The sequence below is a fragment of the Nelumbo nucifera genome, chromosome 2, assembly GCF_055504915.1.
Source record: "Nelumbo nucifera cultivar China Antique chromosome 2, China Antique-T2T, whole genome shotgun sequence".
NCBI classification, from domain to species: domain Eukaryota; kingdom Viridiplantae; phylum Streptophyta; class Magnoliopsida; order Proteales; family Nelumbonaceae; genus Nelumbo; species Nelumbo nucifera.
The window spans coordinates 26,263,256-26,334,865 of NC_142650.1; the positions used below are offsets into that span (position 1 = coordinate 26,263,256).

The 71,610-nt window shown below is 37.6% G+C and overlaps 4 protein-coding genes and 1 long non-coding RNA gene across 12 annotated transcripts; all 5 read right to left on the minus strand.

Annotated features, from left to right (window-relative positions):
• Positions 1-5,086: 5,086 nt before the first annotated feature.
• Positions 5,087-9,210, minus strand: LOC104595461 (RHOMBOID-like protein 5). Of its 3 annotated transcripts, XR_016082571.1 has the most exons (6): positions 8,767-9,208; positions 7,297-7,460; positions 6,965-7,128; positions 6,301-6,560; positions 5,791-6,204; positions 5,087-5,551 (listed from the first exon to the last, which is right to left on the minus strand). XR_016082571.1 is itself a non-coding variant. In XM_088898303.1 (5 exons), the coding sequence occupies exons 1-5, from the start codon at positions 9,030-9,032 to the stop codon at positions 6,153-6,155; spliced, it is 876 nt and encodes a 291-aa protein (XP_088754429.1). In that variant the 5' UTR covers positions 9,033-9,210; the 3' UTR covers positions 5,748-6,152. The 3 variants fall into 3 exon arrangements, 2 of the variants coding, with proteins under 2 accessions (XP_088754429.1, XP_019052911.2); XM_088898303.1 differs by lacking the exon at positions 5,087-5,551 and having other exon boundaries at positions 5,748-6,204; positions 7,327-7,460; positions 8,767-9,210; XM_019197366.2 differs by lacking the exon at positions 5,087-5,551 and having other exon boundaries at positions 5,748-6,204.
• A 5,226-nt stretch (positions 9,211-14,436) lies between these two features.
• Positions 14,437-19,198, minus strand: LOC104595375 (uncharacterized). 6 transcript variants are annotated; one of them, XR_016082109.1, is made up of 5 exons: positions 19,041-19,198; positions 18,798-18,938; positions 18,572-18,717; positions 15,041-16,416; positions 14,437-14,919 (listed from the first exon to the last, which is right to left on the minus strand). It is a non-coding gene; the product is annotated as an uncharacterized LOC104595375 (long non-coding RNA). The 6 variants fall into 6 exon arrangements; XR_016082107.1 differs by adding an exon at positions 17,274-17,357 and having other exon boundaries at positions 18,798-19,194; XR_734875.3 differs by having other exon boundaries at positions 15,041-15,519; positions 15,757-16,416; positions 18,798-19,193.
• Positions 19,199-20,043: 845 nt separating this feature from the next.
• LOC148802020 (putative polygalacturonase At3g15720) lies at positions 20,044-32,910 on the minus strand. Its single transcript, XM_088897808.1, has 6 exons — positions 32,869-32,910; positions 32,643-32,777; positions 31,482-31,619; positions 20,494-20,637; positions 20,366-20,389; positions 20,044-20,262 (listed from the first exon to the last, which is right to left on the minus strand). The coding sequence occupies exons 1-6, from the start codon at positions 32,908-32,910 to the stop codon at positions 20,044-20,046; spliced, it is 702 nt and encodes a 233-aa protein (XP_088753934.1).
• Positions 32,911-37,280: 4,370 nt separating this feature from the next.
• Positions 37,281-52,884, minus strand: LOC104595462 (putative polygalacturonase At3g15720). Its single transcript, XM_088897809.1, has 10 exons — positions 52,654-52,884; positions 42,489-42,626; positions 39,896-40,033; positions 38,876-39,046; positions 38,751-38,774; positions 38,422-38,629; positions 38,250-38,331; positions 38,028-38,136; positions 37,813-37,926; positions 37,281-37,712 (listed from the first exon to the last, which is right to left on the minus strand). The coding sequence occupies exons 1-10, from the start codon at positions 52,882-52,884 to the stop codon at positions 37,488-37,490; spliced, it is 1,440 nt and encodes a 479-aa protein (XP_088753935.1). The 3' UTR covers positions 37,281-37,487.
• Positions 52,885-53,189: 305 nt separating this feature from the next.
• On the minus strand, positions 53,190-54,523 carry LOC104595463 (putative polygalacturonase At3g15720). Its single transcript, XM_010256182.3, has 3 exons — positions 54,295-54,523; positions 54,107-54,188; positions 53,190-53,319 (listed from the first exon to the last, which is right to left on the minus strand). The coding sequence occupies exons 1-3, from the start codon at positions 54,521-54,523 to the stop codon at positions 53,190-53,192; spliced, it is 441 nt and encodes a 146-aa protein (XP_010254484.2).
• Between the last annotated feature and the right edge of the window lie 17,087 nt (positions 54,524-71,610).

Sequence of the window (71,610 nt, forward strand, 5' to 3'; positions counted from 1 at the left end):
TCTTTTGAATCCATGTTCCAAAATATATATGACCGTGTATTTGTATGACATGTAACATTTTCCAGGCTCATTGATATGTGAAATACTTAAAACCAGGCTTATTTTATAGTTTTAAATACAAATTATAACAATCATGTTAACATGCCTAAATACAAATTATGAAACTAAAAAACTAAAAATAAATAGAGTGTCGAATTGATTAGACGCTCGACCATCTCAATACTTTGAACTTTGATTGGATTTGATATTGAAAACATAACCATACTCATTACCCTTTTTCTTTTGTAATTTTAGGATAGGATTATAGGGCTTCTATTTATATATAACACATGTTACACCAACCTGGTCCAAAAACAGTAAAACTCCCCATTACATTATTTCCTTACATTTATGGGCTTGGTGGAAAGGGAGGGGGTCTTTATCTAGGTTTTGATATTGGAGTGTAAGTTAGAATTAGGGATGGCAATTTCTACCCTATCTGGTAGGTACCTTCCCCAACCTCCCCATTGGGATTTTTTTTTTTGTTTAAAAAAATGGATTTTGGGATTTTATAACTTGTATAGGTATGGGTAAATTTCAGTACTAGGTTAAATCCAGCCTCCCCAACCTGCATATTATTTGAAGACATATTAACTTAGGCTTAGTTTCGAAAGAGTACAAATACAAATATATATAGTACAAAACCTTATATTTTGTATTATTTTTTATGTATTTGTATTGTATATATTTGTATTTGCATGCATTCTTTTCAAAGTGAGCTTTAGTTCGGAAGGAGTACAAATATAAATATGTACAGTACAAATACTCACAAAATAATACAAAATACAAGGTTTTGCACTATACATATTTGTATTTGTAATCCTTCCAAATGGAGCCTTATGTATTAGGTGCTGAATGTAATAATATTTTGAATTTTATGTGAAGGATATTTGATAAATAGTTGTTTTTAAATATTTTAATCAAATAATTAAAAATTTTGATGTTTTCTTTCTATTTTACTTGTTTATTGCTTATATATAATAGGAAATAATAAGAAATTAGATGCCGGTTTTGGACCCGACTTGTCAATCTAACCCACCCACCCTCAAATGTGGGAGGGTAGGCTTGGGGAAAGTTTTGCATTTTCATATATTGGAAGGATTAGGATTCTGAAAATCCAACCCACTACGGGTTTTGTGAAAGGTACGGGTTGAGAGAGATATAAAAAAGTGTATAAAGCCTACAATTTATAAAACCCTCCTCGAACCTACCCTATTGCCATTTCTACATAAAACAGACCGGTTGGGTCCAGCTTTTCAGCATGTAGATCGGTGCATGCATGGCAGCATGGGACGGGAGCGTCTCCAAATAAACCCGTGAGAATATGATCATGGTAATTTTGGCAGTACAAGCTTATGAATGAAGCCATGCAGCAGATGGACATCAAGTATTGCCCAGAAAAGACCAACTTTGTGTCTTTGGCTCATTTCACTTTATCTTACAGGTCCCTATATTGGGGCCCTCTAAAGTTGGGGTTTGTTTGGACTCTGGACTAAGTTTTGAAGGACAAAAATTTCAGAAAAAATATAAAAAAAAATCTGTCTTGATTTGGTAAGGATCAGAGGCAAACCCATTAGAATCTCAAGCCCAAAAATGATGGAAGACAGGGCAATCAAAAGCCCAAAATGGAGAACACCACACAGGATGGCAGGAGGCCGTGATTGAAGATGCTAAAGCCCATTAGAGTCAAGCCCTAAAATGATGGAAAATAGGACACTCAAAAGCCCAAAATGGAGAACACCACTCAGGATGGCAGGGGGCCGTGAGTAAACATGCTAAAGCCCATTAGAATCAAGCCCAAAAATGACGGAAAATAGGGAACTCAAAAGCCCAAAATGGAGAGCCCAACGCAGGAGGCCGTGACTGAATATGCTCTAAACTTAGGGTATCAGGTGTCTTATTAATTTTGAGTGATCTGACTTCTGAGAATGACTCAAAAAGATGTCTGATCTATTTATAGGTGTTTGTATGGTAATGGACTTTTTTTTTTTTAATTTTGTTGATATAGATCACCAAGGTGTCAAATGAGATCAATGATGAATCGTACAAGTTTGGACAAGAGAATTGTTGTTTTCTTGCTTGCATGCCTTTTCATTTTTTTCTTTTTGTTTTACTGCTTTTTCTTTTTCTTTTTTTTTTTTTTTGCTTTTCAAGTTTCCTCTACTATTTTACTTTCTTCCTTTCTGTTATTACATCTTTTGCATTCCTTTTTTTTTATTTTTCTTATTTAAATTTTCTATTCTTTATTTTCAAACTGCATTGCACGTGAAAATATGATTTTGGCGATGACCCAGTAGCTGAGATGGTCACTTGATGTCCCTCCAATTAGACCTGTTCATGGGCCGGGCTCAAGCTTGATTTTTGTCAAAATTCTAATGGGTCCGGTCCGAAGCCCGAACCTGAGACAGTGTAAAATTGGGCCCAAAGCCCATCCCGTAAACAGGTCTACCTCCAATGTGAAAAAGCAGGATCAAATTCGCGTTTCATAGTGAATATTTTTTATTTCAAGTTAAGACGTATACAAATCTTTTCTGCTTCAGAGTGAATATTTTTGCAGCATCAGCAGCTATCTTTCTCGCTTTTGCAACCACATGCTTTCCAATCAACTGCAGTGCATGTCATGAAAATCAGGATGCCTCTTGTAACTAAAGAAATGATATCATTGTCATCATCCATACGTTCCTGACTATATGGGGTCGGCTACATGAATCCTGTTTAACTAATCCGTTCTATTTAATGCCATATCGACTGTTAAAATGATGGTCGGGATCAGTTTAATATTAATGCAGCTCTAAGGACCATTAAAAGAGTTCTTGCAAAGGAGCTGAAGTGAAAAATCAATGGATTTCCCACATAGCTCTAGTCAAGGCAGTGAAGCCCAAATAGAAAGTCTTAGACTTTGTATTGGATGTTACTTTCTCCAGACATCATAGTCATCTTAACCTTCACTTTTCTGCCAAGCTTGAGGTCAACATTACTGCTATTGTGGCTAGTGGTAGCACTGTAGGTTTAACTTGTGGTGTCAATTCCGACGTGGTTGTCATCAGTGTCAAGCTCATTCATTTAAGTGCCTAGCTCAAGTGCAAATTGATGGATAGAGCCACCTAAATGGTGGGTAAAACTGTAAGAAAGTTCAATCTGATGTATTAAAATTCTGTCAACTCAAAGATGGGTCATTCATTCTATGATTTCTACCTGATCCAGATAATGAAAGCCTAACCAATTAATAAAAGGGGTTTGACTTACCTTTATGAATCAAAATCAGAACAAGTAGGATTAGTCTTAGTTGATTAAAGAGTTTCTTCCTTCCCATAAGCATTAAGCATTGTTCATGCCTTAATGCTTTCTTTAGCATATAAACTGAAAGAATAATTAGTTATATACAAGGTTCAAAATATCGCAACATATCAGTGTTCATACATTCATCGGTTTTTGAACCCACCAAAGCACTATTTACATTGATTTTGAGGGGTATTTTTGTGTTCAAATATAAAGTCCCCTCCTTGAACATTCTTAACCCAGAAATATCAGCCTGAAAAAAAAAAAGTTGCACTCTGTAAAACTGTGCAAAATGCAAATTTTTGTGTTTTGTGCATATCAATACTCTGAACCATGGTTATCCATTGTTTGGTCTCCATAAGAATGGAATAATGGTAAATTATGCTCATAGATGGGAATGGGAATGAGAAATCACTCCAATTTTTTCTTTTTTTGGTATCAAGAAATTACTCTAACTGGTTGATCATAGTAGATTCCATGAACTTCCATGTTGAACCTTCGCACTATTTTCCTTGCAATCTTTCATAAGAACCTAATAGAAGTAAGGTAGGGCAATCTTATCAGGCTGATTTTTATCAAGGAAAACATGACATCCTCCAATTCTTGATGCCAAGTAAAATGGATTCATTTGAACTTAGTTTTGATTGACATTTAAAATCACATTATTGCCAGCTGAAATGAATTCATTTCCAGTTGTTCAGAGAAAAACAGAAATCAGTTAATATCCTAAAATCTTGAAGTGGTCTTATTCCAATGGCTCCATAGATTATGGAATTATTCTCCAAAATATAAAGGAAAACCACATCAGAGTTAATTCATTTTATGTCTCATTGAACAGGCTAAAAACTATATTTCTTTTCTGGAACATTCCAAGATGGCAATTGATATCACCCTTTTGGCATGACAGATCATTAATAGTTTGCAACACAGAAGCTGCAAACTTCCAAATGCAGCCTTTACATTATTTTCAGTCCCTTGTCTCCACCATTCCATGTATTGGAACTATTACTGAATTGATGCTTAAGCATCATGAAGACTGTTAGCTTGTTAAGACCTTTTTCCCTTTTACTCTTTTCCTTCAGTTGGCTGATTGAAGAGATTCAGATGTGTGCCATAGCTATTGTCTAGAGAAGGACCATTGTCCTGTGCCATAACAAATTCCATCTTATGGCCAGAACCCAGTGACTTGGGGTCCTTGAATATCCTAAGAGAGAAGGTTGTAGAGATAATAGCACGCCAAGCAAGCAGGGGACGCCTACATAGAACCCTTCCTATGTTGTTGAGTGGCAAATGATGCTAGGTGTCCTTGAATTGTTGAGTTGTAGGGTTGATGTTCACATACAATTGTTTGATGCATCAGAACTCAAGCACACAAACTTACCAGCCTCATCAAGGAAAAGAAAATAGGATCAATAAAGTTAAAGAGCTTGCTTCTAAAAGCTAGATAGGATTAGAAGCATAAACATGGTGGTAGGTGAGAGAAAGACCATAAACAGACCCCATCTTTCATTTGTGCATATATAGGTGTATTAGCAGTAACTTGTCTTTAGTGATTGATTTATCTGAGAAATCTGGTCTTTCATAGGATTGAGCAACATCAAACGTGAATGTACTATGACAACCACTTGGTTGAATGTATTTGAAAATTGTGGCCTTTAGGCAATTTATTGGTGAAAAAAAAGATGCCTTTTTTTGTCCTCGCCTCCTTTGAAAATAATAAAACTAAAAAAAATGCCAAGGGAGAAGCAACTGTGTTGACTGGAACTATTTGACCAAGAATAATCCCAAAAGTGGTGAAAATCCATTGGTCATCACTGGTGTTTGCTTCTACTTTCAGGTGGACATCAGAGATATTTCAGACATGAAAGAACACAATAGAGGAAAGAAAAAACAACTACTATATGTTAATAACTTACCAAGTGAAGACACCTAGATCTTTGACCACAAAAAGCAGGTCACCTCTCACCTTGGTAGTGAAACAGGCATTGCAATCCCCTAAAAGTAGTAAAATGTTCCACCATTTCTGTCTTGATATTGAGTAAGGCCTTTTTCCCACACATTGTAAAGGAAATGGAAGACGAACCTGCTTTCCATCATCCTCAATCCTAATCTTGTATAACAACCACCACCTTGATAAATGATTATTTAATGAGTTGCATGAAGCTCCGGATTGTTGGATACCTTCTCTGCTTAAAGAGGTGTAGGTTCTAATAAAATAGCCTGCATGAAGCACCTAAACAAAAGCATTGCCTATCAACATTCCTCCATTCTAGAATTGATCAGTAAGGTGAAAAAAGTGTACAAATTTGTAAGCAAACATATCTCATACAGAATTTGAGTAGTTGCTTCAGTGGAAAAGCCTACCTCTCCCTTGAAAGGGGTTAGTTTTATTTCTTCATTATCAGCTCCAACATGTAATGGTCTACAGATTTTTCTAGTATACAAACAAACTTTTGAACAAATTGTACTTACATATAATTAATTACTTTTCACAATTCACATGGTCCCCTAAGATGTACTAGGGAATTCATGTTCAACTATTTCTGTGAGCTGGATGGATTTCATTAAGTCAAGCGTCCAACCGTCTTCTCATTGTTGCTTCACCCTTGATATAGAGGGAATGATAGAAGCTTCAGGGACATTTTCTCCCTTACCCTCACCTTTTTCAAATAGAGAACATGCCTTGACAGAAATTAATGCATAAGCTTTAAAGAGCAAGGTGTAAGGAAAAGATGGAAATGGTTGCTGCTGACATGCCATCTTATGATCTTAATGCTCAAAGAATAGGGAAGAGTATTAAGAAAGCAACAGATGGTTTATAGGAGAATACAGTATCAGTGTTTGGATGGCTCCACACCATACAGCTTAAGCAAGCCACCTATGTATCTGCAAAAGTTCAAGTCCCAATTTGATCAGAGAGCTTAGAGCCTAGATTGCCAATTCATAGATAATAATCAGGATAACACTATTTCAATGACTCACCCAATAGTTAAAACAACAAAAGACACAATCCATAATAGATATTGATAACACTTGTGTTTTGGTTTCAGATGTCTCATGTCATATCCTGGGGGAATGTGCTTCCGGCTAACCCATCCAAACTGAGGACGAATGAGAAGAATAAATCCAAGGAAAAATCCTGAAAGGAATCCTCCAATATGAGCAGAACTGTCCACGTTAGGAAGAAGACCCACGACCAAATTAAGGCCGATAATGAATAAGAGGTTAAAAAGTGATGTACACTGCATAAAAAAAACAAAAACCATTTTACAAAACCAGAATAAGTTTAAAACAGCTGAACAAATGTGGCACAACATGTTCTGAACTTAACTAAGGTAAGTCAACTTGGAGATCTGTAAGTCACGAGTTCTATCTAAAATGTTTTAAGATCAAAGCAACATTTTCCCATTCAATAAATTTTTTTTTTTTTGTTTGGTACCAATATAATAAACAATTGCATAACTTTGTTGTCTTATTGTTGAGTTGACTGACCTTGTTCATACAAAATTTCAAAAGATTTCAGTCAGCTAGATTCTTGTAAAACTAAAAGTGATTGATTTACAAATATATCTGATTATAAAGTCACTCAACCTTGATGGGTAAATTGCTCACATATTTTACAAAAGAAGATATAGTTAGAAGGGACCTTATTTGAATAGATTGTCCAATTTGTTAAAAGCTCAGAAAGCATGGCACCTAGCATCCCAAAAAGTGCACCCGAAGCACCAACTGACATGGCTGACTGAAGATTAAGGGAAGATAATAAGCTCCCACCAAAGCCCGAAAGAACATACAGTAGTCCTATTTTCACTGAAAAGTGGAATAGTAAATATTACTTAACATATCTCAGATTTCTTTTTTTGTTTTGAAAAATTAACTCGATGCCCCACGCATAAAAAAGGGTGAAAATTAAAAAAAAAAAGAACAACTCTAGAAAGGATCAAAATTTGTGTTTGCATTTTGGCATACAGTTCTTACAAAATCCAAATTCTTGTTCAAGACGGACACCTATAAATAGAAGGCTCATCATATTAGCAATTAGATGGATGGCTCCAGCATGAAGCCATATGCAAGAGAAGAGGCGCCACCATTCACCCTTCTTCACCACTAGTCTCCACTCAAGGGCTCCCATTAGTTCTAGCCTGCAAAAAAAAAGAGCAGTAGGATATAACTCCCATTTGTAGTTGTTTCTAACTGGTAGCTAAAAGTGGATGGATTTGACTGATAAATAGATGACTTCATGTGAATTTTTTCCTCTTTATATCCCAAAGTTTAATGTATAGTCCTCAATATTAGAGCAGATCCTAAACCATGCCCAAGAAACAGCTTCAATTGGATAAGGATTACGAGTCCAATTGGAATGGTAACTCACCCACTGCTTCTTCATTAGAGAATTGGTTTAATAAGTTTACTATTGCAAATAAAGAAATATATTTATCCTTGTATAATTTTCCTCTTAGAATTGTCATAAAAAAGTTATGATGTGAATAGATGAAGAAAGATTCTAAACTGAAGGCATCAAGTATGAATTTCATTTCAATTATTATAATTTATAAATATTGGGAAAAGTAGCCTAATCTGCTTAATTTGGATTCTTGTCTAGACAATCCACCTGTTTCTGCCACACGAAGCCATAATTTTTCCAAATCCAGACAGACAAGGAACTCTCTTGCCATGTATTCACTCCTCTTGTCCCCATCAGCCCCATACTCCACTTGGTATTGGACCATTACCCCAATGATATCATCAATACTTTTTTTTTTCTTTTTTTCTTTTTCAATCAAAAGTTTGCTCACAGAAAAGAGTTCATTTTTAACTCATCAAATTTGTCCAATTAAGTCATGAATAGAAAATGGAGAGGGGAAACCATGGGGCCTAGGCTATTCAGTTTTCTTGTCTAAATGACTCCACCATGATGCAAGTGGGTAATTTGTAATTAGAAAAAAAGATGCATACAACATTAAGCAGAGTTGCATCTAGGAAGAAACAACTGCTGGCAATATTGCTAAAGGTCCAGAGGTACATCTAAAATAAAATGTATGTGCATTATATACCCAAAGTCCAAAACATTATATATCTCATTTAAGAAAATTTAGGAAGAACATTGAATGTTCTAGAGAATCGAACTGAATTCCTTTTAGCAAATAAATGCACTGGTCTCTCAACATTCAGTGTCAACATTTCAGTGTTTTTATATAACAGAAGCAAGAAGAATATAAAAAAGATAACCACAGGAAAAAAATGAAATAAAGTAAACTTCCAACCACCAAGAACAAGAACATAATTAAATAGAGGATGATCCATGTGACATGTACACAGAGAAAATTGCCGTGAAAAAAAAATTGAATCATGAAGAAATAAAGATAAACAAATGCCCTTATTGGAGTAATGGGTAAAGGGGGAGGGGGTGGAGAATTGAAAGAACTGATAACAGAGAGATGGGCTTACGTTGTGGTAGAAGGGCCAAAGAGGGGGTTCTGAGAGAGCGGCTGGAATGAGAACCTTCCGAGAGAAGGGAAAACACAGAGATCGATGCCGGTTGTGGACGGGCAGTCGTTGACATACATGGTGTACGCAAACAAAGCCACATCTACGATGAAGATTGTGGGCACGAGCCAGGGGAACCATGGCTTTGGCTGGGGCGGGTAGAAGTACTGCGGGGCTCGATCAGGATAGGTCGCCGCCTCTAGATCTGATCGGGGTCCCTTCCCCATTTCCAGATGAGAAAGAAGGGAAATGGGAACTGGGAACCACACCTAGCCTCCGTACCGGCGGTAACGCTACTAGCAAACCGGCGAGATGGAGATGGCGGAGACCGGCGGTGTGCTGTTCCGGGTGTTTGGCGCGTTAGAAACGGATGAGAACCAGTCAACATGGGTTTTGTCCTTCGTGAGAAGTTCAGTTATTTTTCCCGCGAATATGGAGAATTCAGTTATATTTCTATGGTGCTGGCGCCACGTCGGAGCCACGTCATTGGATCACCTTAAACGGTTGAATCTGCTGTTTGGTGTGCCGTTTTCTGAAAAACATTGGGGCAACGATCAATGAAATCGCCCCTTCTAGTTCTGGACGTTTCTCCAAATTCTCGACTGTTGTGTTCAACAAATGCTGATAGGGTATCCGATGTGGAGGTGAGATTGGCTATGTTTGGCATGGTCTTCAAAACCGGACTGGACAGTCAGATCGGAAAAACTAGGAACCAGTCAAGTAACCGGTTCCATTTTACCCCAAAACTGTTATTTCGCCAAAAACCGTTGATTTGGTTAGCAAACCACTGACCTAGGCTGGGGGTGATCATGGGTCGGGCCGGGCTGGGCTTTGCACTTATGATAAGGGTTATAACTTAGGGCTGGGCCCAACTTGGCTCGGGGTTCCAAATCTGAAACATAAGCCTTAGCCCAGGTCTATAGGGCCTGGGCCAAACCGGGCCTGATTTTGGGTCAATGTCTTTCATATATAAAACATTACATATCTATAATATTTTATATTAAATGGCATAACATGCATATAAACTTATTTTATACATTATATAATATAAAATATTACATATAATATAAATTATACATGTCATGTTATAATATTTATATATAAAATATATAATCTAATGTAAAATAACATGTATACATATGTATACATTATACACAAAATGTGTAAGTTTAAATATATACGGGTCGGGCCAGGCCTGGGTTGGGCTTGAAGTATTAAGCCCAACCCCGGCCCTAAAAATTGCGGGCCTGATGTGGGCACGGGCCAAGCCTGAACACAAAACCTAGGCCCAAGCTTGGAATTTTCGAGTTGGGCTTGTGCGGGTCAGCCCGGGCCGAGCTGAAATGATCACCCCTAACCCAAGCGGTCAAACCGTTTGAACCATTTAAACCATCCAACTGTTTTGGCTCTTTTTATTTTTTATTTTTTTTTGTCAAAACGGGTTGTTTGTTCGTTCCGTTCAAACGATTGACCGTTCGACCTTGGAGCCGAACCCCTAACCGGTTTGTTGTCCGATTCAATTTTAAAAACCTTGACGTTTGATTCTATAGTCATTTATTAGAAAAACACCACCACCTTACCACCACTTAGGTTTAGGGTTGACATTTATTGTGCATGAAACAATTATTTGGTTTCAATTTTCAATATTTATCAAATAAACATTAAAACCTAGAAACACTTGAAATTATATGCATTCTTTAACAGTTTCTCCCAACGAATCAATGTTTATTGAAATACAATGCTGACATGGAGTATTGTAAGCTGAAGTGGAAGATAGCTTGTGTTACTTGAAACACCCCATCTATAAACTTCCATGAAACCAAACAAATATAAATGGCTATGTATGGATTTATATACTTGAGGCATTGGAGAGAGTTGAAATCAGCCCCCCACAAGATAGTTTCCCACAACGTCCCACAGCACATCCCTACCGTGTATTTCTGATACTATCATGGGGAGGTGTTCCCAATACACGACGGGGATGTGTTGTGAGATGTTGTGGGAAACTATCTTGTGGGGGCTGATTTGAATTCCATTGGAGAAACTTTAAATTCTCCTTTCTCCCGAGTCCCAACACCCAAGTTTATTAAAATAAAATGCTTACTTGGAACTTTGTAATGTGAGGTGCAAGATAGTTTTATGAAGATGTTACTTAAAATCTATACAATTATAAAAAGTACAAATGAGGGTGTGAAATTTTTTTTGACTAAAATACCTACATTTGTTATTTAGTACATCTCTAATTATGAAGGCTGAAAATATAATTTCAATTAATGCTTTTCACCTCATTTAATCCTCTCATTAATTCTTATATTTAAGGTATTAACTCACATTCTCTCTTATTGAATTCTATATTTAAGTTATTTTTTCACTAATAAATGCTACTAATTAAATCTATATCCAATACTTTTAATAATATATACCCATATATTTTAAAATTTACTCAAAACAAAGTCATTCTTTACCCAAGTGATGACTAAGAAATTCAACCATCCTAATCAAATTGGTCAATCCATGAAATCATAGTTAGATAATAAAATTTATAAATATAAATAAATATAGAAAACTACAAAAATGTAGAAAAATAGACATATTTATGATATTTTTATTAATCAAATTAAAAAATAAGTGTAGTAAACAAGAATTATTTTTATTGGTGATGGAAATGAAATACATAATCTAAAACTAGCCAAAAATGAAATTATTTTCCTTTTTAGTGGAGATTAATAATTGAACTTTTGGGTCAAACATGTCAACCTTTAATGTCATAATTAAATAATAAAAATTAATAAAATATACAAAACACAAAAATGAAAAAATATGTAAATTTTACAAAAAAAAAACATTTGGGCACATGTACAATATCATATATTTATCATATTAAACAAAAAATAAGTATACATAACAGTATTATTTTTACACAGAGAGAAATAAAAAAATAGAAAAAATTGAACACATATATAATTCCATATTTACACCACTATTAAAAATTTGAATAAGATTGTGGAGATTTCTTTTGATTAAATTACCCATCTTTCAAATTTAATCCCTATATAATTGCGAGGTTTAAAATGTAGTTTGAACAATAATTTTCACCTCATTCAATTCCCTCTCTTTAAATCATACATTTTTTTTGATAAATAAACAAAAAAAAATACCCTAATAAGATAAAACATTACAAAAAAGAAGGCCACCAAGTAGGTAGGCTTTCAATGATACCCAAAACTTTGCAGCCTAATATAAGTTGCTACATAATTAGATTCTGATTTTGCAATCTACATCCGATTAATAGCAAGAAACAAAAAAAAAATATGAAAAAATAAAAAATACATGAATTTTGTAGAAAATCTTGGATACATTATAACTACCATTATCATCATATAGAATTCTCATGTGTAAAGCAACAAACATTAAACTGAGATGGAATACAATTTTATGGGCATACTTATTGGTGCCCATAAAACGCCCAACCAAACAAATAGGCAACAAACATTGAAGTATTTGTTTGATTCCGTTTACGTTTTTTTATTCAACATTTGTACTTTATTTGTTTGCAAAACTGAGAAAGGTAATAATTACAACTGTTTATGACAAATAGGCCACTAGTCACCACATCAGCATAAAAGTGAAAAAATGCCTAACCATTTGAAGAAGCTTTAAAAATTAACTCCCCCAAACGGTAAGCATGTATAGAAACCAAAGTCACTTTTTGCTATTCGCGATACATATGGAAGAACATAAGAGGAGAATCGCTGAAGTGGCACCTATGTGGTAGAGTTTATTGAATAAACGCCCACAGTTTCGAAGACCCTCGAAATGCCCTTAAAACGCCCAACCAAACACCAAAAAAAATGGAGAAGTACAGATAGATTCATTGTAGAATTCTGATTTCCTCTGCAGATCTACAATATTTGGAAATGTCAATTACTCCCACCCTATACATCAATGCCCGCCTATGAATTGGCATCAATTCCGATCTGACAGCAACCCCAACTGTACTTTAGGCCTATGAATTCTGACCTGGGCTAAACCGTCACTCTCCCAATTAGGTGAATCGCATTTCACCCTCCCCATGTTCATATATGCAAAATCCCTGGCCAAAACCCAAACCAAGCTTACCTGCAACTTTTCTCAGAGAAGAATAGAAGATAGGAGGCCACCGTTGCTACCCGGTAGGTTCTTCCATCGTTTCCCTCAAATCTATTGTAGAGGAACCACCCGCCGCTGCTAATGACTGCCGGCGGGTGGATTCCAAGTGTTACTTTTGTTTATTTTTCTTATTTTTTAGAACTGGAACAGGGTGAACCACCGCTGCAAACCATGGCGGGCGGCTCCCCCGTCCAATGATGTTTTCGAGCCAACTGAAATTTTTTTCTTTTGTTTCAGGAATAGGTTGGAGGTTTCACGAAGCTCAAAGTTGACGGTGAAGGACCAACCCGGTGCTGCTAAGGTGTTCCTCCAAAAACCCAGTTGTCCTTGTTCTGTTCCCTCAAAATCCAATTATTTATTTTTTCTGTTTTGTGAATGTTATTTTGGACCCATCTTCTATGTTATTTTTATTCACATTGTAATAGCGTGAAAAAATGGATATATGTAGCTGATTTTGATTCCCGACCACCTAGGCCTTCAATGGTTTGCTCTTAAATCTTTCCAATGCATGTTGGAACAGTAGCATGTCTTTCCTAATTCCCATATACTTCACTATTGTAATGGGGTAAAATAACCATTGGTTTGCTCTTAAAAGTTTCCATTAATTTTTCAGATTATTTCCATTTTGATGATTCTACCTAAGTTGATAATTTGCGGGAGATTTAATCATCCATGATGTTGTTGTTTGTCAATGCTCCAACCTATATTGCAATAAGGTTTCTTTTTCAATTTTTTATCTACTGGAGTGAGATGTGCATGTACAGAGGATGAGGCATCCTTAGTAGAAAACATTTTAATTTTTTATGTTCTTTCATGTTATAGTTTACTTAGGGACCAGACTATAAGAAAAACCGGCTAAGCTGGCGCTAGCTGAACCGCCGGCATAGACTTATAAACTGCCGGCATAGACTTATAAACTGCCAGCATAGACCTAAGCCGGCGGTTTATTGACCACCACCTATAATTGCATCGCCCTAGGTCATGAACGTCGGCCTAAAAGACAATGACTGCCGTCCTAGAGACCCAGTCCAACCATTCATAAGCCGGCGGTGTTTATAGAGCCATTGACCTATAGAATGTATGGTGGCGGTCCAAAACCGCCAGGGCAGGGTATATTAAGACGACAGCGTGATTGTGGCCTAGTTATTGAGCCGGTAGTCATAACCACCGGCTTAGAGCCATTTGTTATTTTAATAAACCGCCACCTTAGGTAAACCATGTAATCAAAACTGACACTTTTAACCGCCAGCTTAGAATAAATTGTCATCTAATTAAACCGCCGCCATAAATATATTAACTGCCGGCTTAAGTGTAATGATATGTCAAATGTGGTGGTTTCTATGACTGCCGGCATAGATTTTGTTAATTTTTAAATAATAATAATATCAGTCGACACCTGCTTATAAAAAAAAAGAATTGCATGGTGGCATATTGAATTTTTTTATAAAAAAAAAGAATTTCATTAATTATAAAACTGAAACCTGAAACAAGAATTCAATACAATCAATTCTAATAATCTAAAATCCGATTTGCAATTCTAATCAAGAATTCAATACAATCATTAAAGAGTGTTCACACTTTACATTGCACACATATTACTGTTAGTCTATTACAAGGCCACATCCTCCAACTGCGCTTGTACAAAAAGCTAGCCACATATTGATCAACCAAGGCAATCTTTCCATCAAATATATAACAAGGATTAGATCAATCATGATATAAACTTCCTAGTTTTGAATCCTTGATGTTATTTGTGATTCATTTACATTGTTTGTCATTTCAACATCTTCAGCTTCACTTATTGGATGAACTCTAGACTCATAGAGTTATTGCACGAACCCGGTTGTACTGAATGTTATTGCACGAACCCGGTTGTACTGAACTTGTAATCCCATAGAGTATGTACTTCTGAGCATCTGGGCTTCTTCTCTTGTTCATAACTACCTTGTATTTGACATCCTGGAACTGCAGACAACAACCATGGAAGTTAAACCATTTCTTATTACACCCTAGAGCTACAGAATTTGTGAAAACTTGAAAATTTTCAGCTAAAGAAACCCATCTCTAGTATAGTATTAAACATTACCTTCAGAAATATGGGCAGAGTAGGTACTGTCTCAATTTTCTTCCAACTGCAGGACTTTTTATCCTACTCATAAGATGAAGGGAAGTCATCTACAGCATTCCCATCCGGTGTTGAATGCAATTTTCAGTGCAAATTGGCTCCCAGAAAGTATCTCCATTGGCAAAGAAATAAAAAGGAAAATAGTAAGTAGTAGTGGAAGCATTATAATTAACTGAACACTTGATGCAGGTTTGGTGATTCCATTTTTATTCCAAGGTTTCTCTTCTTTCCTGTTTTATTTCCATCCTCAGGTTCACCATCTACCAGTCCAATTATGCTCTTACTTTTGCTGCTGGCTTTATTTGAGGATTTGGGGATAGATTCTTTCATCATCATCTGTCTTGATGCAGTCTCATCAGTATCACTGAAATTAATCCTGCGACTGCTCAGCTTTTGTCATTGCAGTAGATCCTTGTTTCACCTCCATATATATGTGAGTTCTATTAACATTAGACAGAAGAATCAAAATGATAAATAAATTAAATATAACTATTTTTTTTTGAATGGTAACTTTTGACTGTATTAAAAGTATTTTCATCTCACAGGAACCAAAACTACTGAATGAAATGTAAATGTTGCCCATGAAATGGTGATGACAACAGCCGCAAACTTTCAAGTGTTTGTGGCTCCCACAAAAACCTAATATATTATATTAGACAAACGGGTAGAGGAATTACCCAACAAAGATTGGATGCATGCTTATTTCAGTCGAAAGCTGTACAAAAAGCAATAAAGGAGAAACACTGATCCAATACCCATTGGCAGACACTGAGGTTCAAATGAAGTCAATCTTAATATTGAGCTGGCACTTGGCAGCATGGCTGCTGGGCAAGCACTCCAGAAGCCACTGGTTCAAAAAAAACATGTGACAGCTCTGGCTACAATCCAGCTTTCCCATCTCATTATCAGCATCATATTCTTGAATGATTTCCAATCTTAGTATTGAGCTGCTACAACAGCCTTGCAGACAGGGCAAGCATTCTTCTGCAGAAGCCATTGCTTTACACAAAATAGGTGATAACTGTGGCTACAGTCCAGCTTTCCCACCTCATCATCAACTACATATTCTTCTTGACAAATGCTACATTTCCAATCTGTTTTAGTGGGAATATGCGATTGCAGATCCTCCATAAAGGAGTGCTTAATTTTTCTGCAGCAATGGAATGTCTCATCTTCTCTTAAACCAGTATTTACATATCCAATTTTATCTCCCAGTTCAAGCAATTACTCATATGTCATATTATCAACATCAAGCCGCCAATCCCTGTATTGGTCATATACCTCTGATCTTCCACCCAAAAGAAGGCTCTGGAACATCATAATCTCTGCAAGCCCTCCTGGAATAACCATTAAGCAAGTCAGAAGATCAACTTGAAGAACAAATAAGTTGCCATTCGTCTCAAACGTAAAAAAATATCATATTCATAGTATCAAACTAACTTTAATATCTATTCCAGCATGAATACTTTCTTATAGATAATTTGGCATAAATCAAAGCAAATTAAATGCAAAACACTGATTGATATAATCAAAGAGTTGGGTTTAATATGTACAAACAGGCCAGACTTCGAAGAGAGGAGGCTCAATCAGGGTGGCATCCAGCATACAACTAAGTTCATAGGAGGCTTGCCTCTACTTCTCTCAAGGTCATTACATTACTTAGAAATGTTTATGCAGGATCTAAATAGGTGGCTTCTCTCTAAAAGACCTATAACTCATGAGGATTTGCACAAGAAAATTTGTTCAAAATGATAAGACTACCATTATGCATCATTGGTTTAAAAACAAACTTCTAATGGTATAGGTTTTCTCTTAATAATTATAGATTACTCACAGATCATGCAACTAATGAAAAAAAAAAAGAAAGAATATGAGTTATGTAGCAACACACCCCATGATAAATCCTCCCTGTAGTTCCTGAGTTTGAAGGTCATCTACTGTTAAAATTGATTCCAAATTTTTTAAACATGGGTTGGAATGGTCGGTTTCCCTTTTTACAGTTTATGAATTATAACAACTTCCTCGTTCTTTGATGGTATCAGCAATCTCTTTAACATCCGGAAAAGTATGGACAGGCCCAATGCAGATTTCTGATTTCCACTACAGAGCTATAAACATTCAAAATGTCAACAACCCACACTCTATGCACCAACGCCCGCCCGTGAATTGGCATCAATTCCAAGCTGGCACCTACCCCAACAGTACTTAGGGCCTACAAATTCTGACCCTGGGCTGAACCGTCTTTCTCCCCTTTAACATCTGCACATCTCACTGCTTCCTAGTACAGCGAGTCAGTCCATCATATCAGCACCAAAAAAAAAATACCCAGGAAATATTTCCAAATAATAATGTGAATAAAAAGGACAGAATCTTCATAATGTGCTCTCTAGGTAAAATAATCAAATAACTAGTTTCTTAGAAATCCAGATTATCGAGCAGAGAACAATATTCTGTTCATTTATATTTTACTGTAAAGGTTTTGCCTCTTAAATTAAATAATACAAATGCATAACCCTGTGGTCCTGCCCATTAAGGTCATCAATTTTTCTTTGCCTTTGCAATCTACTAAACAAGAAAAGCATCTTACCATATATGTATCAAGAAGAGCTGTAAACATAACTACTTTATATGGAACAGAACAAGTGGTAGTCAAGATAGAAACCATAATGTATGGAATCAATATGCAGCTAATGCAAAAGCCATCACCTCATCCACAAAGTGATGAAACTAGGAATGTGTTAAACAATTTGAAATCTTTATAATTGGAATAACAGAAACAACAGTAAGAAAGTTAATTAGATGAATGCTCTATGCAAAAAGGATATAATTCCTCTATGCAACAGTATGAAAGTTAATTTGAAATCTTTCTTTTATTCTTGATATATTTCTCTTACAGATATAATTCCTCTATGCAAGTTCTGCTAATATACAACATTCTTTTTTCCAAATACATTTCAGATTTACAATGATTTTCTAACTTCATCAACAAGTGGTAGAAGCTACTCTGGCAGTTTGAGATGATTAGGAACTTTGGATACAGAATACGAAATTATTTTTTGAAGGTAAAGTGATTTCATTAAAGGGGCAAAATAGACCCCAAAGCTATACAGTCAAACATTGTACAAGACATTAAGGCCATTACTCAATGTTGGTCCCAGCCATCTGGGTTCTTGGCGGGGGTAGACTCGGTATGGTCTTAACCTTTGTCATTTTTTTCGCACAAAGTAGCTGCCCTCGGACTTGAACCTGTGTTCTCATGCTTGCCAGCCCGACTTCTGAGCTTTGATAAGTAGGATGGACAAACAAAAATTACGACGAAAAGGAAAATGAAAAATTAACACTAAAACGAGAGTAGAAAACATGAGAATAAATTTTAACACCCAGCATGCAGAACCCCAACTAAAGAAAGAAAACAACAAAATTGTTAATGCATCCAATATGATAAAATCGTAAGTCATTAGAAAGATCAAAATGCGATGCTTTAAGGCTCACTTATGATCACAGATAATAGGGAATCCCCCATCCTCGCAGATGAAGCAGAAATCCTCTGCAATATCTTCCTTCCTTCTCTTACACTTCTTCATCGTGTTGACTTTCTGCTCTACTAAACCGTAAATCTCCACGAAAACCCCTTCAGGCTTTGATGAAGCTCAAAATCAACCACAACTCACATAGACTAAACTAGACTATCAAAATGAAAATAACGAATGCACCATACCTTGCTGTGCCGTTGAAGTGGTATGAATGGAGCAGCTTTTTCCTTCAATAAACTTATCCTCCAATCGGTTGAAGTATATCAATCGGATGCTCCAAGTCAGGATGATGCTAACCCCTTTCTTCTCTTTCTTCGATCAGAACCCTATTTATCATCAAAGAATTCAAAACCCTAAAGCTTTGGGATTAAGGGGAACTCAAGGTTTGTGTTTATCAAGAAACTAGAAGAGAAAGGGCAGAGACGAACTCGGAATGTGTAATCCAATTCGATTAGGAAATTAACTCCAAGAATAGGAAGAATACTAAGCTCGAAGGGGAAACTCCAAATATAAGGAAGGAGGTACTGCAGACTCCCTCACGTTGAAGAAGGAAATGCGGGAACTCTGCGTCTAATCAAGTCACGAAACAATATTAGCGGCCCCATTTTCAAAATTTTTGTAATTTTGAACCGGTTCCGTATTGGGTTATGACCGGTTTAATTTATAAAACCGCCGGTCCAAATTGGCCTTTTGCTTTATTTAACTAATAGACGGCAATATTGATTAAAACGCAGGCCTAGACACATCTAAGCCGGTGCTTTTTTAAACCGCCGGCTTAGCCGGTTTTTCTTGTAGTGTAGATGCTTGGTCCATTATAAAAGAGAAAACTGTACCAGCAAATCCCAACAGTTTGCTAGTCATTCTAGTCAGTATCAGTAAAAATCCCATCAATTTGTCGACCATTTATTTATTTGCAACTATAGTTGGAATTAGTTGTTCTGCATATGAATGTTTTTGTTTTTCTTGTTTTGAATAAATGCCATATCATAAAAAAAAAAAAACAAAAACAAAAACACTTCCTTAAAACATAGCCAAACAGGGTGTAAATATTTTTAGTTTGATGTAATTAAGAAATTTTTTTGCTTTTGAAACCAACAATAAGATGCTTTAAAGTTCTTGTATATTAGACGATCCAACAAACATCCTTCTACTGGTCCAACATTAGTTTTTCCCTAAATCTGCCAAGTAATATCTCTACTCCAAGAATATGTATCGACTGTTCGAGCAGCTCGTGAAAAGCTCAACTCGTTGTCCCTCCCTAATCTGACCCAAAACACTCTCTATAGAGACGTATCAGAAAGCTTCCAATATGATACAATATGTATCGATTGATACGTTTTAAAATTTGAACTTTCGTTCATATATAAAAAGCTAATAGGGGAAAGGTCAGGACTCTAATAGAAAGAAAAGAAGGGGAAAAAGAGTAGCAGTTTACCACTTACCAGTTGCAATTTTTGAGTGTTGTATCTGAATGTTTTTTGAGTATGAAATGTCAATACCATCTGTGTTAGGGCTGTACTTAGGGGCTATTATATTGAGATAGGAGATGGTTACGCCATCACAATTATTTATGGTGATATGATTTTTTGGGCTGTTAACATGATACAACCCACTTAGCTGAAGCCCATTACAACCATGGAATCCAAGAGCCTTCCATCAAGAAGAAACAGATATAAACTCAGTATTTAGAAGAAAAAGGAAAAACCAGATATATGAGGCGCCATAAATGTATAGAGAAGAGGATCATATATACCGTAGGTAGATGGCCATTTGAATCCTGAAAAAATAAAGAATATTAGGCTGAAATTAGCATGAAGAAAAAGAAAATATGTGGGTATAGAAAGGAGAGGATGAAATAAATGTGAGAAAAAATTATTTTACATATTTCCACCAAGAAGAACCCTGTCCATCAAATTTTCCTGATCCATCAAGGATTAGGCCATTGACATTCTTGAAATCGAGCCACGTATCTGGCATGTTGCCAGTCCATCCTGATTTCACTGGTGCTATTATGTTCCCTAAGACCTGGGTCACCATTGCAGATACTCTTGTTAAAATGGAGTTAACTCAAAACTTCCCCCAAGTAAGGCTTAGTTTGTTTCCAGTGCAATTTCATTTGTACTGAGGCAAAAGCCTGAGAGTGCAAATGATTTGATGGCAAATTCTGGTTTACTTTTGCTTTAGGTTTTACTTCCATTCATTAATTTAGAGAGCAAATGAAGAAATAAAGCCTAAAATAGAGTAAATTGACACTTGGAAGCAAATAAAACCAAAATTTGCACTCCTATGCAATTTAACTAGTGTAAATGAATTTGCATTGGAGACAAATGGAGCCTAAGACTTGGTTTGGAAAGAGTACAGAAGGTTTAAAAATACAAAGTAATACAAAATACAAGGTTTTACACTGTAGTGCTCTTCCCAATTTGAGCTTAAAGAAAAAAAAAAAAGAGTATGTGTATGAACATGAAGTATAGAATAATTAATTTACATGAACAAAAAATAAGAAGGGAATGGATGCATCAATTGATGAGCAAATTCCATAACAAATCCAACTGCAATCTAAATTAGGTTAAGGCAGTTGACCCTAATGCTCTATTTGGAAAGAGTACTGATGATGCGCAATCCGGTCGGTCTTAGCTGTCAATGACCTTGTCTCTGAATTGAATAACTGGGGACCTGAAATGGGGGAGATGAAGAAACTCCGGGGAGAACCCGATGTAGAGGCTCCGAAGCTCAAGTTAGAATCCTTCAAAGGCAAGATAAACCAGATAGCGCAAAGTTTGCATACCTCGTTCTTGGGAGGTAGGGAGCCTTTTATAACCACCTCGCGCACTCACTTCCAGGCTTCTGTCAGATCGGGCCTGACTATCTCTGAGCTCCTGCCAGTTTGGATGTCATCCCTTCTGGCCGGGTAGAACCGCCACTGCTCCTTTTGTCGGAACTGTTTCTGCGGCTGGTGATGACGGTGGCAGGTGGCGGTGGCAGGAGGCCGTTTGAAGTGCGGCTGTCAAGCGTCAGATCCCAAATCAGTCAAGTGCGCCGCCCTTGGAAACGGACATCCTTGGTGTCAGGTATGGTACACTTGGTTAGTCTGGTGTTTCGGAGGCGAAGTGCCGGAGTAACAGGGGGGAACAAAGTTTTGAGTTCGGTTTGGGGAGTGCTCCGAGCTTCCATGAGCCAGCTCGGGTCACGGCCTCGAGGTTTATGGCCTAGGAGAGAGCCTGGGCTCCTTGTAGGGAGCTCGGGTCCTTAGTAGCGAGCTCGGGCTCCTAGCAGGGAGCTCGGGTTCTTAGTAGGGAGCTCGGGCTCCTAGTAGGGAGCTCGTGCTCCTTTTTCTTTTGGTGTTTTGGGCGCTCTGTTGCCCCGAGCTGTTCGCTTTTGCCACGCGTCGAGTGATGGCGAGGTCGGGCCAAATTTCCCTTCATCAATTGCCCCCCACTCCCTGCGCCAAGGGTCTTGGCGCGGTGAGTTCCTAAGGCGAGAGGATTTTGGCCCGTAACTTGAATTTTATTCAGCTAGTGGCGCGCACTTTGGTTTGATTTCAAAAAGGCGCGCGTTTGGGAGACATGACGGTAGCCGTTTTTCTCAAATTTCGGGAATCGTGCTGCAGCCGCTTTTACTGTGGGGAGACGTGCGCTGACACCCTGTCAGTTTCGAAAAGGCGTGCGCTGGTCACGTCTCGGCTTCGGAGGACGTGCGGTCAGCGCGATTGGGGGCCGTTGGATCGGCTTCGATCTGGATCGTTGTTTTTCGGTTGCTGTGGTATAAATAGCAAGGGGGGAGGACCCCAGTCACCGCTACTGTATCTCTCGAGCTCGCGTCAAAGTTTCAGTTCGCGTCCAGGCTCTTCAGCTCGCGTCCCAGGTTCCTCTTGTTTGAGCTTTCATGGTCTACTCCAGTCTTCTTCCCGGGTGAGTTCTTTTCCTGGAGCCCGTCTTCTACCCCCTGATGTCTAGCTCAGATGGCTCAAACAGTCCAAGCGGGTCTGATGCAGGTTCTACGAATTGTTTTGCATCCCCCAGTAGTTCTAGTGAGCCTGATGTAGATCTTGAGGAAGAGGTTGAACCCATAGGTCGAGGGGCCTCGTGTAGTTTTGCGTCCACCTCTTGTCGGGGTCGGGCTCCAGACCAGTTCGGACCTTCGACCATGACGCCTGAGGGACTCCAATCCCTCATAAACTACTATAACTTGCCCGGGGAGTTCGCCTACTTTATCCCTACGGGTAGCTTTCCTTGGGAACACGGTCCTGATGAGATCGTGATATTCCGGGAGCAGCTTGCTGCGGGGCTGTGGCTGCCTTTCCATCCTCTTCTTGTCGAGGTCCTGAATCACTTCGGTGTGACGGTCGGCTAGCTTCACCCGAACTCCATTAGGAATTTAGTGGGGACGATCTCCCTATTCTGCGAGGAGAACTTTTCTTTGGACTTGGAGATTTTTTCTTCTATTTTAATGCTTAAAAAGCAAGCGGGTCCCCTTCCTGGGCGTAGGCGGGCATACTACCTGTCTCCTCGCCCTGGCTTCAACCTCTTACACGAACTCCCTAATAAGGTCCCGGCGTGGAAGCGGGACTATTTTGGGGTGCGAAGCGCGCTGGGGTGGCCGCTTCAGACCAGTTGAGGGATGGCCGCTCCCGACTCTGGCGTCACACTTGACAAAGAGACGGTGAAGGGCCTCCGTCAATGGGCGCGGCTTGGGCTGAAGTGTCAACAGTATCTGACGGAGGCCAAGCTCGTTGCTGCTGGCCTGAGTTCGGGTAGGTTCTTCCCCTAGCAATCGTCTTGCTCCTCTTGCTTGTTTTACTGATGCCGAACTCCTTTTCGCAGGTGCGATGGACTCTCGAGGGACCCGAGGTGGGCACTTGTTCCAGGGCATAAAGAGAAGAAAACGGGTGGCTAAGCGAACTCGCACCGAGCTACCCCAGGGTGCAGAGCCTGAGGTGCCGGACTATTCGGCGGAGGATCAGCTTATGGAGCCCGAGATGGTTCCTCCTATGCAGGAGCCGTCTGGGGCTCCCGCCTACTCTGGGTCTGCCCAAACGCGAGCTGGGCCATCAGGCTCGGGGGCCCCGGGGGACTTTAGGAGTGTGCTGTCGCCTACTCACGCTCTTCAGAGGAGTAAGGAGGCCATTTTCCCTGAGGAAGTCACGGCGTGGACCGATCTTCCTCTGCACCAAGTGGCCTGCCGTGCCGTTACCCATGCCATGGTGGTAAGTGATCTCCCTTTTTAGAGTTCTTCGACTTTTATTCTTCTATTCGTTCCTCTGATCACTTGCTTCCTTTCGATAGGTGAACTCTTCTATTCACGCCTTGGTGAACCAGGTGGAGAGGAGCTCGAGGCAGGCGCAAGCTGCCGAGGAGGCTGCTCGTGCTGCTACTGAGGCTGCTCGCCTCGCGCGGTCTAGGCAGGCGAGGTCTTAGAAAGATGCTGAGGCTATGGGAGTGGTTGTGAAACATATGGCGGAATTGAAGCTGGACCTACAGCATCAGGTCGAGTATCTTCAGGAGGATATCAGGGAGAAGACTCAGATCTTCTCTCAAGGCATCGAAGATGCAAAGAAGAAAGCTGTTAGTGATTATATTGCTTCACCGGACTTCGATGATCTGATGGTGGACTCCTACAGGAGGGGTTTCAAGCTAAGCCGGTGGATGATCCGGAATACGTACCCTGAGCTCGACATCAACGCCATATCCACTTCACGTATTACTCAGGAGATGGCCAACGCTGCGGATGGTGAACCGGACTCCGAGGGGGAGGCAGGGCCTTCGGGTATCGTCGAAGTGGCTTCTGATAACGAAGAAGTAGCCCCAGACTTGTAAAAAATGAAATGGTCTTTTTTTTTTGTACACCTCATTATCTGAAATGAAATGGCCTTTTTGCTCAAGTGTTGGTTGTCCTGTCTTCGAGCTGTGTTTTTTGCCGAACAGACTATTTTGGTCCTCTACTAGTTCGTTTTCTACCTCGGCTTCGGGGTACTTGTTGGTCTATAGGTAGTATCGCCTTAGGTTGATAATGTTCCATGCTCGGGGTACTCGTTTTCCCTCTAGAGTTTCAAGCTCGTATGCCCCCCCGATTGCTTTCTTTACTCTGTAGGGTCCTTCCCAATTTGGTCCAAGTTTCCCTACGCCGGGTTTGGGCACCATGACCTTACGGAGAACCAGGTCGCCGGCGCGGAAGTTCCTCTTCTTTACTCTGGCGTTATAGTACCGAGCTACTTTTTGCTGGTAGGCCGCAGTTCGGATGTGCACGAGGTCTCTCACATCGTCCAGTAGGTCGAGGTTGGTGCGTAACTCGCCTTCGTTTGTCTGCTCGTCGTATGCTTCTAGTCGCAGCGTAGGTACTTCGATTTCTGCCGGGATCACCGCCTCGGTGCCGTAGGTGAGGTTAAAAGGGGGTCTCTCCTGTGGCGGTTTTTTCCGTGGTTCGGTGAGCCCATAGAACACTTGGTAGTTCGTCTGCCCATAACCCTTTGGCTCGGTCTAGTCGTGCTTTCAGTCTGCGGAGGATGGCTCTGTTCATTACTTCTATTTGGCCATTTGCCTGCGGGTGTGCGACCGACGTGAAGTTCTGACTAATTCCCATACTTTGGCACCATTCTTGGAACTTGATATCCTTGAACTGTTTGCCGTTGTCGGAGATCAGTACCCGAGGTAGCCCGAAGCGACATACTATGTTCTTCCAAAAGAAGTTCTGTATGTTTCGTGCTGTAACTGTTGCCAGAGGTTCAACTTCTATCCACTTTGTGAAGTAATCTACGGCCACCACTAGGAATTTTCTCCCGCCTGTCGCTAGTGGGAATGGCCCCAGAAGGTCGATGCCCCATTGGGCGAAGGGCCATGGACTGGTGACGTATTTGAGGTCGGCAGCGGGCTGATGGTGGATATTGGCATGCTTCTGACATTTGTCGCATTTTCTGACGAGCTCGATGGCTTCTGTCTTCATCGTTGGCCAGTAGTATCCTTGTCGTAGTGCTTTTTGGGCGAGGGCTCTGCCCCCCAGGTGTCCGCCGCACAAGCCTTCATAAGTGTCGCGGAGTACCAGCTCGGCTTCGGTTGGGCACAAGCACCGTAGGTAGGGGAGCGTGTAGGATCGTCGGTACAACCGTTCGTCTATCATGACGTATTTGGCTGCCTGGCGCTGCACCCTCTTGGCTGTGTTGCGATCTGCAGGGAGGGTTCCGTCTAGCAGGAAGCTCGCGAGTGGGTTGATCCAGCTCGGCTCTGCTTCAGTGACGGGAGCGACCTCTCCTGCCCCACCGAGAATGTTGGGCCGAGGTAAGTCCTCTATGTACACGGTTCTCATGGCGTTGTGACTCGTGCTGGCTAACCGGGATAGGGCATTGGCCTCGGTGTTCTCTGACCTCGGGATTTGCCTGATGAAGTGTGACTGGAAGTTGAGCAGAGCCTCCTTTACTTTTTCCAAGTATGCAATCATAGTGAGCTCGCGTGCTTCATATTTGTCCGTAACCTGGTTGACCACGAGCTGGAAATCACTGCAGATAACTATGTGTGCTTTGCTCAAACCTTGTGTGCTAGGTTCAGCCCGGCTATCAGTGCCTCGTACTCCGCCTCGTTGTTGGATGCCGCGAACTCAAAGCGTAGTGCATTTTCCAACGTTGTCCCGCTCGGACCGCATAACACTATTCCAGCCCCGCTGCCTTGCTGGTTCGAGGAGCCATCTACGTGAAGGATCCAGGGCTCCTCATCCCAGTTCGCGCTTGGTCTAACCAGGAGAGATGCTACGCTGGCTGCTACTCCACGGGGTTCGGACTCGATTGGCTTGGGAGCTCCGAGCTCGCCCGAACTGGGGACCTCGGGCTCGACCGGCTCAGGGGCTTCGGGGCTAAACGTGCATTCTGCGATAAAATCTGCCAAGGCTTGGGCCTTAATGGCAGTTATCGGCTTGTACTGGAGATCGTACTCGCTGAGTTCGATGGCCCACTTCGTCAGTCGACCGGAAACCTCGGGTTTGAGTAAAACTTGTCTCAGAGGTTTGTCAGTCAGGACGGTGACGGTGTGAGCCTAGAAGTACGGGCGGAGTTTCCGAGCTGCTATTACCAGTGCATATGCTAGCTTTTCTATCTGTGGGTACCTTGTCTCTGCTCCCTGCAAAATTTTACTAACATAATATATGGGTCGCTGGACCCGGTCTGTTTCCTTTATTAGTACCGAACTGACCACCTCATCGCTTGCTGAGAGGTACAGTTCTAAGACTTCGCCCTCCTCGGGCCGGGATAAGGTTGGCACACTGGCGAGGTAACCTTTTAGCTCGTCAAACGCGAGTTGGCAGTCTTGGGTCCACTCGAACCCTTTGCCTTTGATTGCTTTGAAAAAAGGTAGGCAGCGGTCTGCTGACTTGGACATGAAGCGGCTTAGAGCGGCTATGCGGCCGTTTAGCCTCTGAACTTCTTTTACTTTCCGAGGTGGTCTCATATCTAGGATGGCTTTTATCTTGTCCGGGTTGGCCTCAATACCGCGCCGATTGACAATGTAGCCCAGGAATTTGCCCGAGGTGACGCCAAAGACACATTTGTTGGGGTTCAATTTCATGCTAAACTGACGCAGGATTTGGAAGACAGAATCTAAGTCTTGTATTAATTCTTGTGAAAACTGTGTCTTGACGACCATGTCGTCTACATAGCACTCTATCTTGGTGCCAATCAGAGGTCGAAACAGCCTATTTACAAGTCTTTGGAAGGTCGCCCCGGCATTTTTTAATCCGAAGGGCATGACCTTGTAACAGTACAGCCCGAACTCGGTTATGAAGCTAGTTTTTTCCTCATCGGACTGGTCCATCCGGATTTGGTTGTAGCTTGAGTAGGCGTCCAGAAAGCTTAGCAACTCATGTCTCGAGGTCGCGTCCACTAGGCGGTCAATTCTGGGGAGGGGAAAGCAATCTTTCGGGCAAGCTCGGTTCAAGTCGGTGTAGTCGACGCACATGCGCCACTTGCCATTCGCCTTTTTTACCAGCACAGGGTTGGCCAACTAGCTCGGGTAATGGACCTCCCTTACGAAGTCTGCTGCGAGGAGCTTCTCGACCTCCTCGTCGACTGCCCTTCAGCGCTCTAGGGCTAAGTTGCGTTTCTTCTGTCTAACGGGTCTGACTATAGGGTCAGTGTTGAGTTTGTGAGTTATAAGGCCAGGGTCAATACTAGGCATATCAGCCGTGGACCATGCAAAAATATATAAATTTTGAAATAAAAAACTCACCAGTTTGGTCCGTAGGGGTTCTTCGATGGAAGCACCAATCTGGAGTGTGCGAGTTGGGTCCGTAGGCGAAGTCGGGATTGCGACTATTTCTTCTGTGGGCGAAGTTCGTTCCTCGCCTTGCTCCGCAGGCCGCTCCAGATCGAGGTCGCCGGCTGCCTTGGTTTTTCCCTTCAGGGCAGCAACATAACACTTGTGGGACTCGAGCTGGTCGCCCCGCGCTACCCCCGCACCGAAGTCCGTAGGGAACTTCATGGCCAAATAGTAGGTGGAGACCACCGCCCATAGGATATGCGTGATCGGCTGCCCTATTATGGCATTGTATGGGGAGGGGGTCGCGACCACCAGAAAGTCGTGGTTGAGCCTGACCGCGCAAAGCCATGTGCCGACTTCCACAGGTACTGTTATTTTCCCGAGGGGCCTGACTTCCTCTCCGCTAAAACCCACCAGGGGAGTGTTCGCGGGCTTTAGTTCGCTCCTCCGTAGCTGTAGCTGGTCAAATGCTGATTTAAAGAGGATGTCTGCCGAGCTGCCCGAATCTACGAGTGTGCGCCTGACCTCGAAGTCGCTGATCCTTAGTTTAATGACAAGCGTGCCATCGTGGGGGTAGCGGACTCCTCGCGCGTCGTCCTCCGTGAAGAAGATTGGTTCTTCGTTCTTTGGTCTCTTTGGAGGGTTCCGCTCCTCGAGGGCCGCTTCGTGAACTGAAGTCCGAGTTGCTGCCGAGGTACACCCTGCTACCACCGAACCTCCCACGATTACATGGATGGTTCCTCGAACTGGCCTCTCCACCGGAGGCTGTTGCTGTAATGGTTCGGCAGGCCCACTGCTAGATTCGGGGGCATCCTTTTCGTGCTCCCCTGGCCGATCTGCCTTATTGTTACTACTGTTGTGCTGGACAAAGTTTCTCAAGTATCCGCGATGATCTCTATGGAAACTACAATACAAATTCTTATTTCTTTTGTTCGGATTTCCCTTTAGGCGGGGTGGCCACTTCACGTATGGGGCGTCTTTGGTCATCATTAAGATCTCGGTCTGCCTTGTGTTCAGTGGCGTGTAATCCGTCCGAACTGCTAGGGGAGCTCGGAATGACTGGTTCGGCTTCGGCTCTCGGGCCGGGTTTTTCCGGTCGACTGGGTTAGAGGGCTCGCCTTCCCTCTTTCTTTTCTCGTTTCCACCCTCGGTTCATTGGTTGATTTCTTCCTCTGTCCTCATGAACTTGTCCGCGAGCTTGAGGAATTCGGCTACGGTTGCGGGCTGATTAGTTACCATGTGCCATTTGAATTCTTTGTGCGTTACCCCTCTTTTTGCCGCCGTGAGCTGCACCGCGGGGTCTAACCGCAGTATCTGCAAGCATGCTTCGTTGAATCGCTTGATGTAGCCCCGTATGGATTCTCCTTCCCTTTGGACTACTCCGAAGATGCTTTCCTCTGCTCTAGGGCACCGTTTGCTGGTGACAAAGTGTGCGGTGAAGACCTGCACGAACTGAGCCCAGCACTTTATCGACCCGGGGGCCAGGTTCCTGTACCAAGTGCGGGCTACCCCCCGGAGGGTGGTGGTGAAGGCCACGCACATGCATGATTTGCTGGCCCTAGCGAGGTGCATTTGGGATTGGAAAGCGTCAATGTGGTTGTTGGGGTCGAAGGACCCGTCATACTTGTCCAGAGGCAGGAGCTTGAAATCTCTGGGCAAGGGGACCGCCAGGAGTTCTGAGGCGAGGGGGGAGGAAACTGAGAGAATCGGGGTGACTCCTGCCTCGTCCGTGCTCGTCTCTTTGCCTTTGAGCTCTGACAGGACACGGGTGGCGGTTCGGCGACTTCGACGGCGCCTTCGCTGTTGAGTGGGCCTTGTACCCGCACTGCTGGCCTCCGTTCTACCGAGCTCGATGGGCCCGGAATGCTGGTAGTCCGCTGCTGCTAGTGTGCTGAATCGGTTTCCCGCGAGTGGGAACTCGGGCTTGGAGCGCCGAGGTGCCGATCTCGCGAGCGAGGTGCCCGACCCGCCTGCGAGCTGCGAGGCGGGGATGACTTTTTTCTCTCTTCGGCCTAGGGAAGAGGCCTGGCTATTAGGGGTGTTCTGGGGCCTGGAGGCCTTGCCTTGGTGGGGGCGTCCATCCTGCAGGGAGGCCTTGGCCGGCCTCGGAGCAGGGTGGCAAGGTGGAAGTAGTGGTTGGTTCTGTGGCAGTTGGGGGAACTGCTGTTGATAGTGATACTGGGAGATGTTGTGCAGCACCTGGTGCTGGTGAAGCTGGTGTTGCTGAAACTGTTGCATTTGGGCTTGCATTGCCCGCATGCACTGCATCAGGTCGTCCAACCGGTTTTGGCTGGCTGCCAGGGGGACGACAATCGGTTCAGTAAAGGTTGTCTCAATAGGGGGAGGAAAGGGGATGCTTGTGGCAGGGAGGTTTATGGGCGCCACTGCTTGTGGCGCATTTAAACTGGGGATTCCATCCACCGAAAGGGGGATGGTGAACTGTCCAACGCACACCACGGGAACTTGAAGCTGTTCCCCGGTGGTGTTTGTCTCTGTGCCGCGTCCGGCGTTGCTGGAAGAGGCCATGAGCGTTGGGTTTTTTGAAGAGGAAAAAAGGGGGTATAAGAGTTTGGAGGGAGGCTTTTTGAAGCGTATTCCCACAGACGGCGCCAATTGATGATGCGCAATCCGGCCGGTCTTAACTGTCAATGACCTTGCCTCTGAATTGAGTAACTGGGGACCTGAAACGGGGGAGATGAAGAAGCTCCGGGGAGAACCCGGTGTAGAGGCTCCGAAATTCAAGTTAGAATCCTTCAAAGGCAAGATAAACCAGATAGCGCAAAGTTTGCATACCTCGTTCTTGGGAGGTAGGGAGCCTTTTATAACCACCTCGCGCACTCACTTCCAGGCTTCTGTCAGATCGGGCCTGACTATCTCTGATGTCATCCAAACTATCCTGCCAGTTTGGATGTCATCCCTTATGGCCGGGCAGAACCGCCACTGCTCCTTTTGTCGGAACTGTTTCTGCGGCTGGTGATGACGGTGGCAGGTGGCGGTGGCAGGAGGCCGTTTGAAGTGCGGCTGTCAAGCGTCAGATCCCAAATCAGTCAGGTGTGCCACCCTTGGAAACGGACATCCTTGGTGTCAGGTATGGTACGCTTGGTTAGTCTGGCGTTTCGGAGGCAAAGTGCCGGAGTAACGGGGGGGGGGGGGACAAAGTCTTGAGTTCGGTTTGGGGAGTGCTCCGAGCTTCCATGGGCCAGTTCGTGTCACGGCCTCGAGGTTTATGGCCTAGGAGAGAGCTTGGGCTCCTTGTAGGGAGCTCGGGTCCTTAGTAGTGAGCTCGGACTCCTAGCAGGGAGCTCGGGCTCCTAGTAGGGAGCTCGTGCTCCTTTTTCTTTTGGTGTTTTGGGCGCTCTGTTGCCCCGAGCTGTTCACTTTTGCCACGCGTCGAGTGATGGCGAGGTCAGGCCAAATTTCCCTTCATCAAGTACAAATATAAATATGTAAAGTGCAAAATCTCCATCCAAACTGAGCCTAATGGAGATGAATTGGAAACGTATTTAGGTAAGTTGTGGGCTAATTAACCCAGACCGATCGGGCTACAAGTTAGAACTGCAGTCTTTACGGGGTGTGAGTCAGCAGCCCAGATGATGATATTATGCAACATTAATTAGTATTTTAGGATTATACCGTCACATAAATTTTATTGGATTTGCAGGGGCCACTGAACAGCACTGGGTACACCAAGAAGGTCTTCTTGGCTGGGATGAAGAGGGTAGGCGTCCCAGAAGTACATCCACAAGCTTCTGCCCATCCTTTTGTAAAAGCCTTCAAATCGATCACAATACCAGAAAACTTTAGGTTCTTATATAAGATTGCAAATGGATTGGATTTAATCAGATATATCTAGATTTAAACTTGACCCATTAACATTTTGATTTGAATTGAATCTTATCCATCAGAGAACCATTAATAAATTAATCTAAAAAAATCAAAATATTATATATCACTAATAAAATGAATAATTAATTAATTAAAATAGCTTTTATGAGAATAAGTAGTCAGTAAAGATATAACATTTTCCCATTGTTTTTAAAAGCAACCTAGAACTGGAATCAATTTTACTCCTAGTGGTGGGTAAGTGTGGCTCAACCATCTTGATCAAATAAATCAACATGTGAAATCATATATGGTATATTATAAGAGTTCACATCTGTGCCCCACAGCGTCCCACAACACATCTCTGCTGTGTATTGGGAACATCTCCCGATGATGCATCAGAAATCATGATGTCATCATCGGGAGATGTTTCCAATACATGGCAGGAATGTACTGTGGGACGTTGTGGGGCGTAGATCTGAATTCATATTATAATATAGGAATAAATAAATAATGTGAAAAAAATACAAAAATTACAGAAATTTTATAAAAAAATTGAATATATCTCTAATATTATATATCAGCGTATTAGATAAAAATAAGCATGAAATATGATAACTATCAAATTGATGATGAAAATAGTTAAAAAACAGAAATGGAATGGTTCAGGGGCTAAATGGAGTAGAAATATATCCTAGCAGGGTGACAGATCAATAGGAGGTTAAAAACATTGATTTTTGCTGGTTATTTTGAGAACCAAAGAATGTATGGCTTTGTGAATGATGGATGATGTCCCTTAATTTGCAGGGGGTGTTTGCCATTGCTCATGTTTTTTTTTTTTTTTTAATTTCTTTTTAACAGTTGCATTAGAAAAAAACAATTTATAGACCTAAAATGTTTTATACCACAAACAAACACTCACACACGCACACATGCTTTAATTAAATTGTATAATAAATATGTAGCGTGTACTTTGGAATCATCGGTTTTGCCATCTCCAACGGCTCCATAATGTACCACATCAAAATAGGCTCCGGCATCTAGTCTACTACTCGACGCCGCAGGCAATAGTACTGCGCATAAGATCATGAAAATGGAGAAAAGTTCCTGCAATCAAAATCATGATAAGAAACCTGATTAATTATCGGAGGATGTTAGCAGTTCTCTGGAACCTCAATAATCCTAACATGGAGATTACCATTTTAGCTGTAGTACGTCGTAGTAATATAGAGATTACCATTTTAGCTGTAGGCTGTAGCTGTAGAACAAATAAAACTGTCCCAATGAAACCTCTCTCCCATGTCATGTATTTATAATGGAGTACTCAGGCTTTGAACTTCTAATTAAGATCTCTGATTCTGTGTAGAGCTGTTATTTTTGGTATGTTATTCACTTCAAGATCAGTGCATGTCTTGGCATTCTCTTCATTTATTCTAACCGTTATTCACCTCCCCATCGGATACTGCTCCTTAATTCCTAAGCAACTCACTACAATTAATAAGTGGGTGTTCTCTTTAATTGTTTCTCTTGTTGTGAATTCTAAATATACATCCAAAACCATCTGCTTCTGCTTGAAAAAGAAACAGAGAACATGTTCTTGGTTGTATATATGTGCTTTATTATTTCCAAAATTGAAACAAAAAACATGTTTTTGAACTTTTTGTTTAATGTACATATTTTCATTTGATCCATATAATACAAAAATTGTTTTTGTTTTTACTTTTCAAAACAAAAGCACAACAATTCAAGAATGTGTTATTTTTTGCTGATGTGGAAATTTCAAAATCAAATGAATTCATGTTTCAGAACATCTCCATTGTCCAGAGATGAATCCAATTTGTTAGAGAAGCCCAAGTGTACAAAGTCCACACCTTCAACATACATATATCGCCATTAATTAACTGAGAACTTTTATTTTCATGCACAGACCACCTTCCCCCAAATTAAGTGAAACTCAGAACAAGCTCGTGCTGCTCACTCAGTAGGCAGTTACAAACACAACACGTGGGATAAAATCTAGCACTGCCTAGATATTATGGCTATAAGCTTTAGACGAATTTAAAATATGTAGCATGTGCAATATCCTCTATCTTTTTTTAGGGTTTCTCTCTTTTTACTACACCTTAAATGAGTAAGATTTTAATTTTGGAGAAGAAAATTAATTTGAAGTGTAGCCGGTGCAATATCCTCATTTTCTGTTTACACACTAACGAAAATTAATTTATTCAATTATTTATTTATTTTTTGTTAGGAGAGTAATGAGAACAAAGACCCCATGCATGCATGAACTCTTTGTTATGGATGTATGGCCGGCTTGGCTTCTAGTGATGGATGATTGCATAATACATTCTCTGATTCATAGACATTTACAGGTTGACCAACCCCGTATGGGACTAAGTACATATTCTAATCAGTTTTGTTTTACACTCATTATTTATATTGTAAATTTAGGTTAGCTTTTTATTTGATACATTTTTTGATATATAGATTTATTATTTATTTTAAGAGATTAAATCAAATTTTATTTTTAAACAATAACCCATTTTATGGATCTACATCATTTGAAATGTGTTTTTTTTTTTTAAGTGGAGGTAGCTATCACTGACCTTTTTTCGTGGGTAGGCACATTTCTAGCTAACCCCAATTCTTACCGGGGATAAAAATTACTCTCCATCCCTGATCCCTAACGGAGAGATTCTTCGTAGGGACTCAAATCCTCAAATTTTTTAACTGAAAGTTTTTTTTTGAAAAAACTACTTAAAATAAAGAAAAAATTTTAAAATATAAATAATATTTTAAATATATTTTGATATATATATATATAATATTTAATATAAATAATATTTAATATATAATTAGATTAGTGGAATTTACCAATTCAATTTATGCTATATTCACAAATATTTTGTAAATAATATTTTTATCCTTGTAAATAATAAATACATTGTTATTTAATGAAAATTAAAATATTAATTAATAATTTCTAAAGATTTGAATATAATATAATGTGAAAATTTATAAATTTTAAGTATTAAAATAATTATTCTATTTTTAATATTTTTATTTATATAAATTTCTTGAAATTAAAAATCTTTTTTTTTGTATATATGTAGATTTGATAAATTATTTATTCCATTGGTTCATAAAATACTAATTTTGAAAATTATTCTTTTTAATTTATAGTTGGAGTTGTTGAATATTAATATTAGTATATATTGTTTATTTGGATTGCATGTAGACTTTAATGTTTATAAGGTTAATGTATTTCATTTATTATCAAGAATTTGAAAGTGGCTTGGTGGTTGAAAAGGTATATGCTGTTGATCATTGGGTGATTTCAGTTCTTTGGTTTGAATAACGCCAGAGACGCAAGTTCATTGTTGTTAGACGAAGGTGTTGTACGTTGTCATATTGGTGCGTATCGGACTGTATCGCCCGATACTATATGATATGATCCGACGCGATAATGTATCGGACTAATATGCACGACTAGCAGGATATGTGTCCAGTCGTGATGTATCTTGTGCCGGTGAGGTCCGATATCAATACGATACCAAACCTGAGAGGTAGTTTGGTCATTTTGGAAAGTTTATTTGTTGGCAAGAAAAAACCATTAATATGTGAATATGCACTCCATTTATAACCCAGGGGTAGTTTGGTCATTTTGGAAATTTTATTAGTTGACAAGAAAAATTATTAATAAGTGAATAGGCACATCATTTCTAACCCGAGGGGTCATTTTGGAAAATTTATTTTTTGCAAGGAAAAATAGTCATTAATAAGTGGATAACACATCAATCTTATCCCAAGGGGTAATTTGGTCATTTTAGAAAGTTTGGTGGAACCAAAGGAAAGAAAAACATAACAAGCCAAAATGAGGGTTAAAGTCGACTTTTTGAATAAATAAGTGCTTATTGGAGAAAAAGACCACCAAACACCCAATATGAAATAAGTGCTTACTTTTTAAAATAAGCACTTGAAAAACTTGAGTGTCAAATGCAAATAAGTACTTATTCGAAAAAACACATTCACTAAGCCCTTAGTTTTCACATAAGCACTCCCAAACATGGCCTTCGTATTGGCCTAGTTGATAGACAAATTACTTAATGCTTAGTAAGAAAGGTAAGGACTAGATATTGTGCATCAAGAGGAGTCATCAAAACTGGGGTGTTTATGCACAGGCATATAGTACTTATACACAAGAGTTAGACACAACCATTAATCCAAAAGCTTAAGCCATTAGGTGATTTGTGTCCAGTTGAATTTTCAACTGCATGCCACTGTTGTGCATTGAGGGGAGTTGTCAAAATCGAAGAGCTTGAATACACGAGTTGGCAAATCTTTGTATACAAGTATCTTGCATATTCTTTTTCCAGTGTGGAATTCTCGATCACCATTTCATACACTCACACTTGAATCCCAACAATGGATGGAATTTAAGCCTTGATAGATATGTATTGAAAAATTTTGGTCATACAAGCATATGAAAACGTTAGAGGAAATTAATGGGATGATTCACTATTACTCTTAAATATTATATGTATCATTTAAGCTCATAGCACAGTTTAATGACCATGGGTTGAATGCGCTTTTTTTTTTTTTGTAATAGGATGTTAATTTGGAGAAGAAAACATTAGTATAGAGAGAAAATCAAAGAGATCAATAATTGTAAATTTTCTTGAGTGGTTTAAAACAATGTTTTAAAATAGCGAAGGCATGATATGAGGCGTAGTTCAGAATGTAAGAGGCATACACCTCATGGACATAAGGAGGAGTGAGCCTCTTTAAGAGGAGGAGGGTCAGGAGGAAGAAGGGGGGCTTCATTTTTTCTTTATTTTTAATAAAAATCTTTTATATTAATTAAGAAGAATAAATGTGCATAGCACTAGTTGAAAGGTGGGGTCATCCTGTCAAAACAGAGGCGAGTGAGCGACTCGTTGGAGCAGAGCTGGGAGCTAAGGGCAGACTACTTTTTTTTCCCTTATCTTTTCTTTTCTTTCTTTTTCTCTTTTTTTTTTTCTCTTTCTTTTTCTTTCCCTTCCTTTTCTTTTCTTTTTCTTTTCCTTTCCTTCCCTTTCTTTTCTTTTCCTTTCCTTTTTTTCTTTTTTTTTCTATCTTTTTATATGAGGTGTGCATGAGGTGCAGGAGACATACGTCGTCTCTATCACGCCTCATGAAGAAAGCGTATGAGACATACACCTCAGAGGTGTCAGCTAGCGCCTCTGGCATACGCCTCAGGTCATTTTGGGTGCACGTCTCATGCATATGCCTCTCTCTAACACGCCTCATGAAGAAAGCTTATGAGACATATACCTCAGAGGTGTCAGCTAGCGCCTCTGACATACGCCTCAGGTCATTTTGGGTGCACGTCCCATGCATATGCCTCTCTCTAACACGCCTCATGAAGAAAGCTTATAAGACATATACCTCAGAGGTGCCAGCTAGCGCCTCTGGCATACGCCTCAGGTCATTTTGGGTGCACGTCCCATGCATATGCCTCTCTCTAACACGCCTCATGAAGAAAGCGTATGAGACATACCTCAGAGGTGTCAGCTAGCGCCTCTGGCATACGCGTCAAGTCATTTTGGGTGCACGTCCCATGCATATGCCTCTCACGACTTTTAAAACACTGATTTAAAATACATGATAAAGAACCCAAAACAGGGATGATATAGACTTCTAATTAACAACGGCAGAGGAAAGCCTGCTAAAGGACTACATGCATTATTCAACACAGAAATTACATCCATGCCTAGCTAAACTCTTAATGTAGTACATCTCTTCTTGATCGAACCAGGATAACCACGGGCATAATTACTATAGGCAAGATACAGGAGGATTTGTATTTTTGGAACTTCCATGAGCATTTAAGCAGTAAGAGCGAGCTTCTTTTCCTGGAGCTGTTGTTGTTATGTTAACGTAGTTCATCACAATGTTTGTGCAAGCAACACTCTCGCTGCATCGAAGACTGATAACATCTTCGCTGGTTGAAGATCCAATAATTCCACTGTAAGTCACGTCACTCACTTCAACTGCTGAGGTCTTCATTGTCATCCCAAGATCATCATTTAGTTAGCTACATGCATGTTTCAGACAAAAAAAAAAAAAGAACCACTGTGTAAACATAGTTCATCCTTCTTACTGTATTTTCGCACTTATCATGAGGGCAGTAATATTGATCAATGATAATAGGGTGATCCACTTCTTTGACTGTGATTGCATTGAAGGAGATCCTCTTGGCATACCCAGATCCCCCCTGGACAGACGACAGTTTCAGAAGCAAACATTAATTAAACGACCATGAATTATAACTGCAGCTAGATGATCATATTAATTCTACCATGAGAGCTCCATTACCTGCCATGTCTTGATCCTTGCTCCAGCCTGAGTTCCAAAGAAATTGCAGTGCTCCACATGTACTTCTTCCACAGTGGCATAAGATCCTGATACTCCCAAGCTCCCCACACTACAGAATAACAGGTTTACTGTTTAGCATATTTTACTGTTTCCCAAGCTCCCCACACTACCAAACTACTGATCTTTCCAGGAACTACTGAACCAAAATGGGGTTGCACAAACCTTATCCCATGACCAGGTCCACAGTTGACATAAGTGATGTTGATGAAGGAGGAGCCAGAATTAATAGCAATACAGTCATCACCTATGGCAGAAAAGAAAAATAAAACAGTCGATCTGGTTATCCATGCTTCAACATAACCAAATGGAAATGAAAAAGAAGGAATTAACTTACCCGTTTCAAAGTCAGAGTTCATGACTCTAACATAGGTGGAATTGGATATGTCAACACCGTCTGTGTTTGGACTGTCTTTTGGGGCAGTTACTTTGAGTTGGTTCAAAGTTACATCATTGCAGCTGTGTATAGAGATATGATTCTTCGCGCTGTTGACGTGATGCAGCCCATCTACTCGAAGCCCGTTACATTGGTTAAAGAGTAGTGCCTGAACCATCACCAAACACACACTTATATATAGGCACTTCAGAAGACCTGTTTGGTGTTCAGACAATAGCCCTCTGGCCCTCTGCTAAAGGAAAGGAGGAATTAAAAGAATTTGCACTTACCGTTGGTCGTTGGCATTTCGTTGCCTGAAAAATACAGTTACCCAGATAAGTTAATTAAAACGAAGATGAAGAACTAAGAAGGAAAAAAATGGATATGAAAATGAAAATGAAAATATTTTACATACATATAACTCGTTGTTTTCGCATGATTGTTTCCACCAGGTAGAACCCTGGCCATCGATATATCCTGGTCCATTGATGGTGAGACCATTTACATGCGCGAAGGAAAGCCATTTACCCATTGTGGAGTCACTCCAAGCTGATTTGTCACTGGGTGAGATTATGTTCCCTAGAACCTGCTTTCACCACTGTGTAAATATAATTTCCATCTACTAGAAAAATGATGGTACATGCATAATTCAATGAGCACTTGAAAAATTTTTTAACATCTGTGGATCCGTGTTTTGTACAACAGCGTTGCGTTGTGGCGGTTTGGGTGAAAGAGATTTTTCTACTTACAATATGTTCTTGATTAATATAAGTGGTTATTTACATGCATTTTTCTAATTGAAATTCTCATGTGTTAATGGCTGTTTGTTGGCAAAGGAATCCTAGTCAGATGAGAGGCTGATCAGTTCGTAATATTCCATTTATCTTAAAAAAAAAAATGATTGATTGGATCACAAAAATCTGTCCAAATGATTTTAGTTTGTTTGACCCTCTGGTTAAACAAACATTCGATGAAAACTGCAAATAGTGCACCCTAGTGGAATTCACTCCGCCCCACAACGCTTCACAGCACATTCTCGCCATGTCGCCATGTGTTGGGAACATCCCCGATGGTGGTACTAGAACTGATAATGTCATCATCTAGTGGAGATGTTCCCAATTCACGGCGAGGTTATGCTGTGCGGCGTTGTGGGGCGGAGATGTAATCTCACCCTAGTGAAGGTGAATTGGAAGTTGTCAGGTAAGTAGAAATAAAATAAAATTCAAGAAAGATAACATTGTGAGTTAACCCAGATAAAGTTAGAACTAGGTCAGTAGTCTGTAGTCTGTAGGTCAACCCTTTTTTTCTTTTTGATTAATTAACTTATGAAAAGAACTTTCCATTGAAGCCATGGAAAGGATCTAAGAAGTCCAGATTAATCAAAGGGAACCTCACTAATATGATGAAACACTAGCAATTTGATCAGTAGGTTTACCTGAACATAAACATTATTGGACTTGCAGGGACCAATGAACTCCACCGGATGCAACAAGAACGTCTTCATGGCTGGTATGATGAGGGTGGGGGAACCAGAAGCATCTCCACATGCCGCTTCCCATGCATTCAAGAAAGCCTTCCCAATTGCTCACGATACCAGAAAATATTAGGTTTAATTTTTATTGGATGAAAAGAAAAAGAAATATAGTTGCAAATGGATTCAATTGATGAATCAGATAAATCTCAATCTAAATTCGAGCCATTAATATTTGTAGTGAATCTTATCCATCAGATTTGGAAATTGAATACCACTTAGGGGGTGTACTTTTTTCAGATTTTGAGAGGAGGAAAGTTGGTTAATGGGATTTTGGTTCCCATTGACCAAGAACCCCTTGTTCTTTTTTCAGATTTATGTGGGGATCAGGGAAAGTTTATTTTCCTGCTCCTAGGTGGGTAAATAATTTTCCCACCAAGGGGGAAAATTAGCAACAGCTGAGCAAAACAAAAATGTCCTTTTTAATAATGGATTTTTATGGATAAAATGATCATTTCCTTATTTACATGAAAAATAAAAGAACATGGATAAATGCACTTACAGGGGTAAGTCTTAAGATTAAATTAAAATACATGACATAAAAATAACTTCTATCAGAAATATGTCTCTTTGGTAGAATTATAAACTCAAACCAACTTTATTGATATAGATGAATATTATTTTATATGTAGGCATAGGTATAAACATTTGAATATTATGGGACTACATTGCTGTGGGCGGGGTCCATATTTTGATCCAATTATAAACAGATTGGACTTGTGAGATCGGGAATCTGAGTTTGACAAGTTTTAGTGCCGGATACCAACATGATGCAACTCTCTTCCTTAATTTGGTCCATGATCAGATGAGATACAAATTCAAATTCAGAGAAACGGATACCATTTACAAACCCTATTTGGGAGGACCATTGTATCAATCTTAAAATAATTGAGGGCCCACCTATAAAAGGTGTTTTCATATTTAACAAAGGGGATGATAAATTGGAATACAGTCCTATCTATTTGTAAACGCTTGCCCCTTGTTTAAAAAATAACCTGAAAATCGAACTACTTTTCCTCGGCTTGGTGGCAGGTCAGTGGTTCAATTGTAGGTTAGATGGGTCAATCTATAGCATCATAAATTTATATAAAAAAATAATAATAATAATAATAGTACATTACAAAATGTTTGAAGAAAATTGAATATCTCTTATACTACATATTCATCATATTAAACAAATTAAAAAACATATATATATATATATGAAAACTATTATTATCACTGACAAAATTTAATAAAAATATAAAAAATAAGAATTAATTAATGTCTAATCTATGCCCTGATAACCATGCACACCAATTGTTTGACCGTTTGACTGGTTGTGTCACCTAGTTATTCACTCAGCCAACATTATTCTTATCTATGTAAAAGGTTTAGGGACTAATTGATGGCCGGATTAACTTTACCCTTGAAACCAACGTTTTAAAAAACGACCTGAAAATAGAACCATTCTAGCCACCAGTTCGAACGGACGACCTATTTTGATAAATAAATTAAAAAAGTAAAAAATAATTAAAAATAAAAAACAGTCAAAAATCATTGAATTGATCGATAGGTTAATGGTTTGACCGCCCAGGTTAATGGATTGTTGACTTTTTCAACGGTTTTTTACTAAAAACCGAATTTGGGATAAAACGGAACCACTTGCCTGAACGGTTCTCGGGCCAAATGGTCCGACCGTCCGGATCAACAGCGGTTCAAAAACCTTGCCTGAAACTGATTGATTGAAAAACATACGATCAATTCCACCCTTGAACTGACTGCCATGCACCATCTCTGTATTTGGTAGGGGTGTTCAATCTACAACATAAATGTTATTTTGTTTTCATTGCTTAATTATGAAATTACCACATCAGTAGCAAAAAAAAAAAAAAACATGTTTATTGAATTCTGACTTTTTTTCAAAGGGAAAAACAAGTTGGTTTTGTTTCAAAAAGCAATATATGTTTTTTGGAGCCATCAAAATAATGGTCAATGAAACAAAAACAAACTTTGTAGTATAAAAATTATATGATCTATATATAGAAATGCATGGTCTTAAAAAACCAGATGAAAATAAATTTTTGAAACTAGAAATTTAAGAACATGTTTTTGGTTTCAGTTTTGAAAACAAAACCACATAGACAACCGATAACATTTTTTTTGTGTTTTTGCTTTGAGAAACAAACTATTTTCAAAGCAGATGGTTTTGATTTGTTTTTGAAATCGGAAACAAGGAAAACAATTCACATAGTAAAATGCCTATTTTCAAAAAGAAAAATAAAAAACATAGTAGAATAGCTCCTAAGGCTCAGTTTGGAAGGAGTACAAATGCAAATATATACAGCATAAATACATACAAAATATAAGGTTTTGCACTCTACATATTTGCACTTGTACTCCTTCCAAACTCAGCCTAAGTATCTTAGCGGGGGTATTTGCTAAACATACACCATTCCTTTTATACCACACACACATGCTAAAATTGTACTGAGTGTAAATAGATAGGGTTAATTACTTTGGAATCATCAGTTCTGCCATCTCCAACGGCTCCATAATTTACCACATCAAATGAATTTGATGCTCCAGCAGCTAATCTACTACTCAATACAGGCAAAATTGCACACAAGGTGATCAAAAGAGTAGTGAAGAACTCCTGCAACCAAAATCATGACAATAAATCTGATTATCATAGTAGTTGGTAGCAAAAAAATAATAGTAGTAGCTAGGAATAAAAGAGATTACCATTTAAGCTGTAAAACGAATAAAACTGTCACAATGAAACCTGTTTCCCATGTCATGTATATATAGCAATATAGCATAGCAGGCTTTGAACTTGTAGGATCTATTGATTATGCGAAGCTTGTTATTTTTGGTATGGTATTTATGTCTAGATTAGTGCATGTCTTATCTTTTATTCTCACTTTTTAATGGCCTCATAATCATGGATATCGCTTCTTAATTCCTAAAAATCCACTGCACTTAAATCAGCCAAAAATAAACTTACCCTTATATCTTTCTGCCAGATCAGGTGAATCAAATTCCCTAATTCTATGTCCCAAATGTATAAAAGCCAAATTTTCGATATAAATTGACAAACTTATCCATTTATTAACTGAGAAATTTTTTAATGCACACTAAGACCTCCAGCCCCCCAAACCTAAATGAATGAAGAGCTCATTACAAGCCCTTCTTCTCACTCAAAGTAGGCAGATATACAAAACAACACTTAGGCTTAGTTTGGAAGGAGTACAAATACAAATATGTACTGTGCAAAATCTTGTATTTTATATGTATTTGCACAGTACATATTTGTATTTGTACTCGTTCCAAACTAAGCCTTAGGAGAAAATCTGGAACTGCTCGGATATTGATCATTCAGAACTAAAACTAGGTGAGAGCCGCCCATGTTTGATTGCATTCAGTTTCCTTTGAATTTTTTAAAGTCTTCATTGTCATAATGCTCATGGTACATCCAAAAAGACCAGATAACAAGAATAGACAAATACAATTTGGGTGGGTTCGGGTTGGGATTTTGTCAAATTTTGAATGAGCCTGTCCCGAAGGCCCAAGTTTGGAGCAGTGTAATATGTTAATTTGGGCCAATTCGAGTTGCACTCCTTCCGATTAGACACGGAAATGAAGCAAATAAACTACTGAAGTAGACAGCAAGGTCAGGTTCAACTGCTTTTAAGGGTGGTCATAAAAAACCAAAAAATGAATCGAATCAAGAAAATTGAATCAAGATATGCAGTTAATCAAATTGATCGATTCAGCTTCAATTCAGTATTTTTCAAAAACCAAAGGAATGATTTGGTTTTTGAAAAAGTGAACCTATCGAAACCAGTCAACCAGTTTTAAATAGGTGATAGTGATTCAGCGAATTATAAAAACCGATAGTATTGGTTTCAAAAAATAGCCTATGATTGATTAACTAAACCATGAGCACCTCTAACTATTATACATACAAAGAAACCAAGTAAATTGAGCGGGAATGACCATCTTATCTTACAATACTTTTGCAAATGGCACCAAAACATTAAGGCCCCATTTGGTTTGCAGGAATAGGAATCTGAAATCAGAATTGGAACGGGATATTTCGATTCCAACTATTTGGTTGAGTGGAACCAAAATCCCATTTCCATTCCTACTGGAATAGTATTCCCCCATATAAGGGAATGGTCATTCTCTGCCCCTCCTTTGGGACTGAAATCCCATTTCTGCTTATTCTAATCCCCATCCCTGTCTGAACCAAACAGACTATACGAATAGATCATTCCGATTCTGATTCTAGATGTGAATCAAATGGGCCCTAAAAAATGTTGAAGTACAAAACATAAACACCAATACTAATTTATCTTAAGCATTTCCCTCTAGAAAGATGCAATATTCAAAGCCAAGAGAACAAAATATCGACATGGTGGTGGTGTGTTGGTGTTTTGACCCTAACAGTTTGAACTTCCTTATTTTTTTGGTAGAGGTTTGAATTTCCTATTTGGTTGGGCCATTTTCTGAGGAAATGGCAAGGAAACTACCTTGCCTCAAATTTCATGTAAGTAAATACCATAGATCGAAACGTAGAAGCTAGAGGTTTCCACTGTCGACACAAATTTCATGCTAAATTTGGAGCACAAGGAATAATGAAGACAAATCCAAAGAGATTTTTTTTTTGTTGAGAAATGTTTTTTTTCTTCTTTTTGTTGAAGAACACCCTCTAATTCTCTTGTCTTGGACAAAATCCGAAGTCACTGCAATAACTCATGATTATGAGAAACAAACAACAACTGACAAAATTTTTCTCACGATCAATCAACTATTAGAATAAGAATGGAATACCTTTACTTGTAAGAGATTTTTTTTTTCTTTTGGATGTGGCAACTTGATGGAAGTTTCCTTGGCTGAAAGAATTTGACAAAAGATTTTGATTTTTGTAGTAAATTGACAGACGGCTTTTGTTTGTGAGAATTTGAAGATCGAAATCCCCAAACTAATGTAGCATGGAGTTGTACTAGCTTTAAATCTTCAGTGGTTCAAGAGATGAAGTTTTGGTTCTTCCTTCCTTGATTTAGATGTAGCCATCCCTTCCTTTTTCTTGTCAAAAGAAATGGAGCCAATGGAGTAGAATTGAGGAGCCGAAGGGGGGAAGCTGAATAGAGAACCGAAGATGGAGAGAATGATTTTCAGTTGAGCATGCCTCTTGACATGCACATGGCCAAGGTTCAAAGTATCATAAATGCTAAGTGTATTAGAAAGGCAGTTTTAAGAGACGTATCGGGATACACCTTGGATATGCATGTGTATCGGAGAAAATTAAGATACACATAGATACGGTTGGAAACACTTTAAATACTTTAATAAATCATAAAAATTCATCAAAAACACTAAATATAAGACCTCAGTGAGGTGTATATACATTAAACTAATACATTTTAATGGTTTTATGAAGAAATATATTGTAGCTAATTATAATTTCATTAAAATCCTATGCTTAACTATATTTTATAAATTATAATTCTTAAGTTTTAATGTTTTATGGGATGAGAAAAACCCAACTCTCCTATCCAACCACAAAACATGCATTGTCACAACTTCTATGTGAAAATATAATTAATAATTATTTATTATTTAAATAATTATTATTTATTATTCATTTCAAAAAATTATAAAAATAAATAAATATTATATAATATATTCAAAAAAATAGTTATTAAAGAAGAAATTTCAATTTCTTTGTGGATATGATAGATCATCCATAGAATTATAATAGATTCAATCATTGTGATCAAATGATAAAATATAATTAATTAATTATTTTTTAACTCTAAAATATAAAAATAAAAAAAATAATTATTAAAGAAGAAATTTCAATTGGTCTGTGAATATGCATAGAATTATAATATATTCAATTGTTGTGATCAAACGATAGAATATAATTAATTATTGTTTATTTTTTAATTCTAAAAATATAAAAAAATAAAAAAAAATATTAAAGGATAAATTTAAATTGCTCTATGGATATGATAGATAAACACATAGATCTAAAACATATTTAGTCTTTATAGGCAGAGAAATAATTACATTTTCAAATTTTTTGTTAATTTATATTTTCCCCAAATATCTTCATGAAATTTCCATAAATCTATTGATAACACAAAACAATTGTGATTTTGAAAGTAAGAAATGTAGATCAACATAAATTTAAACATTCAAGAAAAAAAAAGGAATCACAAGATATTATAAAAAATTGAAAACATTTACCTATTTTTGCCATTTTTAATTTGAAAAATCTTTAAAAAAAATAACGATTCACAATTGTTTCTTGCAAACTTTTGCAAATCTAACACTCTAGAAATAGAGTTTGGAGTTTTAGAGTCATTTGGGGGGGGGGGGGGGGGTGAAAGAAGGCTTATTTCGGGGAAAAGAAACTTGTTTTCCCATTTTTTTTAGTTTTTAACTGTATGTTTTTTTGTCGATACGCTATCGATACACCCCCAATATGCACGAAAAAAGGCGAAACGTCCGATTTTCATGCGAATCCCGTATCGAAATTTAAAACCTTACACACGTGGCTAACAACATTTAACTTGAAACTTTAATAGCAACGTGGGAGCTAGACTCATCTCCTTTCCTTCTCTATTTTTTTTATCTTCTTTCTTTTTTTTTTTTTTTTGTAAAAGAACATGCTCTCCTCTTCCAAGGGGTCAGCCCCTCTCATCCCATTCCCCCTTTTATAAGTTCGCCCAACTCCATTCAAATGCATTTAAAATCGTATTTGGAAGGAAAGCCAATCCTTTGACATGGTGACTTCCTTTCATTTTTATTTAATTTAGAGGGGGCCCACAAGATTAACTTGAGATGCCCTGTCCAATTCTAAACATGATCCTTTCCACCAAAATTGAGTTAATCCGATCAACATTGATTGGTGGGCCTTGCTAAAGAGGCCACTTGGCAAAGGGTTGATCCCACACATATAAGGATTTCCCCTAATCCGATTAGGCTAGTCCTTCTTATATCCATTAGCTAACCATGTTCCCTTTTCTATGGACCCATCACTTAATGTGTGGTTGCCATTCAATTGGGTTTCACTTGAATAAATCCTTTGAGTGAACCCTCAAATTTGGCATGATTTGAGAGAAAATTTTTCTCATTGCCAACTTTATAATATTTTGTTATTTTCTTCCTATTATGCTAATGTGAGATAATTGGGTGTCTTTAGTTTTTGCCTTTTTTTAGTTGGATCTCACACATAAAAGTAATTTATCCAGCCATGATTTTCCTCAATTAATTTTGGAGTAATTATAGCCTTTTAAATGGCCCCCACTAAGCTGATTTTTTTTTTTTTTAGAGAATCTCTTGATTTGGAAGAAGCACTCTAATTTAATGTGATCAAAGAGAAAATCTCTCTAATTTACATATAGTGAGCCTTACATCAATATTCAATTCTTACATTTAATTTAGTGGGATGCTTAAGGATACCAATGTGGCATGGAACTAATGCCCATTTACAATGGATCCCACCCCTACACCATCTTGGGCTTGAGCTCAACCATTTCCCCCGTGGACCCTCTTTTTTGTCTAACAGGTCATTTCCATTCAATTTCATACTTGGCCTTAATGAATGCATTTTTTGGACCAACATCTGCAATAAGTTTAAATTTACATACCAAAGAATATCCCTTAAATTGGTGGTTGTTATTGTAAATGGCAATGCAACTATTGACTTACAATAACAACCATTTTCCCCTGGACCCTCTTTTTTGTCTAACAGGTCCTTTCCATTCAATTTCATACTTGGCCTTAATGAATGCATTTTTTGGGCCACCATCTTGGGCTTGAGCTCAACCATTTCCCCTTGGACCCTCCTTTTTGTCTAACAGGTCCTTTTCATTCAATTTCATACTTGGCCTTAGTGAATGCATTTTTGGACCAACATCTGCAATAAGTTTAAATCTACATACCAATGGCAATGCAACCATTGACTTAACAAATTTTATACTTGCAAAGTTTTATACTCATGTGGGTCAGGAGTTTTTTTTTCTTTTTTTATTTGCATTTTAATTTTGCACTTGTGTGGGTCAAGAGTCATAATTTTTGGAAAATGACAGTTTAGCCCAAGGATTAGAATTTATAGGTTCAAAGGGGTATGTGCCAGCTTAGAATTAATGCCAATTCATGGACGAGCGTGGGTGCATAAAGTGTTAATTGTTCACCTTTTGAATGTTTATAAATCTGCAGTGAAAATCATAAATCTGCATTGGACAAATCCGTACTTCTTCAAATAATTTATTTTGCAATATCTATTTCATGAAGCAATCTGTAATTACAATTCATCGCTTTGTAGATAGCTTAAGCTTTATAACAGTATGTAGGAATGCTTAGCGGATAGTAATAAGGGGCTGCGGCTAAAAATAATAGTTGCAGCGGCAGTCAATTATAACTGCCGCTATAAAATATTGCCGGAAGAAAGTACGCTCTTCCTCTTCCTCTTCCCCTTTTTTCACTTCCCCGCCTTCTCTATAGTCTCTATCACTCTCTTCCCGCCCTCTCTATTTCTCTCCCTCTTTCAATTGGAGCTCCGCCAACTTCTCTCCTGGCAGTACTTTGCGACGCCGGTGTTAACAGACGGCATCTGAGCAAGGTTAACACCTCTCTCTCTCTGCGATTGACCTAACCCGATCAAGTGTTTTTTATCGGTTTCTCTGTGCTATCCACCGGACAGCACAATCGGCAACAGTAGTGTCAACAGCATGGGTTTTGGCTGCCCCAATCATGTTTCACTCGTAGAGACGAAGGTAATTCTCCAACTCAGAATTTTTTATTTGGTTTGATAGTGACTCAATAATTGCATATGGAAAAGAGCTAATCACAGTTTTCACCCTAATGATTTCCGCCTTTTTCTTGGTAAGCATGAGCATGCTTCGTTTTGCTTTGTTGCTTTTTGTTTGAGTATGAATACCGGCTGTGTTCTAACCTTAGTGCCAGAGTTGTAAAGAGGTCAAGCTTCAACATTTGAAAGATATTAGGAGCAAGTCTGTTAGTGGAGTACAGAGCACCTAATAATTAGTTCTCTATCTCACTATCATCCACCTTCCCTCTTGATACTATAATCAATATCTGGAAAAAACCTTCATCCGTATATGATAAACTTTCCTCAACTTTTGATCTATCTCAGGTTATTCCCATTCCAGGTTAAGAAAAACTTTTCCGTCGGTAATTTGACATTGCTTTTTTTTTTTTTTCCTTATATTGTTCCTTCTAAATGAAAAAGTTAGGTTTTCATTTTCATCGGGCATGGATACAAATAAAATCCTATTTGTGTTGAACGCTAGTAGTTTGCCAATAGAGACTTGAGGTTAGATTTCTAGAATTTTCAAATTCATGTATCCATGAATGATACTTCAAAATTTTAGGGCTCAAGACCCCAAGAAAAGGGGGAAATAGAAGAATCAAACTGTTTTTATCAAACTAAGGCACCGTAAATTTTTTGGAACTTTTATTATTTTTTTCTGTAATCTGGTGGTGTTTTTTTTCTACAATCGATCAATCACGAAGATGTCTTGAGGATTCATTCTCTCAAGTAGTGATATACCGACTTGATATTAGTTTTTATCCAGATCCAGATCCAGCAGTAAACAATATGACATGATTTTATTGACTTAACCTACCCCAACTTTTATTATATCTCTCTGTTTCATATTGGTTCTTATCTGACAGTTGATATTTTAATTTCTAACGCTTCGTTATTCTTTTCATTTTATAGATTTGTGATTGACACTTGGTTCTTGGGTTATCTCAGTATACTTGCTGATTCTTACTAAATTGTTCACCAATTTTTTTAGTGTACTATTCACTCATTCCATTTTCTAATAAAAAATGATGAGAATCAAATCTATTTACCCTTGATAGAGTTCATAATCTCAGTTCTTTGTCTAAGTTGATTTAAATAGAAGTTTTAAGTTCATAATCTCTCGCACACAGTCACATTTGGCAGGTAAATCTCTCTCTATTGCGGTCTCTCTCTCAGTCGCACATCAGCAACATTTGATTCACAGGTATCTTTGTATCTCTCTCTCTTTCTATCTATTTCATGTTCACACAATGTACCTAATTCTGTTGGGCTTTGCTTATTGTTGGAGAAATTGAGTGTTAAGATGATAAAATTCTGATGAATATTCTAATCGTATTTTTCTACAGATTATTTCTGGTTTTTTTGTTTTCCTTTTTCTTGTGTGGAATAGTCTGACCACATCCACATCCATCAAGACAAAATCTTCTTCCTGGAAGCTGGAAATGCCAGAGACATGCCTATCCATACCGGTTGTCCTAAATTTACCATGGTTTTCTATTATTTTAAGTTTCTCCAAAGCATTTCTCTCTGGTGGTTCAAAATTAGAAGAATCCAGGAAACTTGGAAATTAGAACAACAATGCTATAGCTGATGTTGTAAGCCTACAAAGAGACAACCTATGAATTGGCCAGTTCAAAAATAAATGGTTATTTTTCTTATCCAATACTGCTGCAAAATATTGAATTTGCAACCTATACCTACCAGCATCCTATTCTGGCAACCCATTATTGATTTTCTAAGTATGTTTTAGCCCAACATCCTATACCTACCAACCTACCAGGGAAGGGAATATAATGTAGAGATGTTCACAGGCAGCATATTAAGGAGCACCTAGGAGGACCAGAGTTTTAGGATTTTCACTGATACTCCAGAGAAGGCTGTAAAGTTTACTACAAAGGTTGCTTGTTGTATCTTGAGCCTTGACCAGAGATGAGTTTAGGGATTTTTCTGTGGATATCATAGGAGATAGCAGATTGTTGCATGGCCCTAGATGCATAGACAAATCAGGTCTTTGAATCACCACCCTATAGGGCAATAAGTTGCATGGATCAAATCAGATATACCTGGAGCCTAATTTTGGGCTCAACTATAATTGCTAATTTTCTTGTTTTTCGGCTTGTACCTTTATGGGAGAGCTAAGAGAGCTTATCTCTCCCTATTCCTTTCTTGGCTTTGTTTCTTAATAAAGCTATTGTTATTGATCAAAAAAAAAAAAAAAGATTCACCTGAAACCAAATTTTAAGAAAATCTTATCCATTAGATTTTAGATTAGATTCAGATCAAATTCTGGTTGATTCCAGATGTTGGATTCTATTAATAAGTTAAACTAAAAGATCAAAACATTTTAGGTTCCTTCATCTTTAATACTTCAATCTTTGACTATTTAGTGAATAGGTAACATTCAAACTGATTTTACTAATAGATACGTGGATCCGTATTTTTGTTCAATTATAAATGGATTGAACTGGGTCACCCTTAACTGGACATGACTCAATTTTTTCAGATAAATAGACACCAGCATCCCTACCACCCTATCTGTTTTCTTTTTTCCTCCAGGGGTGATTGGGTTCAAACTTGACTTGTGTTTCCTTGGGATGGGAGAGACTGTATTAGTCTTCTCACAGACAGTAGGCTCCAATAATTTGATCATAAGAGGTTTTGGCCACTTTTCAGCTGGCACTTGTATTGGTGTTTGCCTTGGAATTTGCTAGGGTGGAGGTGGAATGTTACTAATATACATTGTGAGTCACTTTGGTACTCTTGATGAATACTGTTTATGAAAGGGCCTGCTGGCCTGGACGTTATATTATTATATCAGACGGTGAACAGTCACTTGGATTCCTAGTTTGGTGGATGCTCTAGCAGTCAGTCTTGCTAGTGGTAGTGTAAGGAGGATGCTTTGTATTGGGGAGAGTTCCTAGGGTAGGGACCTTTACAAGAGATTGTGGATTGTATTCTAGTGCACTACAGTTTTGTGTCTTTTCATGCACTCCACATCCTATGGCCCTACTCTCTCTTGTGGGCATGCCGATAATGAATTTTAGACCTTTTAACAGTAAAAGATGTATTGAGAACAGGGAGAAAATGGAGGAGATGATATAGGACTGGAGGCAAGAAACAGAGCCTGTTTACACCTAGACAGTTTAGGCTCTAACTGTAAGTACTCCCATGTCCAACTGGTCCATTATACTTCTAGAATAGTATACCTCATTGAACTTGACTAATTGACTAATATAAAACCATTTATCCTGTTCCCTCAATTTCTGTTCAAGCTGAACTTTAAAAACATCAAGCTTCTTGGTACATGACATCCATCTATGACTTCAATTCCCAATTCAACCATGTGGAACCCTGTTTACACCAAAAATAGGTCTTTGTACCTGCACCCATGATTTTACCTGGGTTTAAAGAGATAAACTAACATCCATGCTTAATCCATCAGTTTCAACTCTGAAATCATGGTGTCCAAGGTATAAAACTTTAATTCCTACCCCACGAGAATCACCATCTCCTCTTTGTTGGCTGCATATACAACACTTTTTGAGTAAAGAAAAAAGAAAAAAAAAACTTAAGGCTGTTTGGTTTGATATAAAATAAGAGAGAAACAAAAAGTTGAAGGGAAATTCTTAACAAATTTTGTGAAATTCCTTGCTAATTTGGAGAAGAGCAGAGAAGAGAAAATCAAAGAGAGAGAATTTCAAATATTTGATTGCGGACATGATAAAGGACGCATAAAAAGGAAGGCAGAAATTGCCAAATCTAAACCAAGCCAAACCCAAAACTCTCTTTGGCATTCCCCTCTAGAAACAGATTAAGCAATAGCATAGTTACTTACTAGGCAATGTACAGGAGGATTTGTATGTATAGATCTTCCATGAGCATTTAAGCAGTAGGAGCGAGCTTCTTTTCCTGGAGCTGTTGATGTTAGGTTAACGAAGTTCATTACAATGTTTCTGCAAGCAACAGTCTCGCTGCAACAAAGACTGATAACATCTTCCTTGGTTGAAGACCCACGAATTCCATTGTAAGTCACATCACTCACTTCAACTGCTGAGGTCTTCATCATCATTCCAAGTCAAACAAGCAAACACATTCAATATCGTCAATCTAGCTAGTTTGTTAATTACATTAATATTCAGAAAATAAAGCCACTGTGTTGATTAATTTAGTTCAGCCTTCTTACTTTATTTGGGCAATTCCCGCTGGGGCAGTAATACTGATCAATGATGATAGGGATATCCACTTCTGTGACTGTGATTTCAAAGAAGAAGATCCTCCTAGCATACCCAGATCCCCCCTGGACAAGAGTTGCAGGAGCAAACGTGAAAGGATCATGTAAATGTAAGTGCTTGCTTAATGATCATATTAATTCTACCATGAGAGCTCCATTACCTGCCATGTCTTGATCCTTGCTCCAGTCTCTGTTCCAAAGAAATTGCAGTATTGCACATGTATTTCTTCCACAGTGGCATAAGATCCTAATTCTCCCAAGCTTCCTATACTACAAATTAATAGAAGGAGAAGGTAGTTTGTTGCTATATATTTTCAATTACCCTATTAAAAATAGGTAATAATGCAAGCTAGCTGGTTTCTAGGCTTTCAAAAAATATAGGTGCCGTTTGGCAAGTCCTTTTAGAAAGATTTTCCAGAGCCTAGACGATAATGACCATTTTAAGTGGTTCGGTCTATTGGGCTTTTTGAAATATAGTTGTCGTTTTCGGTCTTTCCATGGACACATCTTCTGGTTTTTCTATTTTTTAGTTTTTCAGTCTTCTGATCTTACCAAATTCCAAAAGACTGTGCAGAAAGACTTGTCAAATGTTGCCACAATAAGTGATTTTGATCTCTGTGTGTGTGTGTATATATATAAGTGATGATACTGAGCAAGTTGTTATTTGGGTACTGTCGGATTGGATTTTTTTTGGGTGGGGGTAGCAAAACTATAAAGATATTAATAATATAAGTGGGAAACTTTGAGGCATAATAGGGATCAAGGCTCTCGGATCCCCATCTCTCAGTCCTTATTTATAGTCTGTGGGCCAAATTATACCCACATCTCAATAGGCTCCACCAAAGAAATGGACTAGTTAATCTTCCCTGTCAGGCCTACCAATCTATATGATCCTTTGTTTCAGACTCCTGAAACATGGGAAAAGTGGTTAGCTCTTGACTCCTGAGAGTCTTGAGACCCATTTAGTCGGCAATCGAAAACAGCATTTCCTACACTTGACAAAACTACTAAATCACTCTTTCAAGCAACCATTGAACCATAACGGGGTTACACAAACCTTATCCCATGACCCGGTCCACAGTTGACATAACTGATGTTGATATAGGAGGAGCCGGAATTAATAGCAATACAGTCATCACCTATAACAAAAGAAATTTAAGTAATAACAGTCAGGTTAGTTCATATTAGAAGAAAAAGAAAGGTTAATTACGGTACAACAGATAAAACAAAAAGAAGGAAACTTACCCGTTGAAATGGTTGAGTTTATGATTCTAACATGGGTGGAATTGGATATGTCAATACCATCAGTGTTTGGACTGTCTTTTGGGGAATTTATTTGGAGTTGGTACAAGGTTGCATAACTACAGCTCTCTATGGAGATATGATTTCTCGGGCTGTTTACATGGTGTAGCCCATTTAGTCGAAGCCCATTACATGCGTTAAATTGTAGTGCCTGGATCATTACCAAACACATACTTCAAAAAGCCCATTTCCATGTGATTCTCTAGCAATAGCCCCGTGCTAAAGAAAAGGGGGAAACGTTTGAATTAGGATTTACTCCTCACAGAGCACACCTCACATTGACCTCACAGCCCCATCCCACCATGTATTGGAAATATCTCCCCATGAATAACAACACAAAATACAGCAGATGTTTCCAATGCGTGGCTGAGATGCAATGTGAGGAGCAGATCCGGATTTGAAACGTTTGGCTATTTACTTTCAACAGCCTCTCCTGGTACAAGGCTCTCCCTCCTTGATACATTAGTGTATATGAATCTCATGTACAGTATCTTTTTTTAATCCATGGGCCTATACAGCTGGGGTAGTAGTCCATCCCCAAACCCATAACTCCCGCAATCCTGGTACTGTGGGAATTTAATCCCAAGTCTCTGCTGCAAGAAGCAGGGGACCTTGCCAACCAGCCAATTGGCATCTTGGAATAGTAACTTTGTTGAAACCATTCTAAGGAAAAAATGCCGGAAAGGTATGATACCGGAAGAACTTTTAACTTAGATGATTAGAATTTGATTAATTACCACTTTTATGATATCAGTTGATTGATTAGAAGATTTTCCTATAGAACCCATGGACTAATGTCTCACTTGGAAAGAACCCTGTAGGCAGTAGAGGCTGTCAAATGTGGGCAGCCAAGAGCTCTTCAACAAAAAGAATGAATGTTTTGCACTTACTGTTGGTCGTTGGCATTCGAATGCCTGAAAAATATAGGTATAATGGTTAAACCCAAATAAATTAAAATGAGGATGAAGAAAATGGATGAAAAATGAAAATATTTTACACACATTTAATTCGTTGAATGTGCAAGGTTGTGACCACCAAGAAGAACCCCTGCCATCGATTTGTCCTGGTCCATTGATGGTGAGACCATTTACATGGGAGAAGGCAATCCATTTATCCATTCCGAAGCCACTCCAAGCTGATTTGTCACTGGGTGCGACTATGTTCCCTAGAACCTGCTTTCACCGTGGTGGAAATATTACTTCAATCTAATAGCAAAATGATGGTCCGTGTGTAATTATATATTCATTTTTTTTAATGGATATATTGGTTCAGTTTGGTCAGCTCAGCTTTTAGGATTGGCTTTACTGCATTAAGACTAAGGCCCCGTTTGGCATATCTTTCTATGTGGGCTGTCAGCTATTTAAAAGTCTGGAAGTCTGTGTTTTCGTCTTTTTCCATTTGGTTTGGGAATGTGCCCCAAAAAGATGCAAGAAACTCATTTGAGCTTATTTCGGGAAGCTAGAAATGGAATTTCTTGCCTTTTTTCGCTTTGTCTTCACACAAAAAGATGTGCCTCCAACCAAACGGTCTTTGAGGTGCCAAGATTTTCATGTGATTCTACTACGTCTTTTGGTTATCAGATCTTTTAAAAAAGACTTGCCAAATAACACCTAACTTAATCAATCCTAACCCAATTTTTTTTGCACAATGTCAATCTTAATGTGAGAATGGACATCGAATGTTTCTAGGTCTTTTTATTGATTTAAATACCCTTATATTTTTTTCAGTTCATCCTACTCTCTCTCATTAACTCCTTTCTTTTTTGCATTTTTGTTTTCCACCACTAAATTTCAGTAATTAACTTTATACCCCATGAATGTAATAGTATAAAAACCAATTTTTCAAAAACTAACTCAGAAATAAAACAATGTGTTAGTCTAAGTCGTGGATCAGCTGTTCAAACCCTCTATGACAATGGGTCAATCTATGGTTTTAAAATTAAATATATAAAATCTAAAAATAGATATGAAATCTTGGTCAAATGATGGGTCACTCCATGGTTTTAAAATTAAATATATAAAATCTAAAAATAGATATGAAATCTTGGTCAAGTGATGGGTCCAATCCAATAATCCGACCGGCTGATTCCACTATAGGATGAAAATATTAATAACAAACCAAAGTTTCAAAAATTGATTGGTCTAGGTGGCATGTCAATAGCTCAATAGTTTACGTCAAAAAAAGACTGGGTCAAATGAGTGAATGGTTAACTTGATCATTCATCGGATTGATGACCAAGTTAACAGTTTTATTATATTTTATTTTTTGGCCAAAATGTGGTTTGAGATAAAATCGTACCCACTTGCATGGTTGCACCCCTACCTGGAAAGCCCAGATTTGCAATCCTTCAGCCCAGAAAAATGCCTTTGTCCAAGCTTTTCTTTGTGGCTTCTTCAAATCAGTTCAACCAAAGCTTTGGTACATGGTTTTCAAAATCGGATTGGACTGGACGGTTGGACCAGAGAAATCGGGAATCAGTCAGGTGACTGGTTCTATTTTCCTCAAAAACCGGATTTCCTCTCAAAACCGTTGATTTTGGTCAGCAAACTGCTGAACCAGGTGGTTAACCGTTCGAACGGTTGTGATCATTTTTTATTTTTTTATTTTTTTTGTCAGAACGGGCCGAGTATTTGGTTCGAATGGTTGAATCGTTTGACCCCATAACTGGACCCCTGACCGGTTCGGTCACCGGATCGGTTTCAAAAACCATGCTTTGTTAGCTTGTCTTAAAATTAAGATACATGTGGCTGCCCCTTTAGAGCCTTTTAAGTTATGGTATTGTGAACTAAGGGCCCATTTGGGAGCACTGTAGTTCTCTCAGCTTCTTTAAAGAAGTTACTTAGGGCTTCTTCTTTTGGTCTGTTTTCAACATCTAATGTCTTGAAAGTAGGGGTGATCATTGACTGGGCTGGGTTTAGCACCCATGATAAAGGTTTCAGCCTCGGCCTGGGCTCCGTATGCACCTTAGGCGCCTAAATTATAAGCCCAGACCTTGCCTTGCATGGGCCTGAGCAAGGCTTAGGGGATTTTTTTAGTCTAATTAAAAAATTAATTATTTAAAAATTTTAAATTAAATAACATATAATAGATGAAAAAAGGCACTGTACAAACCCAAACTAGGCTAGGCTTAGCTAAGTTTTGAGCCTATTATACAAAAATAAAGACAATGGGCCTCATTTTATTCCTAAACTTGGTTTAGCAACTCCAGAGGGAGTGCAAGATAGAAGCACTAGGAGTTGCCATGCCAGCATGGCAATCTCCAATGTTTTTTGCCCAATAAATTAGGAAAGTTAGAGTGGGTAAGCTCATTAACTAAAAAATAGGAGTGGTTAACTCCATTCCTAGAAAATTGTTAACTACAAACATGTCTCATCTAAACACATAGAGTCATCTACATTGGCTTTTTAGCTATTTTAATTTTTCAATCTTTTTTCAAAATTTTGGAGAACACACGTCTAAACAAGGTTTTAAAACCCGACCCAGAACAGAACCATTCTGTATACAGTTTTTTGGGTCAACGGTTTGATTGTTCAATTCGAACAGATAGCTCGTTCCAACTTAAAAAATAAAAAAAAATGGTTAAAATAAAAATGGCTAAAATCCATTGAACGAGTTGAATGGGCCGATAGCTTGACAACCTGGGTTAGTGGGTCACTGACCAAATCAATGTTTTTGGCAAAGGACCAAGTTAAGGGTGAAATTGAATTGGTTGCCTGGCGACTATTGGGTCAAACAGTCCGGCTGTTCGGGTCAACAACGGTTAGAAAACAATGCATCTAAATGTGTACACCAATGCTCTAATAGTTAAATATTTTAAATAACAAAAAAAATATTTTAAGTAACAAAATATTAAAAATAGCTAAATCGTAATAACTTTAAAATAAATAAAACTTAAATAACAAAAAATTTAAATATTTTACATCTTAGTTAAATATTTAACTATCTAAATATTTTAAATAATGAAATATTGATTATAACTAAATTTTAAATAGTTAAAATAGTGAACTTATGTAATAAAATTTAAAATTTCTTAAAAGTAGAAATAATGATATTGTAAATAACTTTAATTACTAAATCATATTTTAAACATTATTTAAAAAATAAAAAGTAGATTAAATAACGAAATTATATAATAACTTTAAAAAATTTATCAGAACTACAGAATTAATTATAATAGATTTAATAATATTTGATAATAAGAATATAAAATATAAATAATTTATCTATTATTAAATAATATAATAGATTTAACTATTATTGAAATAGTAAAAAATAGATTAAATAACTTAGAGGTATTGTAGCTTTTTATTAGTTATTTATTGTAATTTTGTTATAAATTTATTTTCAATAATTGTGTACTTTTTTTATAAATTTTCAATAATTATTGGAGATTAAACTATTGTTATTTGTTAGACATTAGACTATTAATTTAGTTGAAATTACGAGTGTTCACTGGTTGGTTTGGTTCGATTCAATTGCAAATTGTTTGGCCAACCAAACTAATTTGGTCGGGTTGGAGAGTTGGTCACTTGAAACTAACTAACCATTAGTGAAAACTGAGCAACTTGAGTTGTACCGATCAATGTTTTAAAAACTGACCTAAAGACCCACCCACTTTTGTATTCGGGTTGCAACCACCAATTCAATAGTCTTGGTGGAACGGGTCAGATTGTTCCACATCAACATTCTATAAATTTAAATATATATATATATATATATATGCATATATAAATGTGTATATATTTATATACGTGTATTTTGTTTAGTTTTTAAGTTTTTTAGTTATAAAAAATATTAAAAATTGTGATTTGAGGAAAAAAAGGGTTTTTCACAAAATTAGTTGGACAAGTCGCCCATGGAACCTTGGAATGCATAGATATCGAAAAAAAAAGATCACCTTAATTGGACATTGGAGTGTAAAGTTATGGATTTTGAAAGTTTTCACATACATTAAGTGTGCAACCTGCAACTCGGTGAGCATGTCGAATGGATCAACGATTAAACCATTCAGGTGGTCAAATTTTGACTAAGTCAATGGTTTTTTACCGAAAGGGCAGGTTTCAATAGAACCAGACCTAGAATCAAGGTTGGGTGATGGTTCGAAGGGTTCAATCGACTAAGTCAACGATGGGTTAAAAACACTAGTTTTGGTTTGGATCGATTTTCGGTTTGGTTGGTTGGTTCAAAGGATTTAAACTTTATAGAATCAAACTTGGAATCATGGTCGGTGATGGTTTGAAGGGTTCAATCAACCGAGTCAATGATGGGTTAAAAGCACTGGTATCGATTTGCATCGATTTTCGATTTGGTTAGTCGGTTCAAAAGATTTAAACTTTAAAAATTAAATTTAAAATATAAAAAATTTTTAGATTAAGAAATAAGGGAATTTACCACTTTTTTGTATTAAAAAAATATGTTTAAAATATAAAATATTAGTATATATTTGTGGTCGAGTTGATTCAATTTTGGTCGATTTACAAATGGCCAAATCGAAACTTACCTGACATGGTCATGTTGAGAAATTGCTGAACTAAATCTGAATGGAAATACTAGAAAGTGACCAACTCAGGACGAGTTAGGTCAATTTGGTCGGTTTCATCGGTTTGATGAACAACCCTAATCAAAATTAATTATTATTATTTTTGTATTACAAAATAATATATAAAATATAAATATATTAATTATTTAAAAAGTTAAAATATAAACCAATTGTCTAGTCTAATGTGTTTCTATTGTTTAGCTTTTGCTTAACAAAGTATGTACACCGCACGTGTCCCTACTAGTTCATTTCTATTCTTGAGCAATGTAGAACATGGAATAATACTCAATAGCTAGTGTTACAATTGAGTTTGATGACTTTGATCCCAAGTCTTCATTGTTCAAGAATGAAAATAAAGGCCTTCATCCATAAAAGGTCTTGTCTAGAAGGGCAACTCTCATACTTGATTTGATTCATGTGTTGGCTCGTGTGTAAATTCATGAATATTTATGTGTTAAAAATTTATGTTTTATATAAAATAGTAAATGTTTCATATAAAATAAAATATATTTGCATATAAATATAATGTATAAAATATGTAATATTAAGTATATATAATTCATAATATAATATATTATAATATAAAAATTATATATTTATATATGGGCCGGATTTTCATGCAAAAACCTGGGCCTAAGCCCAGAAATTTAAGGTCTAGGCCGAGCTGGGTTTCTAGGCTAGACCAAGAATGATCACCCTACTTAAAAGCAAAGGACTTTATACAAGAGGTTGTTCTTTTAATATCTCTTCTTTTTCAGACATTAGACATTAGACCTAACAACCTTTTTTTTTGTCCCCAAAATGCTCTTTTCACATTTTACTCATAATTTATTATTAGTAACACACTCTTATTATACTAAAATTAAAAAAAAAAAAAATATATATATATATATATATATATATTACTAAAATATTATTTAATATATTAAATATGATTTATTATCATAATACTATTTATTCGTAAAATAATAATCATATTATTATTACGATAAAACTGTTTTTTATTATTTTTATTAATAATTTTATTCTAAAAATAATGATTAATATCAATTTATTAATATTAATTATAATTAACGTAAGGAATTTTCACCAAATTCTATCTGAGTGAGGCCCGCCTTATAAAGCCAAAAACTGCTACGAGAAAGCCCTCTAGTGGGTTTAAGTCAATGCATAAGCACAACAGCTTTAGGCTTAAAATGCAATTTTTTTTTTTTTTTTTTGAAAAGAGAAGAAATAAATAGCAGCCATATATATTAATTACTCTTACGTTACCTGAACTTCAATTTCAGTGGCTTTGCAGGGTCCGTTGAATTCCACAGGCTTCAACAAAAATGTCTTGGCAGGTGTAACAAGAGTGTGAATCGTGTGATTAATACCTGAGTTGTCTCCGCACACCGCTTCCCACGCTCTCATAAAAGCCTTCAGATTTCAAACCATTTATAAATTATAACGCACTAGCATAAAACTTATTTACTAAAGACAAATACTCAACATATATATATATATATAGTCAATTAATTCCATTAATTCAATTTGAACCTCTACGAATAATTTCCTAAAAAAAAAAAAAACAACGAAAAATCTATTTTAACATATTTGCTTAGAGATCGGATTTGCTATCCACGCATTACCCACAAGACACTACAGTCGCGCATTGAGAACAATCACCTGAGATGTTTCTGATGTGCGATAAATTGTAGCGTCTAGTGGATAGCAGATCTGAGCTCGTTTGGTTGCATGCATGGAAAAATACTGTAAAAGGTGAATAGTAGCTGAAGGAAACTAACATTATCTTTGATTTTCCATTACATCATTTTCCAGAGGGTTGTTGATGAGTTGATCCTCTCAATTCAAACTTGCGGAACCCATATTACATCGGAAAAATTAGGAAAATGAAAGTAAATTAATGATATAATATCAGAAAAGTTTTGACCAATCAAACCACCCCGAAAATTTTTACTAATACCACCTGATTGACGATCACCTATTTTGTGATATGAGCTGATTATAAGCTATTAAGTTTTCCAATATCTTATCTTTCGGGTATCATACAACCCATATAGCGATATATTGTAAAATGATTTCAGCTGCATGCGCCTTTTTCTTTTCTATGCTATCTCTCCATATATGCATGTCCATCTGAAGGTTTTACAACTAAAAAAACAGCCAAAATATACAGGGAAACAACCAGCTTACTTGCGAATCATCTGTTTTGCCGTCGCCGACGGCTCCAAAGTCTTCCACATTGAAAGTACTTGACTTCATGACATCGAATCTACCACTCAATCCAAACGAAGCCATGCCCAAAATCAAGAAAACGGTGAAGAGTCCCTTCATACAAAACCATATTCATGTCAAATTAAAGAAACAATATCTAGCCATTGAGACAGAAAACAAAAACTGCACATCATATATAGAGAGAGAGAGAGAAATAGATTCTCACCATTCTATCTGTGAATTCAGCGAAACTGTTGCAAGTTTGCAACCATAGTTAGGTTCTTCTCATTGGTATCTATTTATGCAGTTTTTTTTTTTTTTTTTTTAAGTTATAGCAATTAATGCATCGCATTATATACTTACATTTTTCTCTTATTGATATTTAATGGACAAGTTGGATTTTGGTTTCTCCAAGTTGGAATTTGATTATTACTTTTCAATACATTTCATTCCCTCGTTAAGATCCACATTTAAGGATATACTCGTTATCTTTGGTTGAATCTTATATCTAAAGTATTTTTATTTTTCACCATTAAATTGTATTAACAAATCCATTTTTAAAATTGACTTAGAAACGAAATTGGTTTTTCAGGTGATGTGTAAGGACTAAGGAGTTCAACCATTTGGGTCAAACATGTGAATCTACAATGTCATAATTAATATTAAAAATTAAAAAATAGATAATAATATTGAAATAAAGAAAATTTTAGAAAATTTTGGGCAGAACACTAAATATTATATAATTGTCATATTGAGAAAAAATAAGCATGATAAATAAGAAGTGTTTATATTGATGATGCAAAAAAAATAACCATTGTCATATTGTCAATGGTTCAACCCTCTAGATCAATTTGGACCAATCCATGATGTCATACTTAAAGAATATTTTTCTAAAAAAATTTATAGAAGACTATAGAAAAAAAAAAAATAGACACATCTCTAATATTATGTATTAGGGCCCATTTGGTTTGTAGTCGGAATCAAAATCCTTTGGAGTCGGAATGGTGTATTCCCATGGTCTGTTTGGTTTAGACAGGAATGTGATTTCATTCCTAGGGGAGGGGCAGGGAATGGCCATTTCCTCAAACTGAGAAATGCCATTCTAGCAGGAATGGGAATGGGATTCTGATTCCGCTAAACCAAACAGTTGGAATCAGAATAACCTATTCCGGTTCCAATTCCAATTCCAGACCCCTATTCCCATGAACCAAACGGGACCTTAATTCATATCCAAAAAAGATAATTGTGATAAACAAGAAACCTTTTTATTAATGACGTAATGAAATACAAAATTTAAAACCAAATGGGTCAACTGTCCAATTCAAATGCGTCAACCCATAATGTTATAATCAAATGATATAATTTAAAAAAAATGTAGAAATAGAAAATTAGAAAAATTCTGACAAAAATTTGGCACATCTCTGATATGTCATATAACCATTTACTTTTATCGATAATGTAAATGGAATACAAAATTTAAAATTGTCTTACAAAGAAAAATATTTTTCATTCAGAGAATGGTTTAGAAATTCAATGGTCTAGGTTAACCCATAATGTCATAATTAAACAATACAAAATTAAAAATAGATAGAAATACTAAAGGCTATAAAAAACATAAAAAGTTTATACAAAATTAGGAGGCATCCCGAGTATTATGCACTCATCAAACAAGCCATCTTGTAATGTCATAATTAAATAATAAAAGTTTAAAATTAAGCATAAATATAAGCGAATATAGAAAAATATAGAAAATTTATAAAAAGATCTGGACACATCTTTGATACTATTATTGTTACTACAATTATTAATATATGAAATTGTCATGTGCACATTTAATTTACTAGTCTATATTAGACAGATGAGGGGTCTTTCTCACCACAAAAGCCCACAAGGCCAAACCAAGACTAACCATAAAATGGACCCTAGCTAGGATCCAAAGCAGGGTGGAACTTGGGTTTTGTTGGGTTGGGAGTTTGATAAATTTTCAATAGGCCTGAACCCCAATGGAAGCTTAATGTAGTTGAAATTCTTCAAATTTGGCATCCCAACATGCAACCCTAAATTAAAGGTAATCATGGGTAGACCTGTTCATGGGCCGGGTGGCCCGACGGGCCGGCCCGGTCCCCGGATGGGCTTGAATAGGTATATGGGCCCGCGGGCTTAACCTCGGGCCAAAAAGCCCGACTCGCAATAAATTCGAGCCGGGCTCGGGATTTGCCAAAATAGCCCAGCCCGACCCGACCTATAATTAAACCTAAAAACCCTAGTCGAATACCCCTCTTTTTTTCACCTCTTTTCCTTATTTTTCTAGTCGAACCCTTCTTCTCCACATCCTTTTTCCCTTATTTATTTTTAATGTAAATAAATTTTGAATTTATATTATTTTTTTAATGTAAATAAATTCTAATTTATATTGATTACTGAATAGGGAAAAATTTTAATTTTTTTATTAGGTCGGGCTTCGGGCTTTTTATCAGGGCCAGGCTCGGGCCCAAGTTGTAGGCCCATTGGTCGGGCCGGGCTCGGGCTTGGGCCTAACATATTTCCATTAATGAAGACTAAAAACCCGGCCCGGCCCTTGAACAAGTCTAATCATGGGTAGGGTTGGGCTAGGCTTTGTAGCTATGATAAGAGATATAGGATGGGACCAAGCCTTACTAGGCTTAATCAGCTGAATCAAGCAATGCTTTCACTTATTCCTTTTCAATAAAATTCTTGTAGCATATGTAGTTTAAATAAGCTTGGATTAACCACATACTTAATACACCATTAGTACTTTCAATGAATTTATTATCATCAAAACACAACAGTGAGTTACAATTTTGTGAAGATAAAAATTGAATTTTTGATGTCCAACATGTCAGATATATCATAATATAAGTGCACAATAATAATGTAGGAAATCTACAATTGTGTAGCGTAATTGCTCTTTTTTTCTTCCTTATTTTTATGTATGTGTAAACATAGAGACACCACATCCATAAAGTACTCTAATTCCTCCAAATTAAGTGCACAATGAAAATGCGCAGGACATACATTTGTTATGTAGTGTAATTGCTCTTTCTTTTCCTTTTTTTTTTGTTGTATGTGTAAACATAGAGAAACCATGTCAGCATAGTACTCTTCTTTCTCTTTGGGTTTTTAGTATTTTTTTTTTTGTTTTTGATTTTTTTCCATTTATTTTACTCTTCTTATCTCTAAAAAATGAAAGATGAATCCAATGCCTATTAGTATTAGCACCATATTCGATAGCACTAATGTAGTATAGAGCGCCTCTTTGAGAGACTTTTGAACAAACAAAACTCTTCTTTGATGGACGTGTAAAGTAAGGCTGTCACTGAACTCTAAAAATTTGATATCCGATATGGCGTCCACTCTAATTATTTTGATTTGGATGTTAAAATTTGTATATATTTGTTTAGTAATCATATTGAACGTAGATTTGGTTAGAGATGGCAATTTTTTCGTTTCCTGGTCCCTATGGCACTCTGTTCTACATTTAAAAGCCTAGTTCGAAACCCACCATCAACTAATTAAGCCTGGCAATTTTTCTCATCCCGGCAGGGACCCGATTTTGGGATTGTTTTGGTGGGACGGGGATGGGGATTAATAGGAATTCCTGATCGGGGTTGGGGTCGGGGGTGGGGATTGAGGTTCTCACTCCGCCCCGATTTCGATTATGTATATATGTATATATATTATATTATTATATTATTTATATTATATATTAAATATATTATTATACTATTTATATATATATATATATATATATATATATCAAAATATATTTAAAAAAATATTTATAATTTAAAATTTTTATTTATTTTAAGTAAATTTATTTTTCAAATAAATACTGGTATCTAAAAAAATCACGTATTCAAGTCCCCACGGGGAACCCATCACCGTCGGGGACCGGGGATGGAGGACAAATTTTATCTTCAACGGGGATCGGGGACAGAAACCAGGATTACTTTTATAATCAGCATCGGAGACGGAGAATATGATCCCTGCCCCAAACCCACCCCGTTGCCATTTCTAATTAAGCCCTTCAAACAAAACAGAAACCCAAATGAAATAAAACCCAATAGAAATCCAAGCAAGACTAAGTTACTCAAGAGTACTAATACTAGTACTGCAACCCCCTTTGCTGCAAGGCTTCACCACCATGTCCTCATAGAAATTTGCTAAATACCAAGTCCAATTATATTTGATATACATAACAATGCCATAAATATATATATATATATATATATAATATATATATATATATATTAAAAATAATTAATTTTTAAAATAAGGGATATTATTTAAAGTTCACCATAATTTTTCAAAACTTTTAGTAGTGAGTTTTTATTTTCTAAAATTTACCTTCCGTTAGATCATCATTAGTGATCATTAACAGAAATTGTCCGCATGAGCATTTAAATAATTTATATGACCAAATTACCCCAACCAATCTTATTAAATGTTTTTAAATAAAATATTTGATACAAAGGGGCTGCTTACTTTGCAAAACTTGATGGAGCCAACCTAAAGGCTAAAACTCAAAGCCTCCTCTCACTAAATAACCTGGTTAATTTTGATGGTTGCATTTGGAACGGAATGACTCCCTTGAAATCGTTGCGGCATGATTTTCCCATTATCGACTGTAATTTTCAGCAGCTTTATGCTTCTCATAGCATCTATTCAGTGCAGAAGATTTTCTTGTTCATAATGAGCTCTATTTATTATTTGCTTCTGAAGAACAATAGTCCTAAAGACACATTTAATTGGACCACGTTTCCTCTTATGCCATGTCAGATTAGTTAGTTCAATGACTGAGGTTGAGATAATTGACAAAATGCCATTAGGGTTTCTTACTTGTCTCTCTCTCCAGGTTCAAAATAATCACAGTTGAAATATATATCCCTATTCGTTCTTTGCCGTAACCCTTCTCTAAAAATAATCTCAGCAGGAACTATCATGGTCGTCCTTCTCATCTTCGGCAAAACAAACACGTAAACCCATTATTTCAAAGGTAAAGCACAGTAGTGGTATCTTTCACTACTTTCCACATCCTGAAACTCAAATCACCGCAGCAGCTGAACCGAAACAGGGTTGTCTTTGCTCATTTAACAATATTGAACCCAGACCAAGAAAATAATAACGAAACTGATTTTCAATTTAGAACTTCTCCGGGGAAGTTAGGCTTTTTACATTGGTTGGCAAGGCTACAATGAGGTCCACCATCGGCTATTAAAGAAGATATTTAATCAATACATCTGAAAAGGTATTTTAACATGTTTTAATTTTCAAAACTGGAGATTGGTATGGAGAATCAGTTCTTGGTTTGCTAAAAGCAAGTAATTAATCAAAAGAAAAAAAAATGAAGGGACATAGATTCCAAGTTAGATTTTTCTAACTTTTTTTATGGGTGAGAAAAATACTTAAAAGAATAATAGAAAAAAAAATAAAAAAAAAAACAATTCTAAGATGGAGTTCACTCTTTCACTGCGTCATATGCAAGATAGCAATTAATTAACTAATTTTCTCGTGGAGCTTGGTTGGCCGGAGATGAGAAAAACGATCATACTTTGGTTCCCTACGGAGATTGAGTTCCATTAGGAAGGTTTAAATCTTTTATTGATTATTTTGAGTGAACGGAATAGGCAAATAAGAAATCTTAAAGGCGTTTGTCAAATTGTCTCATATTAAAATTCATTCTTGTCCATTCTTGCCTAAAATGAATAAGAATTAAGAAAATAAAACCTACAGCAACATACCAAACATGACATAAAAGGAGACGTGGCCCAATGAAACATATTTTTAGGAGGCTTGAATCTTTTGCTTAAAGAACGAAGAACTTCTCATCAGGTGTTTCGGCTTAAGTTTCAAAGCTTGACACAATGACTCAAACAAGGCAGTCCCTAATCTTGCTACTTGTCAAGTATTCCATCAATTAAGGATGCTACATCAGAATTTTGTCAACACATGTTCAAGGCCTTCAAGCATCCACGAGGCAATCTTCTCCTCTGTTTCCACGACACTCAAATTAAGTCCTCTGTGTCCGAAGAGGAAGGGGGGAGAAAGAGGGAAACGAGGGAAGGGGAGAAAGAAGGGGCCAGTTGAGGTTTAGTCATTGGAAGAAAGAAGACGATGAATAGTGCTCTACTGACATCGTAGTCAGGGGATAGTTTGACGGTTAGTATGGAAGTTTTGTTAATTAAAGCCATAAATTTTAGTTGTAGATGAATGATTGGGGACTCTTTGGAGATTTAGAAAAGTCATGGCGAGTTTAAGATAAAATGTGAAAAAGTCATGGTGAATTTTAAATAATATCTCTTATTTTAATGTTACTAGGGAAGAGTTGGATTAAATCCTAATCCAGGATGAGGTTTGAAATATTGAGGAATCGACCATCTCCAGCTCTCCTACTAATGATAGAGTGGTTATTATAGAGAGAGCTCCTACTAAGATTGAGTGGTTACTATAGAGAGACCAGCTAGATTAAAGAGGAAACTTCTTCCTTAGGAAGTTACTCAGTTGGGCTTTGTACACTTGAATCAAGAGAGAATTTTGACCCATTCTTTTCATAATTCTGTCTTTCTCTTGTCTCTAAGCTTTAACTTGGTATCAGGGCCAAGTCATTGAAGGCCTTCAACATTACTGGTGCATCTGAGGCAATGAGCTTGAGTTCAACTTCTTCACAAACTTTTTCAAATTCAATGAACATCAACTCCATTTCCAACACCTCTCATTACTTGACAATCAAGCTCAATGGAGAAAATTTTCTTCTATGGAAAGCTCAAGTGTTAGTAATACTTCGAACTCACAAGATAATGGAATTAATTGATGGATCAGCCAAGCCTCCTCAAGAAGAGATCTAGGATCCTATTGATAATATATAGTAAGAAAATTCCTAACCTAACTTTCTCTACTTGGGTACAATTCGATCAACTTGTATTAAATTGGCTCGTAGCATCTCTGACTAAGGGAGTTCTAGTACAAGTTGTTGGACTTTCTATGGCTGCTAAAGTTTGGAGTGCTTTGGAAAAATCTTTTTCCTCACACTCTCAATTTAGAGTGTTACAACTCAGGTGTCGGCTTCAGAATCTCAAGAAAGGAAATTTGTCAATTGGTGATTATGTTTAGAAAGCCAAAATGATTGTAGATAATCTTTCTATACTATCAAAATCTATAGCAAAAGAAGATTTGATTCTATATGTTCTATCTGGCTTAGGCAACGAGTATGAATCTCTTGTCATAGCTATAACAAATCGAATTGATGCAAACCAACCCAGTATTAATGATGTTCTTAGACTTCTTCCTCCTCCACTTTCTTCTCCTTCCTACTGACCCCCTCCTCTTAAGGAGGCTTACTCCTCCTTATGTTTAGGAGGCTTACGTCTCTTACATTTTGAACTATGCCTCACGCCTCTAGGTGGTGGAATGCCTTACGTCATGCTTCCATATTTTAAAACATTATTTTGAACAATTCCATAAAATTTGCAATTCTCGATCTCTTTGATTTTCCCTCTATACGAATGTTTTTCTTCTCCAAATTAACATCTTATTACAAACACAAAGCATTCAACCCCATGGTTGAACTTTGCTATGAGCTTAAATGATACATATAATATTTACGAGTAATAGTGAATCATCCCATTAATTTCCTCTAATGTTTTCATACACTTGTATGACCAAAATATTTCAATACATATCTATCAAGGCCTAAATTCCATCTAGTGTAGGGATTCAAGGCTTCTGCTAAAGATAGAGTGAGAGACCAGCTAGATTAAAGAGGAAAATTCCTCCTTTGAAAGTTACTTATTGGGCTATTACCTTGTTTACATGTTTTTATCTTTGTATTTATCTTCAAAATTTATTTGTCATTGTTTTTTGTATATAACACCTTTGTATGTACACAAAAATCAAGAGAGAATTTTGGCTCATTCTTTTCAGAATTCTGTCTCTCTCTTGTCTCTAAGCTTTAACTTGATGATACCTTCAGTTTGGATTATAAAGAACTACATTTCTATAAGAGCTGGAACGTAAGGGAAAAAGTTAAACACTAAATCTATGTTTGATTTGAAGGAAAAAATAGGGAAAAGAAAAAAAAGGTAAGAAAATCTTTACAAATCTTATATAGGTTTGATTAGATTTATTACTCCAAATCACAGAGATACAAACACCCATTACAGGAACTGTAGTGATTGCTGTCAGCCCAAAACAAATCATAATTAAGAGAAACGAAGGTCTCTCTCTCTCACTCCCTCCCTAACGAGTTTTCCCAAACTCAGTAACCGCACAGCGAAAGCTTGAACATTTTGATTTTGAGGAGCCTTTATTTGTGAGGCAAGGAACAGCGGGTTGGATTGGTGCAGTTGCAGATCCGATTACATTTTTACAATTGGTGGTGACTTTCTGTCCAGGAGTTGCAGACGTAAGTTGTACTGAATTCAGGGATATTTCACTGCATGGAACAGCGGAACTACAATTCATATTGATGGCCACGGGTGTGCTTGAAGTTCCCACCACGTCAGAAAATGTAATATTGCTTATGTGAGTGCCCGTTGGCTTCACAAACACAACAAGAAGAATTAATGATCGGTTCAGTTTGATATAAATATATATCTATATATAGAGAGAGAGTTGAGTTCTAAGTTCTAACCAATTAATTCTTTGCATCCAGCTACCCAGCAGAAATAGTGTGGATCAATGATGATAGGGTTTTGGACATTGGTGAGCCTGATATGTTCAAAGGTGATTCATCGGCAGTATCCTTGCTCCACCTGTTGAAACAATATAACTTTTCAGAAAAAAAAAAAAAGAGAGAGAGAGATTGATGATTTAGAAAAAGTATATATAATCACATTTACAATATTAAATATTCAGAAATTTATATAGGCCCATGCCATGCATGAAACAGATCGTTAGGCGACTGAAATGAATCATCAAATTATAAGCTAAGAGACATTTCTCCACTTTGGATGAAGTGCCTCCCTTTCCCAAGCTTCCAATACTGCTTTCTCATCCAGTAGAAAAAGGGTTAGATTGTCTATTTGCATAGAAATTAATAATTTTTAATTAATTAATCTAAAATTGGAGGAACTACTACGAGACAAACGGATTTTGAATATGGGTTTAGGTTTATCCAATTCTAAACAGAACTTACCAAAAGGAATAAACTTACCTTATACCATGACCAGGACCACATATAATATCCTTGACATTAATATTGGAAGTGTAATCTCCTATGGAAATACAGTCATCTCCTGTTTGGCATAAAAAATCAAAGTCAGCTTTTTTTTTCTTCGGAAATTGAGGGTGGTAGAATGGAGATTAATCGCGGAACAGTGAGAAGGATTAAGGCGTAAAGAAATTTATTATGAAAATATAAATATAAAAATGATTACCAGCGCCAATGTCTGTACGCTGGATTAACATATTATCGACTGATTGGATGTGGATGCCATCAGTGTTTGGGCTGTTCTCTGGAGACCTAATAACAATTCCATCAATGT

Bases quoted from the DNA above. Each gene is read 5' to 3' on its own strand.
- LOC104595462 (XM_088897809.1), bottom strand. From the start codon at position 52,884: ATGATGAAGACCTCAGCAGTTGAAGTGAGTGATGTGACTTACAATGGA. The intron at 38,775-38,875 runs GTATGTAAAATA...TGTATTTTTCAG, and splicing joins GCGAAAACAACGAGTTATAT to GCAACGAAATGCCAACGACC. The intron at 38,137-38,249 runs GTTTGTGCAACC...GTTATTCTGTAG, and splicing joins GGACCTGGTCATGGGATAAG to TGTGGGGAGCTTGGGAGTAT.
- LOC104595461 (XM_019197366.2), bottom strand. From the start codon at position 9,032: ATGGGGAAGGGACCCCGATCAGATCTAGAGGCGGCGACCTATCCTGAT. The intron at 7,129-7,296 runs GTAAGAACTGTA...TCCACTTTTCAG, and splicing joins TGAACAAGAATTTGGATTTT to TGAAAATAGGACTACTGTAT. The intron at 6,205-6,300 runs GTGAGTCATTGA...GAACTTTTGCAG, and splicing joins TTTGTTGTTTTAACTATTGG to ATACATAGGTGGCTTGCTTA.
- LOC104595463 (XM_010256182.3), bottom strand. From the start codon at position 54,523: ATGTGTTTGGTAATGATCCAGGCACTACAATTTAACGCATGTAATGGG. The intron at 54,189-54,294 runs GTAAGTTTCCTT...CTTTTGTTATAG, and splicing joins AAACTCAACCATTTCAACGG to GTGATGACTGTATTGCTATT. The intron at 53,320-54,106 runs GTTTGTGTAACC...ATTAATTTGTAG, and splicing joins GGACCGGGTCATGGGATAAG to TATAGGAAGCTTGGGAGAAT.
- LOC148802020 (XM_088897808.1), bottom strand. From the start codon at position 32,910: ATGGTAATCTCTATATTACTACGACGTACTACAGCTAAAATG. The intron at 20,390-20,493 runs GTAAAATAATTT...TTATTTTTTCAG, and splicing joins GTTCTTCTTGGTGGAAATAT to GATTCAAATGGCCATCTACC. The intron at 20,263-20,365 runs GTATATATGATC...TCTTGATGGAAG, and splicing joins CAAATGGCCATCTACCTACG to GCTCTTGGATTCCATGGTTG.